This window comes from Populus alba, chromosome 5 (genome assembly GCF_005239225.2).
Source record: "Populus alba chromosome 5, ASM523922v2, whole genome shotgun sequence".
Taxonomy (NCBI): Eukaryota; Viridiplantae; Streptophyta; class Magnoliopsida; order Malpighiales; family Salicaceae; genus Populus; species Populus alba.
Window position 1 is genome coordinate 3118741 of NC_133288.1, and position 67698 is coordinate 3186438.

The following is a 67698-nucleotide window of genomic DNA, read 5'->3' on the forward strand; positions in this document are numbered from 1 at the left end:
TATTTTTTTTTAATGTTTTGGATAATTTTGATATACATATTTTAAAAATAATTTTTAAAAATTAAAAAAATTATTATATATTTTAATATAAAAAATATTTTAAAAAATAATTATGATATATACAACCGGGAAAGTGGCAATGGAAAATCGTGTTGGCCGCTAAAAGGAAACTTGTCTTGAGGCGCGTCGATAGTCAATTACAAATTAAAAAACTACGGGATCTATCTATGATGCTATGCGTGAAGAAGCTTTTATAACGAACATGTACTGTGGTAGTGTTGATAATTCAATTCAATTTCTCGATCTTTTGTCTTGTGTCTCTCTTCTCTGCTAATGAAACAGTGCTGTTTGAAGATTAAAAAATTATTGAAGATTACTTGTTTGTTTGGTAATCCGTTATTAACTATGTTTGAGAGCACTAAAGTGGGCTTGTTTTAAAAAAAAATATTAAATTTTTTTTTTAATAATTCTGATTTGCTAGTATTAAAAATAGAAAAAATAATATATTTATAAGTTAAAAAAATAACGCTTTTAAAATAATGCATATTTTGCAACATATAGAGCATAAATATAAAATAATGAACTAGTGAGTATATGATTTTAAAAAGTGGAGGCATCGGGTTTAAGCTCCACGTGCAACAACTTTTCCTTTTTTTTTTCCTCTCTTCTTTCAATCGAATCAATAATTGATGTGCACTCGACTAGATTTGATTGTCTTCTACATTTCCAATTTCTCTGGTATTTACCATTGATCAATAGATGGTCAGGTTATTAGGTTTTGTCATTTCATTCGAGTATTGTTTTAGCATCGTTATGTTAACCATAATCTATTAAGATATAAATTTTTTTAGGGTTATAAGAAAATTGTTTTTATTTCTTTTAATTTTTATGATTGTCGTGACTCTCTTTTCATTGAACTAATAATTTTAATTTTTAATTTTGGATTTTTAAAAAATAGATTGAAAAGTAAAGACAAACATTCATTACACACACTATATATACCCATAAAAGCCACTTGCAAGGCCCACTTGTAGAATTTACACTGGGCCATCTTACCTCCCCCCTAAACCTTCCCAAAGAGGCATTTCTTGTTCTCTTCTCTTCACATTCTTGACCGCAAAAGCTACCCTCGAAGCCAAGAAAAGACTAAAGATCGATTTATCATTGTTGTTTCTCTTATATTAGATGCTCCTCGGATTTGTATTCAGGCTCTCGCTAAAGAACATCCACAAACGATACTCCTTGATCTGGGTTGTTAAGCAGCCATTTTGAGGTTCTCATGGCGGGTCATTCGTACGAAATGTGCATTTAAACTAGAACAATGATGCCATGGCCACCACTCAAGTTTCTTCTTGCACTACAGCCAAATTTGTGGGGCATGTTTTACTATTGCCACTCTCTTATCTTCACGTCTAAAACAAATCGATCCTATCCCACATAAATGCAAATAATGAACACAGTCTTAGTTGTAAATAGCCTCTTTTCTCTGTGACACAAAAAAATAAAAAAAATGAGAAAAGGATGCAAAGTTGGAACTGCACGAAACTTATCTAGGCAAAACTTAGTTTACCTCATCGAGTTTTTAGTGATTTAGTTAATTCGATTAAATATGAGTAAAATCCTTGTTAATCAATATTAATAATATTTTTTTAAAAAATAAAACAATATTGTTTTTATGAAAATATTGATCTATTTACGGGTTGACCCAATAACCCGTGATGCTACCAAAAACCCAACTACACAAACTCTTTGTATAGTCATGCCTCGAGATGGTCTTCACAACAATGGTTGTAAATATGTGTGGAGAATGGTAATGGATATTGTCGGTGGGCTTTTATAGCAAGGAATGAAATAAGCCACCAAGTTTGTATACCAAGTCCATAGAGTACACAGTACAAGAAGGAATCATTCAGGTTCCGAAATAATGGGCCGCCTAGCCCGAAAATATACCAGCCGAGACCGAAACAATCCCGAAAAACAAACACAGGTCATTGTTAACTAATAAAATATATTTTTATGTATCATTTATTTAATGATGAATGTTAACTAACATAATATATTTTATTTATCATTTATATATGATTTCATGAATTTGTATTTCTTAATCCATATATAAATATGACCCTCTGTTTTTTTCTCTAGAAAAATACTCGACATGCTATTATCTTTTCGTAATTATCTGTTCATCCTGCCAAAGTCATATAATTTTTTTTTTAAGCTTGGCTACTCAATTTAATCTCTAAATTACATACATTTCCCTCAAATCATTGCCAAAATTATAGTCCCTCACTCCCATGAGTATATCTTCTTCGTTCACTGTATTTATATATAGCTATTAAATTCAATCTAATTCAACTAATTAAATTTTAAAAAATATAAATAAAATTAAGAATGAGATCAAATCTCTAATTAAATCACTACAAATAGTTTGCGTTACATTATAGCTCATGTCAGTTTTTGTTTTTTGCAAGAATCCTACCGAATTATAAAAAAATATTAAAAGAAGTTTTAACTCAAATACTAAATTTAATCGCTAAATTATCTATATTTTCACCAAATGTTGCCAAGAATTATAGAACAGGTTTGAAAACGCAAGCCAACTAGTATTTTTTTTAATTTTTCTTGTTAAAAATTAATTTTTTATATGTTTTCAACTTATAATCTAAAAAATAATTTTTTTAAAATAAAAAAAATTATTTTAATACATTATATATAAAAAACACTTTAAAAAATAAACTATAATCATACTCCCAAAACATGCTATAGTCTCACGCTCCCACAAATTCATCCTTGCTGTTACTAGGTTGTTTATATAGTCACTTAAAAATTAAACCTGAAGTAGTTTAGTTCGATGTGAAGTTTTTAATTGAATAAAATTAGATATTAAATTGATAAAATTCAATTAATTAAATTGAGTTTTTATTAATCCATAGATTTTATCAGGTACCATTTAAACCCACTTAAATCAATACTAAAAAAAGCAAGACAAAGCCCTTTTAATAAATATAATTGACACAAATTGTTTTAAGTTGAGTAAAAAACATGAGCTCATAGAAAAAATTCAAACTTTTCAAGCGCAAAACCAAAAAAAATCCATCTCCCGCCGGAAAATCAAAATACCACAGCCACGTCATCGATCCTCGTAAACCGAAATCCACCAATCAAATCACACTTCCGCTTCCTATATAACCAAAACCCCAAAGCCACACAAATCCATCTCCCTGTCTCATAAAAAACCAGCAATTCTTGAAATTCTCTTTGTTTCCTGCGTGAAAATGAGTTCAAACGAAGGAAGAGCATCTACAAAGGGAGGCAGAGGAAGAGCCAAGGCCTCCAAGGCGGTGTCAAGGTCCCAGAAGGCAGGGTTACAGTTTCCAGTGGGAAGGGTGGCAAGGTTCTTGAAAACTGGAAAGTACGCTGAACGTCTTGGTGCTGGGTCTCCTGTCTACCTCTCTGCTGTCCTCGAATACCTAGCTGCCGAGGTTCGATTTCTTCAATTTCTTTAACTGGGTGTCAAATTTTGTTGTTATTTATGGGTTTTGATAATTGGCCTTTTCTTTTCAGGTTCTTGAGCTAGCTGGGAACGCAGCAAGAGATAACAAGAAGAACCGGATCGTGCCAAGGCACATCCAGCTTGCAGTGAGGAACGACGAGGAGTTAGGGAAGCTGTTGGGGTCGGTTACAATTGCAAACGGAGGAGTTTTGCCTAACATTCACCAGACTCTGCTTCCTAAGAAGGTTGGCAAGGGGAAGGGTGATATTGGATCTGTTTCCCAGGATTTCTAGGGTTTTGATTTAGGATGGGCCATGTAAACCATGCATGTTAGACCTGGTTTAAAGAATTTATTCAAAAAAGTTCTTCGCTATTAGATTATCGGGTTAACTTGTGAGGTTGAGTTGAATTTAATGTTCATATATGTTTAGATTTTTTTCTAGATTGGGTAGAAAAAGTTGCTGAATCTTTCTAATCCAATGAAAATTGAAAATCTTGGTGCTTATTATTGTGCCTTTTCTGCTTCCAATTCGTTATCTGTACTCCTTAAATCATTTAATCTTTCTCGATTTTGATTGATGGAAGGCCTTAATCATCATCTTAGCTGAATTCCTTATTTTTCCAAGGAAGAACATAGAGAGAGGATTTAGTAAGGTTAAAAGTTAAAAGGTCAGGAAAATTGACGGAAATGGACGAAATTGACGGATCAGGATTGGAAAATTGCATTAGCTCCTACAAAATTGACGGAGGTGGGAAAACTTTTATTTAGAATGAACCTAAATAAGATATTAATTAAATTTGTTCCAATCATATTTGAGGTTTTTTTATTATTTAAAAATCAAGATTTCTTAATGAAAATAAGATATTAATTTCAGAAAAATATTATGAGAATTTTATAATGAAATAAAAGTAAAAACAAAATCAATTCAACCAAGGAACGAAGGATGGACCATAGGAGTTATGATTTTCGTCTAGTCCTTTAATTTGAGAATAAATAATGAAGAACATGAGGATTTAAATATATTATATTTCTTATTTTGTTTTACTAGATAGAAGTGAATTTTGACTCAGTTTAGATCGTAAAATATATTTGAAATAAACCAATTAAAAAAGTTCATAAAATATATTTTAATTAATTTAATTACTGAGCTTTTAACTAGCCTATTTTTTATAAACTTTGATTTAATGAATTTCTTGTTTATAAAAAGTTTTTTGGTTTGTTTTGATTTAGTTTGTGCTGCTTTGCTTTTGTTGGTTTTTAAAATATAAAAGAATTGATTTTTATTTTAAATTTTCCAACTAAAATCATTCAACTAATTCAAAAAACTGTTCAATTTATTTAACATTAATTAATTTAATTTCTAAGATTTTTCAAGATAATACAGTTAATTTACTAGCCCTCCCACCAAACAAAGCTAAAGACCTCTTCCATTCCTTAGGATCCATTGACATTTCTAGAGTCCAAAGAGCCCATGGGCTTCCCTTTCAAGCATCTCGAAAAAGCAATTCAAAACCGCGAAAAAACAAAACAAAAATTTCCATTTCGCGCCGCGAAAATAAGAAACGTAAGCCACGTCATCGATCCGAGCAAGCCCAAACCCACCAATAAGAATACACCTCTTCTCCCTATATAATCAATCCCCCACTATCCACCCTAAAATCAGACACTCCCTCATTTCTCTTCTCTAACTCCCTCTAAGGCCAAAATCAGGGTTAGGGTTTTATAGCTCTTTGTGTAAAATGAGTTCAAAAGAAGGAGGCGCTTCTACCAAGGGAGGGAGGGGGAAACCAAAGGCATCCAAGTCGGTGTCAAGATCGCATAAAGCAGGGTTGCAATTCCCAGTCGGGAGAATTGCAAGGTTCCTGAAGGCTGGTAAATATGCTGAACGTGTCGGTGCTGGAGCTCCCGTCTACCTTTCTGCTGTCCTTGAGTATCTCGCTGCTGAGGTCCGATTTCTTTACCCTTTGGCCTTCTCTGGAGTCATGTTTTCTGGGCTTTAGTCACTTTGTTGTGTTTGTTTTTTTCTTTCTGGCTATCAGATTGTATATTATAAAAGCAAATACTTTTTGATCTTTAAAGCAAAACCCTCTTGCAAAAGTTTGGTCGATCTATTTTTGCTTGAAAATGCTTTTTTGTGGGTTTATGACATGCAATTGTTTTGTGTTATTAATTACTTGATTTGCTATTTTTTTGGGTTTTCTTTCTTAATGTTAATAATTTTCGATGTTGTTCACTGGAAATAGTGTCAGCTGTTGTTAATTGTTTATTAGACGATTTTGATTTTTTGTTTAAAATAAAATTACTGACACAAGTGATTGATTTTTTCAGGTGCTTGAGCTAGCAGGGAACGCTGCAAGAGATAACAAGAAGAATCGTATAGTGCCAAGGCACATCCAGCTTGCTGTGAGAAACGATGAGGAGCTAAGCAAGCTACTGGGGTCAGTTACAATTGCAAATGGAGGTGTCTTGCCTAACATTCACCAGACACTTCTTCCTAAGAAGGTTGGCAAAGGGAAAGGCGATATTGGATCTGCTTCTCAAGAGTTCTAGTTCTAGGCTAAGAGCTTTGTCTTTTTGAAAATTCTAGGTCTTCTACAGTGTGTAATATAGTCCTTTTGATTTCTTGGTTTTTCGGAACTGGCTACATGGAGTTTCACTGTATGTTTTTGATAAAAAGCTGAGGCTTTTTGGAATCTTTATCTAATGGAAGTTTTTATCAATCTCTGTTCCCTTTGTTTTGTTCTGTTTTTCTTCTTAAACGCTTTGGTTCTCCGTCGATTGATTCGTTAAAGGTTGCTGGTATGAAGTTGCCCGTGACGGTGTTTGTTCTGGTAATAGGATACAGATGGGTGCTCTTTTGCTTGTTGAAGGAATGGAAGGATTAGCTGTTGCTGTAATAAGTGGGAAGAAATGATTCTGCTGGGATTTTGTTCGATGATGTGTTGCTTTAATGGATGGTAAGTTGTATCTTTTGTTTCAGAATTGATGATGGCAGGTGCTTGTCAATGAGAAAAAAAAATGTTTCTTTTTGACCCAGGTTTGCTATAGTGTTTTTGATCAACAGATGAACTCGAGCACCTCCCATCAGCACTGGGATGTGGAGATGCTCTGAATCAGGGATGTTGGAATTGGTTACTGCAAGTACAATGAAATTGTCGTACAATAGCCAGGGAGTTTTACTCTTTCGTCAAGCCCAACATCTCATCCAACAATCACATTGAGGGGAATGGAGATGGACTGAGACTTGTTCTGAAGCAAAGTTTGTTTCTTACTGTCAGATTTTCTTTGAATAAGGAAATCAATGGATTGCATATTGCTGCCATACAATAATCAATTCTTAGCAATCCAAAGTCTGCCTGAGAGAGCTGTTCAGTGCTAGCCTTGTTTGCACAGAATCCGGGATATTCGAAGACCTTGCTAAGTCGAAAATCGTCCATGATTTTCAAGTATGATGCCACATTTCAGTGTATCTTGCTGAATTCCTTAGCAGAATGATCACCCCAAATTACAACGATACCAGGCTAGACCGTTCCTTTTGATGCTAGGCTAAGGTTCAATTCGTCCACCCTCCTAGTTAGCGAGAACTAGAAGATTATACTTTACAATGATACATTACATTGCATGTCATTATAATCAAGCAAGATCAAAGCTAATCATGCAATGCCCTTCTCTTGGTAAGAGAATTGCATCCTAGAAGGTGGAAGAAACATTTTGGTAAAATGCAAATGCATGGTTAATAGAGTCGAGGCATCTTACCTCATTTTCCTTCTCATCTATGGCTTTCTCAGTTGCATCAATACAGAAGCCAGCTGATTGCTTCTGTGCCGTAGCCTTTACAAGTCTTGATCTAGCTTGAAGATGACGATGCAAGAAAAGAGACAAAAGTGTTTAGTGTAGCCCATCCCTCTTCAAAGCTGCTTCACAGCCCAACCATTTCAATAATACGCAAGTATTCACTTTACCTGTCGAGCCTTCGCTTTTGCTCATTGAACAGTTGGATTTGTTGCTCAAGGGGTGAGGCTTCACTCAAAAAAGCAGATTCTCAAATCGGATGGTCTGTACTGAACACCATCCTAGTTCTGCGACGCCATGAAGGAGCCAGAGCAAAACTCGCAGAGGCCATGGCAATGGGAACTTCTGTAGGATCTTGCAGCGGCATGATAGGCGATAGTATAAATGTTGCGGCTGGGGTACCGCCACTGTTGGTTCCTGGAAATTCAATCCCTTCAACAATTCTTTACACAAAGTCACAAACTTTGTCATCTCCTGTAACTTGCATGGTGCTGGATTTCATAGATAAGACTTTGACTCCATGTTGTGGTTTATATTCATCGGGTATGGATGGAATTATTATAAAAAAAAAAATAGTTGAATTTTATTAATTATATAACTTTTATTTTTCTAACGAGTACTTATTAAAATATAATCTAACTTAGCGGATTAACTCATTAATTTATATATTCAAAGCCTAACTTAAAATATGTTTTATTTCAAATTAATATGAAAAAAATTAAATTTTATTTTAAGTTAGTTTGAAGATTTACCTGTATACCACTAAGAGCGTGTTTGGAAATGTGGTTGTTGTTGCTTTTCAAAGTGTCTTTTACTCAGAAAAGTAGGTTAATAATATTATTTTATTTTTTTAAAAATTATTTTTAAGATTAGTACATCAAAATGATTTGAAAACATAAAAAATATATTAATTTAAAACAAAAAAAATTCAAATTTTTTGAAAAATATTTTTGAACCGCAATGCCAAACGTACTCTAAATCTAATTTATTCAACTAAATTTAATTGTGACTCAATTAATTTAATTTTTTTTTTATCAAAACAAATCTTTTTATTTATAAAAGGTAATTAACCCAACAAATCTTTGATGCAAGCTCTGGATCAAATCAAACCCTGAACTAATAATTCTATATTTTATAATCATGTGATATTACGGGATCCCAATAAATTTATGCCAGTTAAAAACTGCCACATCTGCAACTTAAAGATTTCAGTGTAATCCTATCATTGATTACTTCTTTAACTATTCAGGGTTAACCCTTTTGTCACCTTTCGCCCAAAACTCTGCGTTTTCACCATCTGTTCTGCTCTCTGAAATTTAGAAAAAGTCAACATTCGAGAAACTTGAAAAATCCCCCAAGAAAATCTCTCCTCTCTCTCAACAATGGCGGTGAATTGGCTGCTAATATGTCACGGATTAGTCACTTTAACAGTCGTAATCTCCTTCCTCTGTGGTCAATGGCCAATCTTCCAAGGCACCCCAATTGAACGCCTTCATCACTTCATCACTTTCGGCGCTTACGATTACTTCCTGTACACCCCACCGCTCGCACACACTCTCTCTCTCTGTTTGATCTTGATTCGTTGTGTTGTTGATTTTTGGGTTTCGATTTTGCTGCAGGAGGTTTGTTGGGTTTGTGTTTGGTGATAAAGCGAGGAGTTTGGTGCTCTCTATTGAACGCTGTTGCTGTGATCGGCCTAATCCTGTTTTGCAGGCAATTCTGTCAAAACCCACATTTTTTTTTCGTATTTCTTCTCTATATTGTGTTTTTTTTTTGTTTGTTAATTTAGTGGTTTTTATTTGTGTCTTGAATAAATTTCTTCATCAAAGTTTTCCATGCTTTGAAGTGAATAAATTCCTTGTTTTAGCACAGTAGTTTAATAGGTGTTTTGAGTTAATAACAAAAACGGAAACTAAGCATTAGAGAATGATCAGGTTGTGTGTGGATTCAAGAGTGCTAGATATGAATGATAAATGTTTGTGGATGAGAATTGAGATGAAACAAAAGCAGGTGAAAAACTGGGGAATATGGAAATGAGAGAAGACAAAACAATGCCAAATTTGACGTTTCTATTAGAAAAACTAGGAAGATTTTTATTCACGCAATAGTTTTTAAGTGTCTTAAACTAATGGTTTGGAGAAAGAGAAGTAATGCGGAACGATATAAAATGAATCTTTTCATGAATGGTTTACAGTTTATACATTGTTAATGTTTTTGAAAGATTAGTGATTTTCTGTTTATTTTTCGTTTTTTATGCTATTGAAGAAAAATGTACCTTATCGTGCTAATTGATGTATATTAAGATTACTTGTTCTGAAAGAGTTTAGATTACACTTAGATTTTTATGTTTTTATTTTATTTTATTTTATTTCAGGTTATATACTTGGTAATAATTGGAGCAACTTATTATTATATTGTGAAGTCATCCTTTCGCTATATTCCTGGATATTACTTAGGTGAAGTTCACAAGTATGTACCGAGTCATGGTTGTTACTCTTATGCTGCAGAACAATCCCTTTAGCATGATTGCATTCTAAACTTGATTGAATATTCTATGCTCTTGCAGATACACAAGCTTGCTGGCAGTTGGTATCGGAATTGTACTCTTTTTATTGACTAGCTTTTCTGATCCTGGAACTGTCAAGGCTGGGAATGTTTCAGAATATCTCTTGGCATATCCCTATGACAATATCATATATACAGAGAAAGAATGTTCTACTTGTAAAATCCCAAAGTGAGTTCTTTGATTTTTTTTGGAATTCCTGTAAGTTTTTTTCTTTTTATTTATTAAGAATCGTAAGAACAGGAATTATGCTCTTGATGCAGACCAGCTAGGTCCAAGCACTGCAGCATATGTAATCGGTGTGTTGCCCGGTTTGACCATCATTGTGGTTGGATGGTTTGTACTTTATTAGTTTATTATTCGGCTCTGTTATTGTTTTTTGACTCGTTATAACTGCTCATTCTCTGTATAGACTAAGACCATATGACTAAAGTTGTTCGTTATTGCAGAATAATTGTATAGGGGAGAGAAATACCCGATACTTCTTGGCTTTTCTTTTGTGGTGAGTTCCATAGGATTACTGGCATGCAATATTCATAATCCAAATGTGGGTGGTGATGCTTTCTTGGAAGATAAAGACCACAAACTGATTTTTACAGCTGTTATCTAATAGATGTCCATAAGAAAAAAGTTTTGATCTTTGAATTTGGCTTAGACTTTAACCTTGCAGTCTCCATCAGTGAAAAGAAGGGGGATACTCTGCAAGGTTTATTATTTGGAAAATACAAATATTCTATGCATCACTGAATTTTATGAAACTGAAATGTAGGGGTTGCTTGGTAACACCACCAAAAGTTTGTAATACAGTAACAGAAATGAGAAACTATCAATATACCATCTTAGTTGTGTTCCTGAAACTGAAAAAAATTAAGAAAAATAAAACCTTTCATTGGTGACCTGAGGTATTGGCCGACAGGTGGAGAATCTATAATATCTGTTTGTTAACTTGTGGTATCTGTTTGCGATGACTGAACTTGTTCTTAATTTTTTTTGACAACTCAAATTGTCAAACTTAATTTTAGAGGTTTCCTGCAACTGGTTAGTGGTCACTGGTTTCCTTGTTTCTTCGCTAGAATCTGTAACAGACACAGGTGCACTTCCAGGTTCTTTTGCCAGCATACCTGTAGAAATGTATGTTGCTTTAATTTTTGTGATTTTTTATTAATGAATTTCATGAAATGATGTTGAAACTTCAAACTCTTGCTTGGATTTTTTGTGGTGAAAACCTAATTTGATCACTGCTTGAGCACTGTTCTCTCTTATAATTTAGTTGCAATGTTATCTGGCATTCGTTACATGGGGCTATCTGATCTGCTTCTTGGTTTTATATTTATTCCTTGTTATTATTGGTCTTGCTTCTGTTGAATACTTTGCTGTGGTTTTGCAGGCATTGCCTTCTATGTATATATGGAGCAATTGCACTTGCATTGATTATTGCTGGACGATTGAAAGAATTAAGAGTTGTATATATTCTAACAGGTACAGTCACTTGCTGTTACTGACAATCAGAAAAAAAATATCAAGTTGCAGTTAGGTCTAATTTATGGTTCATTTCTTACGAGTGTAATTGTGGCATTTCTTTTTGTTTTTAACAGTTTATTATGGCGTTGGAAATTCATTCCGTAGTTTAGCTCCACATGTTGCACAGGTTGTGTCATGAATTCGTTATTTCATTTGCTGCTATACACTTGTCGCTTTCATTAATGGTTTTCTGGTGTTCACAGTGGCTGTTGAGCTCATACAACACTCAATTACTTCTGATGGTGTTTCTTGTCATAGTTTCTCTATTGTTGGCTGGATTTTTTGGGTACCATGCCAACCTTTGTCTCACAAACACTACAACAAATGAGGTCTAGTTCATTTACATGTACTCTTTGATATAGTTTTGTTGTTTTCATTTCATATATGATTAGGCTGGATGTCGATGCTCTTTTAAATGTGGTTTTTTCCATTTCTCTCGGATATAGGATGAGGCAGAATTTGGCCAGTAATTAACATCATAGGAGAAGCCTTTTTTGTAACTTTTTGACTCCATTGCAGCACCTTTACCTGATGGGCAAAATAGGGAAAAGTTAACCGTGTCAAGCCATGAAAACAAATACAGATATAAATTTCTTGGCTTGGTATATGGAATACCACGTAATTCAGAAAATTTCTATGGAAGTTGCACTTTCTCCTCTTCAAGCTTCCTAATGTTTTGTCCAACCATGAGTTTTCCATAAGGGTAGCAATTAACATAGAAACTTCTGAAATCAGAAGATTTATTGATTTGTTTGGCGGGTGTTATGGTTTGTTATTGTGCTTCCATATTTAAAAGAGGGATAGGGAGCATTGGGAGAAAGGGCTGGGGGGTTTAGAAGTGCTAGAATCAAGTAAGGATGCTGAAAATTGCAAGAACCTTGGCTATTACTTGAATAGATTTTGGGGGGAGTTTTTTAAACTAATTTTCCAAGTAATTTCCCCTATAATCTCTAGATTTTAATATGCTTCTGTTCAACTCTAAATATGATGACTCCAACCTTGATCATGTTGTTTAAATTCCCTTGTGGTATTTATAGACAAACCATAGCCACCCTCTATCTCTCCATGCGCGCACAATGTTTTTGGATTAACCGGTGTTCTCAGTATTGGAATCTCATCTACTAGGTTAATACTGTAATCCTGAAACTTGTGGTCACTGCTTTTTGCTGGAATTACAGACCTTCAAGTGGGAAGACTACATAAGCTGGCAAAGGAACCTAAATGAAGCAAGGGTTAGCGCTGCAGCACTTAAAGCAAGCATCAGTGGGATGAGCAGTGAAGCAAAGCATCCAGAGAGCAAATGTAAATCCTTTTTCCGGAGATCGCCCCTCGAAGATTCTCAGGTGGTAGCCAAGGAAAACAAGTATGACAAGGGGTTCTATCACAACATGTTTGAGGTCCTTTTCCCGCTATCAACGAGACCATCATTTTCAAAAACGAAATCAAAGCCTTCCTGAGACATCTCCAATCAGGCGTTAACTCAGCTGTCACTCGCACATGGTTGGCCATGGCCTCAAAGGGGATCAAGCGCTGTGGGAATGTCTGGATCACCACACCACACTGTTCATTGCTATTGACAAAAGGATTGTAGGAGTGCCCCTTTGCGCAGTTGCATCTGACTCGTAATGGACAGATTGGTGTAACTATAGATCTACATCTCATTTAGTAAGAACAACATTAGAAAATTTTACTCGAAAATGAAGAGGGCATAGTGAAATACATGCAACACATAACACTAGAGAGCCTTAGTGGCCATCAGAACACATACACTCAATGCCTGTGAGAAAACTCGCTTGATTTGTACCTTGCCTTTTGCATTACTGTAGCAGTGATCATATAAATCTTTTCAAAATCTCCGTGCATTGCATTTATTCCAGGCTATGTGATTTTTCGTGGATAGAGAAGTTCAACTCTTGTATTCGTTTTTATGCAGGTTCGCCTTCGTTTATCTGATTGAAAATAGATATGGAGGGACCTTTGCTTTTATGAAGATAAATGTGGAAATGAGTAAAAATAATCGACTTATTCGAGCACGAAGGGGAAGGCCATGCCATAACTTATAAAGGGTTAATTATATTTTAGTCAATCCAGTTAGTAAAATTAACTAATCAGTCATCTTAGTTTAAAAAACTATATATTTAATCCTTATGCTCTTAAATAAATTTATAACTTGATTCTTCTCGTCTATTTCACTTTCTTTTCCAACTTATTTTGACTTTTTATTTTATTTTTAATTTTAAGAATAAAAAAACAGATAGAATAAAAAAAAACGATGAGCATAGAAAACCATTTTTTGAATAAAAACTACTAAATTAAGCGTGGTCAACATCGATCGAAGGGCTATTTAATTTTCTCATGCTATACTATAACTAATTAATTTATTGTGATAAACTACAAAGACTAAGTTGTAATTAAATCAAATTTTATTTATATATAAAAATCTACATATTCATAACTTTTTTTTTAACACAAATCAAAAATAATTTGTGGAGGTTTTTTATTTTCTTTTTTAAAATTACCTTGATTAAACTAAACTTGTTCGATAAATGTAAAATATTTTGTTTTTTTTTTCCTACCTATATACTTTACTTAATGTAAATTGATCATGAAAAATATCACCTGAATCTTTAATAAAAATAGATAGAAAGGATTGAAAATTATAAATGCAAATGGTTTAAAATCAGGAAGCTTTGCATGCGAGAGGTACAGGGTTCGATCCCCTGCATCTCCATTTCTGTTTTTTTTTCTTGAGAAACAGTATTGTGTTCTGGAAGACACTGCTATAATTGGAGAGTTGAAGAACTGCCAAAAAATTCCATCTTCAAGTTTTTTTTAGTGTATAAAGACGTTTGGTTATAAGCGTTTTTAAGTCCATAACTACCAGAGCCAAGAAATTCTATCTCCCATATTTGAAAGTGTGTATCACTGTGAAAATTGGAGGTTATTTGATTCAGAAGATACATAGGATCACATCTCATTGGACGAAGTTTTAGACAACAATTACATATGATTCAAAAAGAAAACTACCTGTCTATGCCTGCAATTATTTTGGTCTTCCAAATACCATTTGAAGTGAGACACTTTCTACAATTATTTTTATTTAGATTTTCTAAATCTTGAAAAAGTTTCACATTCAGTATAATAAAAAAGATATATATTTTTTTTTATTATTCGAAAGAGCTTTATTATTAAAAAATAATTAGCTTGCTAGTTATTTTTATTTTTAGATTTAAATTAAGTACTATTTCAGATTTTTTTTTTTCCCTTTTGCTCGTTCTTATGAAGGAAAGATGCACTTTTTCAACTATTTAGATTAATATTTTCATTAGCCATTAGTTGGGATATTTTTTATATTTATTTAACTTTTTTATTATTTTTTATTTTTATAAAATACAGATTTTCACTCTCAAAGATTTCACTGGTCTGAAGTCAAGGACTTGCGGAGTTTGTTGATTAGTTCTGAAACCAAGAGCGGGCCCCTATGGTTTGCTTAGTAAGACTTTTCCTTTTTTTAATTTTTATCACTTGATTTCAGAGACCCCTTGATGTTAATTTGATTCCAGAAAGACCTCTTGATGTTAATTTTTATCACTTGATTCCCTTGCTTTCTCACTGCTGATAAACCTCATTGTTTATAATCTCCAGTAATATTTGCACCTCTGCTCACTGGTCTGAAGTCACTGCTCTGTTGATTAGCTGAAACCAAGAGGTATGCTTGCTTAAGGACTTTTCCTTTTTTCTATTTTTATCACTTGATTCCAGAGACCCCTTGATGTTAATTTGCTATTCATCTTGATTGCTTTCTTTCTTTCTTTGTTACTTTACACTTTTGAAAAGCCTCTGCTTTGCTGTTTGTTTATTATTTGTGTTGTTTTTGCTTTATTAATGTTAGTTGACTTGCAACAAAGAAATCCTTTTGCTGTTCATTTCTGATTTAGTTCCTGAAGATTTGAAAAGAGTCCTTTTGATTTAATTTGTTCATTGCAGTTCCTTGATTGCTTGATTCCAGACAAGAAGAAGAGTTAAGTTTCATTGGACATGGAAGTTTTGATTTCTATTGTAGCCAAAGTTGCTGAGCTGTTAGTTGTTCCCATTAAGAGACAGATTGGTTATGTACTTGATTGTAATACCAATATTCAGAACTTAAAAAATGAAGTTGAGAAGCTGACAGATGCAAAAACAAGGGTGATTCATTCTATTGAGGAGGCTAGAAGGAATGGGGAAGAGATTGAAGCTGAAGTTTTGAACTGGATGAGAAGTGTTGATGGGGTCATTGAAGGGGGAGGTGGTGTTGTTGGAGATGAATCAAGTAAGAAGTGCTTCATGGGTTTGTGTCCTGATCTAAAGATACGTTATCGGTTGGGTAAAGCAGCGAAGAAGGAGTTGACAGTTATTGCTGATCTCCAGAAAAAGGGGAAATTTGATGGAGTTTCTTACCGTGCTGCTCCATCGGGTATAGGGCCTGTCAAGGATTATGAGGCCTTTGAATCAAGAGATTCTGTATTAAATGATATTGTGGATGCATTGAAGGATGGTGACGTGAACATGGTTGGGGTATATGGGATGGGTGGTGTGGGAAGACCACACTTGTGTTGAAGGTTGCTGAAGCAAGTCAAGGAGGGTAGGCTGTTCGATAAGGTGGTTCTGGCACTTGTGTCTCACAGGCTCCAGACATCAGAAGAATTCAAGGTGAAATAGCAGATGGGCTAGGACTCAAGATTGGATGCAGAGACTGATAAGAGGAAGGGCAAGTCAACTATGCGAGAGATTGAAGAAAGTGACTAGAGTACTTGTAATTCTTGATGATATTTGGAAAGAACTTAAATTGGAGGATGTTGGAATCCCTTCAGGGAGCGATCATGAAGGATGCAAGATACTGATGTCTTCAAGAAATGAATATGTACTGTCTCGCGAGATGGGCGCAAACAGAAATTTCCCGATTCAAATTTTGCCTGAAAGAGAAGCATGGAATTTTTTCGAAAAGATGGTGGGGGTTACTGTTAAAAATCCTAGTGTACAGCCTGTTGCTTCTAAAGTAGCCAAAAGATGTGCAGGTTTGCCGATTTTACTTGCTACAGTTGCTAGGGCACTGAAAAACAAAGATTTATATGCTTGGAAGGACGCCTTGAAACAGCTAACAAGGTTTGATAAAGATGAAATTGACAAACGCGTTTACTCGTGTCTAGAACTGAGTTACAATGCTTTGAGAGGTGATGAAATCAAGCCATTGTTCTTGCTTTGTGGGCTATTCCCAACTTGTGGTACTTCAATCTCAGTCTTGTTAAGCTATGGTATAGGCTTGGATTTGTTCAAGGGACGTTCCACATTGGAAGAAGCAAGAAACAGACTGCATACATTGGTGGATGAACTTAAAGCCTCTTGTTTTTTGCTAGAAGGTGACAATGATGGAAGCGTGAAAATGCATGATGTTGTTCAAAGTTTTGCCATCGATGTTGCATCAAGGGACCACCATGTGCTTACCGTGGCAGATGAATTCAAACAATGGCCAGCCAATGATGTGCTTCGACAGTACACTGCAATCTCTTTGCCTTGCCGGAAAATTCCTGATCTTCCTGCGATATTAGAATGTCCAAATCTCAATTCGTTTATACTGCTGAACGAGGATCCCTCACTGCAAATACCAGACACCTTTTTCAGAGAAATGAAGGAGCTTAAACTCTTGGATCTGACACAGGTTAATCTTTCACCACTGCCTTCGTCACTTCAATTTCTTGTGAACCTTCAAACTCTGTGTTTGGATCTTTGTGTTTTGGAAGATATATCTATAGTTGGAGAGCTAAAGAAGTTGAAAGTTCTCAGCTTAAACAGTTCTGATATTGTTTGTTTGCCAAGAGAAATAGGAAAATTGACTCGTCTGCTACTTCTAGATTTGAGCAATTGTGAAAGGCTTGAAGTAATATCACCAGATGCCCTTTCTTCCTTGACCCGGCTAGAAGAATTATATATGGGAAACAGCTTTCTGAAATGGGAGGCTGAAGGACCAAGCAGTGAAAGAAACAATGCTTGCCTGTCAGAATTGAAGCTTCTGCCAAACTTAATTACCTTAGACATGCAAATTACAGATGCAGATCATATACCCAAGGACTTGTTTTTGTGCTTTCAAAAGTTGGAAAGGTTCAGAATATTTATTGGAGATGGGTGGGACTGGTCTGTTAAGGATGCAACCCCAAGAACTTTGAAACTCAAGCTCGATACTGTTATTCAGTTGGAGGAGGGGGTGAACACGCTGCTGAAGATCACTGAAGAACTTCATTTGCAAGACCTGAATGGTGTTAAGAGTATCCTCAATGACTTGGACGGGGAAGGTTTCCCTCAGCTGAAGCATCTTCACGTCCAAAATTGTCCTGGAGTTCAATATATCATCAACTCGATGAGGATGGGTCCTCGAACGGCTTTTCTGAACTTGGACTCACTGTTTCTTGAAAATTTGGATAACTTGGAGAAGATCTGCCATGGCCAACTTATGGCAGACTCGCTTGGAAACTTGAGAATTTTGAAGGTAGAACGTTGTCATAGGTTGAAGAATTTATTTTCAGTCTCCATGGCAAGAAGACTTGTGCGACTTGAAGAAATCACAATAATTAAATGCAAGATCATGGAAGAGGTTGTTGCTGAGGAAAGTGAGAATGATACTGCTGACGGTGAACCGATAGAGTTCACTCAATTACGTAGACTGACACTGCAACATCTGCCTCAGTTCACAAGCTTTCACTCCAATGTCGAATGCAAGATCATGGAAGAGGTTGTTTCTGAGGAAAGTGAGAATGATACTGCTGACGGTGAACCGATAGAGTTCACTCAATTACGTAGACTGACACTGCAACATCTGCCTCAGTTCACAAGCTTTCACTCCAATGTCGAGGAATCTTCTGACTCGCAGAGAAGGCAGAAGCTATTAGCAAGTGATGCGAGGTCAAAAGAAATTGTTGCGGGGAATGAGCTTGGGACTTCCATGTCACTTTTCAATACAAAGGTCTGGTTTGCTTTCTTTTAACAAGCTATTATTTGTGCTTTTAAACTCATAAAACAAAAACCCATTCTCATGAGTAGACAAATTAAGGGCTTTGATTTTTTTTTATCTCGCTGAAAATATAAAGAACTTAATAAAACAAAATATGTGTATGCAGATTTTATTCCCCAATTTGGAGGACCTGAAGCTCACCTCCATCAAAGTGGAAAAGATATGGCACGACCAACCTGCTGTGCAGCCTCCCTGTGTTAAAAACTTAGCAAGCATTGTTGTGGAGAGTTGTAGTAATTTAAACTATTTATTGACATCTTCTATGGTCGAAAGTCTTGCTCAACTCGAAAGGCTTGAAATACGTAATTGCCAGTCCATGGAGGAAATAGTTGTTCCAGAAGGAATCGGAGAAGGCAAAATGCTGCTATTCCCTAAACTACTCCGCCTAGTGCTCAATGGTCTGCCGAAACTCACAAGATTCTGCACCACTAACTTGCTTGAATGCCACTCCCTGAAAGAGCTGACGTTAGGGAATTGCCCTGAGCTGAAGGAATTTATTTCCATCCCACCAAGTGCGGATGGCCCTGCCATGAGCAAACCTGACAACACAAAATCAGCTCTCTTCGATGACAAGGTGATTTTATTTCAAAAGCATGCTTAATTTGTGAGCTTGCCTCACACGTGTATTTTGTTTCCATGTTTTACCCCAAAGGTGATGTTTTGTTATGGGCGTTGGCAATCTATTAACAGAATGGAATTGTTACTGCAGGTTGCATTCCCTGACTTGGAGGTATTTCGAATTTTCAACATGGATAATTTGAAGGTGATATGGCACAATGAACTCCTTCCTGATTCGTTTTGCAAACTCAAGACACTGAAGGTTCGGCGTGTAAAGAATTTACTGAATATTTTCCCTTCCAGTATGCTGAGAAGATTCCATAATCTAGAGTATCTGTTTATAGATGGTTGTGATTCAGTAGAGGTGATTTTTGATCTCCAAGCGCTCATAAATGTGGAACAAAGACTTGCTGTTACAGCCACTCAATTGAGAGTTGTGCATGTCCATAGATGTCTTGGTCTAAGAAGTCTCTTCCCTGCCTCTATAGCCCAAAACCTTCCACAACTTGAAAAGCTTCTGATAGGAAATTGTGGAGTGGAGGAAATTGTTGCAAAGGATGAAGGACTAGAAGAAGGTCCTGAGTTTTTGTTTCCTAAAGTTACCTATCTGCATCTTGAGAAATTACCAGAACTAAAGAGATTCTATCCGGGAATACATACATCAGAATGGCCGAGGTTGAAAACGCTTTGGGTGTCTTGCTGTGAGAAAATTGAAGTATTTCCTTCAGAAATAAAGTGCTCTCACGAAGCATGCAGGGAGGACCACATGGACATCGAAGGTCAGCAACCACTTCTCTCATTTAGGAAGGTATGATCCTCACCCCTATTCCAAGCCCGTACACTTTCCACATCTTTCTAATTTTCACATAAACTTTAATTAGACTGTTATTATAACAACTCGAATCTTACGTTCATTACTAGCAATGCAAAAACAGTGTTGTATATTAAAGATTATCTAAAAAATGAATACTAGGTAAAAGACTAAAAAATTCTATTGAGAATCATTAGAAATACCTATAATAAATATACAAAATATACTTAAAAAAAAAAAACCCAAATAAAATATTCCAATGCATAATAGACACTAGGTTTAGTCTCCTAATTTTAAGGACTAAAACGATAATTTTTCCAAAAACAGGGACCCCAATGTAATTTTACCAAAATTAGATGACCACACTATAATTATCAGAAATACATAACCATATTGGAGTTTCACCCATAATCCATATTAAATTCTGTCCAGAATCTCAATTTACATTTGAGGAACCAAACTATAATTTTTTTCAAAGTGTAGGGACTAAATTGCAAATCTCCAAAATAGAGGGACTAAACTAAAAATTACACAATTCAATTATCGAACAGAAATTCATCATTCTTAATCTCATAAGAATACCGTCCAAAATTCCAAAATACATTTCAGAGGTCAAATTATTATTTTCTAAAATTGAGGGACTAAACTCTAGTTTTCATTAATTAAGGACCAAAATAAAATTTCATTATCTTCAACCTCGAGACCATTCTGACCAGATTTTTTAGCAAATTTTAAACAAATTTAATTTATAACAAATCAATTAAATAAATTAATTAACAAATTCTTATTTCTAACAATATACTGAAAATCAACCACTTCACTTTAAATCCGTAATAATCATGAATCAATTTTACTGTTATGATCACTGTTATGATTAATTATGTTTCCATTAAAGCAAGGTGAATTTGGTTGACATCCCAATATTTGGTGAATTAATGAAGCCTGATGACTTCTTTTGAGGGATACATATGTTGTATGATGTGTTCAATCTAAAATCCACTGCCCCTCTGCAGAAAGAGAATTCTTATTGAAAGATTGACAAAGCTTTTGCATTCATTACATTACTAAACTGAGGCTAGAGCTCACGTGGCACAATTCATTTAGTCAAGTTCAGTTGATCTTTCTATGCACAGCCTATAAACTTGTTAAGAAAACGTCAAGTCAAGCATGCTTTCTTTTGATTGGTTTTCAGATGTTCCCCAACTTTGAGGAGTTAGGTTTGGAAAGCAAGGATGCATCGGCATTATTGAAATGTCCTCAAGACTTCTTTCACAAACTCAAATATCTGGAACTCTTTTGCTTTGGTGATGCACATGCAACTTTTCTATTTGATCTCCTTACAAGGTTCCCTAATATGGAAACACTTAATGTGGAACGTGGTACGTTAAAAGAGTTGCTCCCGTCTAGACTTGTTGGTATGGAGGAGCATGCAACAGTTCTTCCACCGATACGACACTTAGAGCATTTATGGAAGAGCAATTCCCAACTGGACCAAGCTCTGCAGACTCTTGAAACTCTAAGGGTATGGGATTGCGGCAGTTTGATTTATTTAGCTCCATCGCGTGCTTCTTTCCAAAATCTAACAAATTTGGATGTGTGGTATTGCGAAAGATTAGTAAAATTGGTGACATCCACAACAGCAAAAAGTCTGGCGCAACTCAAAAGAATGAGTATAGCGGACTGCAGTATGGTTACCGAAATAGTAGCAAACGAGGGAGAGGGAATAAAAGAAGAGATTGTCTTCAGCAAATTAAAAACATTAGAGCTTCGTCGTTTACCAAGCCTAACTAGCTTTTGCTCAGAAAAACACAGCTTTGATTTCCCATCTCTGGTAAAAGTAACTGTCGAACAATGTCCTGAGATGAAGTTTTTCTCCAACGGAGCACTGAGCACTCCCAAGCTGCGGAGAGTTAAATTCAATGATGTAGAGAAGAAAGGATTCCGGGGTCGAAATCTTAACACCACAATACAACAGTTGTCTGCACAAACGGTAAGTACCGACCAATCATTCCAATTTCTGCAAACCATGAAATAAGTTCTAACTAGGTATCTAATTTTGCTTGTATTTAACTATTTCAGAAAGCTCAAATTGCTGAAAGTTCATCATCGTAAAAGCTTGAGATACATGCTTGCTCCACCGATGGGTTCGATCCCTGTGCAGCTACTAGAGTTGGAAGTAAAAGGAGAGAAAGGAAGAAAGGAGGGAGAAGAAGAAGAGAGGAGCAGGAGAAATCAATTAATGATCTTCATAATTCATCGTCAAAACTGTGTAATGTAAAATACAATACTATAAATAGCAAAACTCTACCCAAACATTGATTTACAATTACTATAAATAAATGGTGTTTTCATGTAAAAATATTATAATTGTAAATTTTTGTTAATTTTTTTTGTGGTAAAATTGTAATTTTTGGGGTTTTTTTTTAGAAAACAAGTTTTTTCAATATTTTTTTTATACTTGTTATTTTTATCATTTTTATTTGATTTACTTATCACCATTTTTTATCTTTATTTTTTTAATATTTCTTTATTTTTTTCCTTACACTTTTTTTTAATATTATTTTTTTACACTTTAAATATTTATCACAATACTTGGTTTATCATTGTACTATTTTTTTGTTTTTATCTTTATTTTTTATAATTTTTCTTTACATTTTTTTTAAAACTATTATATGTAGAACACTTTTTTTATTTATTTTTATTTTATTAACATATATGATATTTACTATAATTTATTATATATAAGTATCTATTTCTTGATTCATGGTTATATTTCTTACCTTATGTCGAAAAACACGTCAATAAAACTTATACATTAATTATTTTGCGTTAAAAAAAAATAGTTGACCTACAACGAGACAAGTCGAATTGACGCATGAATATTTTATTTTTTACATTTATTGACACAAATGGTTCTCAAAGTATTTAATTAAATACATGCATAAATCTTTTGATTTATAATTAGAATTTAAATAAATAAAAAACACATTTGAAAAGCTTGTATATTTATTTTTGTTAAAAAACATTATACGACCTGTGATAAAATGCAAGTCAAATTACTAGTAGCTTACTAAATAAAATGTATTGACATGAAGATAAATCAACCCCAATAATAAAACCAAATGAAATGTAATAAAATAGTCTTAACTCTAATCTCTAAAGCAAAGAATGATTGGTTGAGCTATATTTTCAATCATCTTCAATCATGCATGTTTGAGATGGGTCTCGTGTCTTGTTTCAAAGTTTTTTGGTGCATGTCTAGGTTTTACTTTTTCGCCAAGTCGTTGATTCGATATATCTGGCTCTTTGCTCCGTTTTTATCCATGTCTGAACTAACCCTTGATGTGAAAGTCAAGAACACAAATTACAATACATCTGTGGCTTCAGCCAATGCATCAAACACGCACCCGGGTCAGGACCACCCGTTTTCTGGGGTATGTTGTTCGTTATCCTTGCTTGTCTGTGCATAATATATGATCAAATTTATCATTTCACTCCGTTTCGAATAAAAAAAAAAATCACTTATGAAACAAAGCATTTTGTTTCAGGATGTGTTCCCTAAGCTAAGGGATCTGAAGCTGTCGTTGATTAACCTGGAGAAGTTATGGCAGGGCCCTGTTCTCGATATGCCTTCTTCCTTTCAAAATTCAAGCTTAATTGTCGATGCTTGTGGTAGACTAAAACATGTATTATCACCATCTATGGTTGCAAGACTTGAGAAACTCAAAAACCTTGAGATATGCAATTGCAAGGCAGTGGAAGAAATAGCAGTCACAGATGGATGTTCACGATTGCTCACAGGTTATCCTCTTAAACCCCGTTCTCTCTTGATACTATAGCTTAATGATGGTCACTCTTGTTCACAATCACTTCTGAAGCAATCTCACTTTCCTAATTATTTAGCAGTAAATGGCCAAGTCATGCATGAATCTGCAATCTAGCATACAGTTGAAGTCCATACTATAGAGCACCTGGTTATAATTTGATAATGCATCAGCAGCGTATGTTGGAGTATAATTTATCCACTTTATCAGTTTCCCTACGATGCAAGGGATCAGCCTCAAAGAGGTAAGTCTCTCATCGACCATCAACATAATAGGAACATGAAGAAACCTCATTTCTGATGGGAAACAACGAATTGAAGAAGGAATGAAAAATGAATAAGGAAGTCAGAGGAGAGGGCAGAGACGTCTCTTGCAAAGATGCAATTTTTTTAATAGATAAATACAGTTAGATAGTTAAGACAAACCCTAATGAAAACATTACCAATAATTGGACTAACAATTAAGTCTAAAGTACATGATTAACAAATCCAAATAAAGGTACAATAAAATAAACTCAGATGTGCTCAATCTCCCATCCCAACCAAAATATGACGGGTTGAGCTATCCTCCGTTATTTTCGACCATACACACTCAATCTCTGTTATTTTCGACCTCCATGGCAGAGATCTGCAAACAAGGTTAGCGATAGTAGACAGATGGCCCAGCAAAGGAGTACCGAGATGAAACTGATGGAGGTGCAGTTTCAGGCTTGGCTCCGTGGTACTGGAGTAACTTGTTATAATTTGACAATGCATCAGAAGCATGCGTTGAGTATAATCTACCCTCTTGATCAGCTTCCCTCCTACGCAAGGGATCTGCCTCATATAGGTAAGTCTCTCTACGACCATCAACATAATAGGAACCTGAAGAAAGTTCATCTCTCCTTGGAGGTGGCACATATGCATCTGCAGATGAAGCACCATGATGGTAAGTATAATATGGATCCCTTGTGTATGGGTCCAAAGCAGCAAGAGCAGAGCCAGAAGAAGTTAGAGGTATCGAAGTAACGGCTGGTGGCAATTCACGTCTACCACTAGAATTATATGGCTGGTTCAAGTAGAGAGGAACAGCCAGAACAGCTTCTCTTTGCAAAGGTACAGTGTCTCTGTATATAGGGTCTGGCTGTCTAAGAAGGTGCTCTCTTTCCTGGTCTCTCTGGTACGGGTCTAGAGTGGATGGAATATGATGAGAGGGAGTCAACTTTCTTCTCTCTCCTGAAAGGCCATACGTTCTATATTCCTTTTCACTCATGAATAAATCACAAGGAAACTCATCTCTGTGCATAGAGCCCGCCTGCTGGTATTCAACATGTCCATCCCTTTCATCAGAGAGCATAGAGTATCTCCTAGCATCATGATTGCCTCTAGCAAATGCTTCCCTTTCCAAATGGACCTGCAAGTCTCTTGCTCCCGCATAAACTTCTCTGTCCTGAACAGTCACCATTGGTGGCGAGCGTACAGGCCCTATAACTGGGCGGAAAAGTGCACTGAGTTTCAGGACCTAAGAGAAAGTAGATGATTTATATATATATATATATATATATATATAGGGTAATCAGATAAACAGTTCTAATACATGTACAGAAAAGAATTCATACCAAGCTAGCAGATGAGCTGGCCAAATTTTACCTGTCGAACAGTAAGTTCTGTTTTGAACTTGTTCTTCTCATTATAATTGTCCTTTATAGCCTTCTTGAAAGCACTCTCAGTGATTGGAAAACAGTCCTTGTGAACAACAAACCGCACCTGGAACTCACCAACATCAGAATGCAGATCCTGTAAAGTTGATGAGAAAACAGTAATGCTACAAAAGAGAAGTCTGCCTCATAAATTAAAATAAAACCTGAAATGGGAAGGAACCACCAAAAGCCTTGGGCTCCAATTTTACTCCACCAGCAGAGGATGCTTCATAGATACCATACATAAGTTTCAGATCAAAATCATACAGGAAAAGCTTAAGTCCAGGTTTCACACCCAATATGAGTTCCTTTTTATTCATTGTGACACCCATGACACGATAGAGGAAACAATCTGGCTTGGTTTTTGCACTGCACATAAAGATCATACCACCAAGCTTTTCTTTCTTCTTCTCATCCCATCCATTCTTTTCTCTCTCATCAAGTTTTCCTTTGTTTTTTTGATTTCTCAAGCTTCTGTCAACTAAGACACCATGCTTTTCTCCACTCTTTTGGTTCTTTTGACCCTTATTTGACCCAACAAATCTTTCTTGGTTCTTTCGAATCTCTTGGCCATTCTCAATGCGCTCTTTCTTAGAAACATTCTTTTCACTCGAATTCAGGTTATTAGCATCACCATGCTCATTTCTGTTTCTTTCTCCCTTGCCTTGTATGATATCTTTGTTCTTCTTTCTGTTTCTTCCTTGAGATTTTGGACTGCTTTTAGCTTCCTTGGACTTCAAAAAATTGTTAGCTGAAGGTTTCTCTATGGTTTTAGATTTGGCCCTCAATGATTTGGGGGTTCTTTTTCTGGATGATTGACCTTTAGTTAATGCATCCACAAGATTTCCATCTCCATTGTTGTTTATTTCAGATTGTAACTTAGTCGATGCTTCAATAGGATTCTCAGTTTCCATATTGTTATTCTCAGTTGACTGCGATTTTGTGGAGGCTTCAACCAGGTCAGCTTCTATATCATTAATCTCTTGTTCCATCCCCTGCCAAGCAATCACATGCCCCAATCCCAATATTGACCCTGCAGGCAAAGTAAAAAAGCAAAAAAAAAAAAAAGATCTTTAAATTGATTCAATATGATTTTCAATTCTTTACAATGTTAACCTATGCTATTTACAAATACATCTTGGAAGAGAATCTTGATTTTAGGAATTATGGCTTATTTTATGAACTAGAATGTTAATTAGAAATCTACATAAGCTGTTTAACAGTAAATGCCTCATCACATTCTCATTCTGTGTACTGTAAACAAGCCATTTCACTGGTACCGTAGAAACCCAAAGAAACCTAGCTAACCAATAATAATATTGAGTTTCTTATCACTAACACTCCTTCAGTTCTCATTCTGTGTCCTTCACAGAATACATCTTGGTCTAAGAAGTCTAAAACTGTGGATGTCCGGGAATGTCCTGGTCTAAGAAGTCTCTTCCCTGCCTCTGTAGCCCTAAAACTTCCACAACTTGAAGAGCTTCAGATAGTAAATTGTGGAGTGGAGGAAATTGTTGCAAAGGATGAAGGACTAGAAGAAGGTCCTGAGTTTTTGTTTCCTAAAGTTACCCTTCTGCATCTTGTGGAATTACCAGAACTAAAGAGATTCTATCCGGGAATACATACATCAGAATGGCCGAGGTTGAAAACGCTTTGGGTGCGTGACTGTGAGAAAATTGAAATATTTCCTTCAGAAATGAAGTGCTCTCACGAAGCATGCAGGGAGGACCACATGGACATCGAAGGTCAGCAACCACTTCTCCCATTTAGGAAGGTATGATCCTCACCCCTATTCCAGGCACGTACACGCTCCACATCTTTCTAATTTTCACATAAACTTTCATTAGATACTCCACTTAATATCAAAAAGAACAAGTTATTGAAAAACACATAATATTTTTATAATTTTATAAAATATTATATTATTTAAAATTAATAAAACGAAATGATAGTTTAAAAATTCTCATCAATAATTAAAGCAAAAATAATAATACATAATACACACTATATTATTAAAATTAAAATAAGATAATAGTGAAGCATCTAAAACATTAAGTAAAAACTAAAAGGAAAATCTCACGAATTAAATAAGAAATAATGACCAAACTTTCAATGTGAGATAAAAAATACCTTTTGAAAGAATTTTCAAACTTGATTATTTATAATACATATAGCTTATATTTATATGAATTATTTTTTTAATTTTTTCATATGAAATATTAAAATTTAAAATATATATTTTTTTAATTTTTCTTAGTTGATTTAGGTTGACCCAGGATCAGCCGTGTAATCCGGGACCCAGCTTTTTGTTCGGGTCTGATAGCCATGACTGCTCTCTGTTAGCATGAAGTTACTGACAAGTCCTATATCAAGACATAATAAATATTCATATAATTATCTCACTCACTTATAAAATACAAAATTACAATGAATACTAGATGAAAGACTCAAAAATTCTATTGAGGATCATTGGAAATACCTATAACAAATATACAAAATATACTAGATCTTAAAACAAAATATATCAAAAAGAACATATTTTTTTTTAAATGTGTATTTTCTTCTAGCCAGAGACTCCTCTTGTTTTGTATTTTTTTTTAGTTGATTATTAACCCTTTTTAAAGTTTATTATATAAATATTAGAATAATATTTTATTTTTTCAATGTGGGATTTGAAGCCCTTTAATACACACACACATATACACATTATGTTTATAAGAAAAACATTATGTTTTTTTAAATGTGGGATAAAAAACCTTTTTGGTTTAAATACTTTCAACTTAAAAGGATAATATACTAATATAATATCTTTTTCAATGTGAGATAAAAAAAATATTTTGAAAGAATTTCAAACTTCATTATTTATAATATATATAGCTTATATTTACATGAATTATTTCTTAATTTTTTCATATGAAATATTAGAACTTAAATTATATATTTTTTTAATTTTTTCGAGTTGATTTAGGTTGACCCGGGATCACCCGTGTAACCCGGGACCCAACTTCTTTGGTTGGGTTTGATAGCCATGACTACTCTCTGTTAGCAAAGAAGTTACTGACAAGTCCTATATTAAGACATAATAAATATTTATATAATTATCAAAGCAATATATATTATATCAAATAAAATTTAATTCAACAGAATGTGAGTACAAATTCAAAAATAGACGAGTACTCGAAAAATAAAGCAGTATATATAAATATTCAAGTAATTAACTAGTCATAATCATCATATAATAAACATACATATTTATTTATATTACATGTATATTAAAGATTATCTCACTAAACCTAAAAAATACAGAACTACAATGAATACTAGATGAAAGACTCAAAAATCGTATTGAGGATTATTAGAAGTACCTATAACAAATATACGAAAATATACTAAAAAAAAAAAACCAAATAAAAGATTCCAATGCATAATAGAATCTAGGTTTAGTCTCCTAATTTTAGGGACTAAAACAATATTTTTTTCCAAATAGGGACCAAAATGTAATTTTACCAAAATTGGATGACCAAATTGTAATTATCAGAAATACATAACCATATTAAAATTTCACCCATAATCCATATTAAATTCTGTCCAGAGTCTCAATTTACATTTTAGGAAACCAAACTATAATTTTTTTTTCAAAGTGTAGGGACTAAATTGTAAAATCTCTAAAATAGAGGGACTAAAACTAAAAATTATTACAATTCAATTATCGAAGAGGTTCATGATCCTTAATCTCATAAGAATACTGTCCAAAATTCCAAAATACATTTCAGAGGTCAAATTATTATTTTCTAAAGTTGAGGGACTAAACTCTAATTTTTATTAATCAATGACTAAAATAAAATTTTATCATCTTCAACCTCGAGACCAATCTGACCAGATTTTCTAGTAAAGTTTAAATAAATTTCTTAACCCATAACAAATCAATTAAATAAATCAATTAACAAATTCAACACACTGAAAATCAATCATTTAAGTTTAAATCCGTAATAACTATGAATTAATCTTACTGTTATGATGACTGTTATGATTAATTAATGTTTTCCATTCAAGCAAGGTGAATTTGGTTGACATCTCCAATATTTTGGTGAATTAATGAAGCCTGATGACTTCTTTTGAGGGATACATATGTTGTATGATGTGTTCAATCTAAAAGCCATTGCCCCTCTGCGAAAACAGAATTCTTATTGAAAGATTGACAAAGCTTTTGCATTCATAACATTACAAAACTGAAGCCAGAGCTCACGTGACACGTGGCACAATTCATTTAGTCAAGTGTTCAGTTGATCTTTCTATGCACAACCTATAAACTTGTTAAGAAAACGTCAAGTCAAGCATGCTTTCTTTTGATTGGTTCTCAGATCTTCCCCAACTTGGAGGATTTAGGTTTGGAAAGCAAGGATGCATCGGCATTATTGAAATGTCCTGAATACTTCTTTCACAAACTCGAAGTTCTCGAACTATTATGCTTTGGTGATTCAACTTTTCTATTTGATCTCCTTCCAAGGTTCCCTAATATGGAAACACTTAATGTGCGACGTGGTACGTTCAAAGAGTTGCTCCCGTCTAGACTTGTTGGTATGGAGGAGCATGCAACAGTTCTTCCACCGATACGACGCTTATTTTTGGATTCTCTTCCTTACCTAGAGCATTTATGGAAGAGCAATTCCCAACTGGACCAAGCTCTGCAGACTCTTGAAACTCTAGTGGTACATGATTGCCGCAGTTTGATTTATTTAGCTCCATCGCGTGCTTCTTTCCAAAATCTAACAAATTTGGATGTGTGGGATTGCGAAAGATTAGTAAAATTGGTGACATCCACAACAGCAAAAAGTCTGGCGCAACTCACAAGAATGAGTATAAAGGACTGCGGTATGGTTACCGAAATAGTAGCAAACGAGGGAGAGGGAATAAAAGATGAAGATTTGTCCTTCAGCAAATTAGAAACATTAGAGCTTCATGGTTTACCAAGCCCTAACTAGCTTTTGCTCAGAAAAACACAGCTTTTGATTTTCCCATTCTGGTGAAAGTAACTGTCAGTCAATGTCCTGAGATGAAGTTTTTCTCCAACGGAGCGCTGAGCACTCCCAAGCTGCGGAGAGTTAAATTGACTATAGTGGACAAGAAAGGATCCTGGGTTGGAAATCTTAACACCACAATACAACAGTTGTCTGCACAAACGGTAAGTACCGACCAATCATTCCAATTTCTGCAAACCATGAAATAAGTAACGAGGTATCTAATTTTGCTTGTATTTAACTATTTCAGAAAGCTCAAATTGCTGAAAGTTCATCATCGTAAAAGCTTGAGATACATGCTTGCTCCCACCGATGGGTTTCGATCCCTGTGCAGCTCCTAGAGTTTGGAAGTAAAAGGAGAGAAAGGAAGAAAGGAGGGAGAAGAAGAGAGGAGCAGGAGAAATCAATTAATGATCTTCATAATTCTCGTCAAAACTGTGTAATGTAAAATACAATAACTATAAATAGGCAAAACTCCACCCAAACATTGATTTACAATTACTATAAATAAATGGTGTTTTCATGTAAAAATATTATAATTGTTAATTTTTTTTGTGGTAAAATTGTAATTTTTGGGTTTTTTTTTTAGAAAACAAGTTTTTTCAATATTTTTTTTATACTTGTTATTTTTAATCATTTTATATTTTGATTTATTTATCACCATTTTTATCTTTATTTTTTTTATTTTTTTTTTATTTTTTCCTTACATTTTTTTTTTAAATATTATTTTTTACACTTTAAATATTTATCACAATACTTGGTTTATCTCTGTACTTTTTTTTTTGTTTTTATCTTTATTTTTTTATAATTTTTTTCTTTACATTTATTTTTTAACTATTATATGTAGAACACTTTTTTTATTTCTTTTATATTTTATTAACACATGATATTTACTACAATTTATTATTTATAAGAATCAATTTTTTGATTCACGGTTATATTTTCTTACTTGATGTTGAAAAACACATCAATAACACCTATACATTAATTATTTTTGTGTTAAAAAATATAGTTGACTTACAACAAGACGAGTCAAATTGATGCATGGACACTTTATTTTTTACATTTATTGACACAAATGGTTCTCAAAGTATTTAATTAAATGCATGCGTAAATCTTTTTGATTTATAATTAGAATTTAAATAAAAAAAACACATTTAAAAAGTTTGTATATTTTTTTTGGTTAAAAAACATTATCCAACCTGTGATAAAATGCAAGTCAAGTTACTAGTAACTTACTAAATAAAATATATTCACATGAAGATAAATCAAACCAATAATAAAACCAAATGAAATGTAATAAAATAGTCTTAACTCTAATCTCTAAAGCAAAGAATGATTGGTTGAGCTATATTTTCTATCATCTTCAATTATGCATGTTTGAGATGGGTCTTGTGTCTTGTTTCAAAGTTTTTTGGTGCATGTCTAGGTTTTACTTTTTCGCCAAGTCATTGATTCGATATATCTGGCTCTTTTATCCATGTCTGAACTAACCCTTGATGTGAAAGTCAAGAACACAAATTACAATACATCTGTGGCTTCAGCCAATGCATCAAGCACGCACCCGGGTCAAGGACCACCCCGTTTTCCGGAGTATGTTGTTTGTTATCCTTGCTTCCCTGTAGATGATTTTTTTTATATATATAGGGTAACCAGATAAACAGTTCTAATACATGTACAGAAAAGAATTCATACCAAGCTAGCAGATGAGCTGGCCAAATTTTACCTGTCGAACAGTAAGTTCTGTTTTGAACTTGTTCTTCTCATTATAATTGTCCTTTATAGCCTTCTTGAAAACACTCTCAGTGATTGGAAAACAGTCCTTGTGAACAGCAAACCGCACCTGGAGCTCACTAACATCAGAATGCAGATCCTGTAAAGTTGATGAGAAAACAGTAATGCTACAAAAGAGAAGTCTGCCTCATAAATTAAAATAAAACCTGAAATGGGAAGGAACCACCAAAAGCCTTGGGCTCCAATTTTACTCCACCAGCAGAGGATGCTTCATAGATACCATACATAAGTTTCAGATCAAAATCATACAGGAAAAGCTTAAGTCCAGGTTTCACACCCAATATGAGTTCCTTTTTATTCATTGTGACACCCATGACACGATAGAGGAAACAATCTGGCTTGGTTTTTGCACTGCACATAAAGATCATACCACCAAGCTTTTCTTGCTTCTTCTCATCCTGTCCATTCTTTTCTTTCTCATCAAGTTTTCCTTCGTTTTTTTTATTCATCGAGCTTTTGTCAACCAAGACACCATGCTTTTCTCCACTCTTTTGGTTCTTTTGACCCTTATTTGACCCAACAAATCTTTCTTGGTTCTTTCGAATCTCTTGGCCTTTCTCAATGCGCTCTTTCTTAGAAACATTCTTTTCACTCGAATTCAGGTTATTAGCTTCACCATGCTCATTTCTGTTTCTTTCTCCCTTGCCTTGTATGATATCTTTATTCTTCTTTCTGTTTCTTCCTTGAGATTTTGGACTGCTTTTAGCTTTCTTGGACTTCAAAGAATTGTTAGCTGAAGGTTTCTCTATGGTTTTAGATTTGGCCCTCAATGATTTGGGGGTTCTTTTTCTGGATGATTGACCTTTAGTTAATGCATCCACAAGATTTCCATCTCCATTGTTGTTTATTTCAGATTGTAACTTAGTCGATGCTTCAATAGGATTCTCAGTTTCCATATTGTTATTCTCAGTTGACTGCAATTTTGTGGAGGCTTCAGCCAGCTCAGCTTCTGTATCATTAATCTCTTGTTCCATCCCCTGCCAAGCAATCACGTGTCCCAATCCCAATATTGACCCTGCAGATGAAATAAAAAAGCAAAAAACAAAAACATCTTTAAATTGATTCGATATGATTTTCAATTCTTTACAATGTTAACCTATGCTATTTACAAATACATCTTGGAAGAGAATCTTGATTTTAGGAATTATGGCTTATTTTATGAACTAGAATGTTAATTAGAAATCTACATAAGCTGTTTAACAGTAAATGCCTCATCACATTCTCATTCTGTGTACTGTAAACAAGCCATTTCACTGGTAACGTAGAAACCCAAAGAAACCTAGCTAACCAATAATAAGATTGAGTTTCTTATCCTCCTAGTCCTTCACACTCCTTCAGTTCTTTACCATGCATTTGTGTAAAGGTTGCAATACCTGAATATGACACACCATTCAATTCCCTCTAAAATAAAAATAAGAGCAAACCCTGTATATGATTAACTATTTCCAGTTAAAGAGAACCCATTACACTGTTTTTCCCTGATAAGATTAGTTTAATAACTGTTTTTACTATCTCCATAAATGCTTGGTGAAAGAAACCAATTCTAGTGATGTGTACCATCCTACTCTGCACGCATATAGCTATACCTTCAAATGCTCAAAGACCAAATAATTTGCACACAATATTTTCCTCTCCTCCGGGACACAACATTTCAGGATTGCCTCATTCACAAAAAGAAAAAAACATAAATCTCAATCCTCACTACTGTAAAAACTACGTTACTTCTCAAAGCTCAAAGTAACAAATTCATACCAAACAAAATACTCAAAACAACTGACTCTCAACTCTAAACACTCCTAACACAACACGAAAACCACAATGCATTTAAACAATCCTAAACCCAATAACCACTAATTCCAGATACTTTACAAACACCATGCCAAGCTTCTACTACATGGCTCCTCGCCGACTCAGCAGCTTAAAAAATCAACCCTGATAAAAAAGAGATAAAAATTCCTAACATTCCGATTAATAAAAAACCTAACACAGTTCAACCAATTCTATTCAAACAAAAAACTAACTCTAAAAAGAAAAAAACTTCCCCAGTCTACCAATTCAAAAGGGCAACAAACGCAAAAAGATCAATGGAAACCAATAAGAAATCCCGCCCAAAAATCGAATTAAACACATAAAACTGACAAAACCCAGAATTCTTCTATCTTAAGCCGAAAAACCTAGTTCGATTTTTCAATCAACACAAGCTGAAACCAGAAACCAGAAACAATTTATAATTCAAATAACAAAAACGTTAAAAACTTTACCTTTGATTTCTTCCAGTTTTCTCTGCGTTTTATCAACAAAACAGAAAGTGGGTTATGGTAAAATCAAAGTGGATTCCAGACAGGGATTTTTTTATTGCAAGGTGAAATAAGTTCCAGTTATTGTAGAAAGAAGAAATAGAAAGAGGAGCCAGAGATACGAAATGAGTGTAAGATATATAGGTCATATATAGTGGCATTTCTTACGAGTGTAATTGTGGCATTTCTTTTTGTTTTAACAGTTTATTATGGCGTTGGAAATTCATTCCGTAGTTTTAGCTCCACATGTTGCACAGGTTGTGTCATGAATTCCTTATTTCATTTGCTGCTATACTCTTGTCTCTGTCATTAATGGTTTTCTGGTGTTCACAGTGGCTGCTGAGCTCATACAACACTCAATTACTTCTGCTGGTGTTTCTTGTCATAGTTTCTCTATTGTTGGCTGGATTTTTTGGGTACCATGCCAACCTTTGTCTCACAAACACTACAACAAATGAGGTCTAGTTCATTTACATGTACTCTTTCATATAGTTTTGTTGTTTTCATTTCATATATGATTAGGCTGGATGTCGATGCTCTTTTAAATGTGGTTTTTTCCATTTCTCTCAGATATAGGATGAGGCGGAATTTGGCCAGTAATTAACATCATAGGAGAAGGCTTTTTTGTAACTTTTTGACTCCATTGCAGCAGCTTTACCTGATGGGCAAAATACGGAAAAGTTAACCGTGTCAAGCCATGAAAACGAATACAGATATAAATTTCCCGGCTTGGTACATGTAATACCTGCACTTTCTCCTCTTCAAGCTTCCTAATGTTTTGTCCAACCATGAGTTTTCCATAAGGGTAGCAATTAACATAGAAACTTCTGAAATCAGAAGATTTATTGATTTGTTTGGCGGGTGTTATGGTTTGTTATTGTGCTTCCATATTTAAAAGAGGGATAGGGAGCATTGGGAGAAAGGGCTGGGGGGTTTAGAAGTGCTAGAATTAAGTAAGGATGTTGAAAATTGCAAGAACCTTGGCTATAATCTCTAGATTTTAATATGCTTTTGTTCAACTCTAAATATGATGACTCCAACCAGTTGATCATGTTGTTTAAATTCCCTTGTGGTATTTATAGACAACCATAGCCACCCTCTATCTCTCCATGCGCGCACAATTTTTTTGGATTAACCGGTGCTCTCAGTATTGGAATCTCATCTACTAGGTTAATACTGTAATCCTGAAACTTGTGGTCACTGCTTTTTGCTGGAATTACAGACCTTCAAGTGGGAAGACTACATAAGCTGGCAAAGGAAGCTAAATGAAGCAAGGGTTAGCGCTGCAGCACTTAAAGCAAGCATCAGTGGGATGAGCAGTGAAACAAAGCGTCCAGAGAGCAAATGTAAATCCTTTTTCCGGAGATCGCCCCTCGAAGATTCTCAGGTGGTAGCCAAGGAAAACAAGTATGACAAGGGGTTCTTTCACAACATGTTTGAGGTCCTTTTCCCGCTATCAATGAGACCATCATTTTCGAAAACGAAATCAAAGCCTTCCTGAGACATCTCCAATCAGGCGTTAACTCAGCTGTCACGCGCACATGGTTGGCCATGGCCTCAAAGGGGATCAAGCGCTGTGGGAATGTCTGGATCACCACATCACACTGTTCATTGCTATTGACCAAAGGATTGTAGGAGTGCCCCATTGCGCAGTTGCATCTGGTAATGGACAGATTGGTGTAACTATAGATCTACATCTCATTTAGTAAGAACAGCACTAGAAAATTTTACTCGAAAATGAAGAGGACATAGTGAAATACATGCAACACATAACACTAGAGAGCCTTAATGGCCATCAGAACACATACACTCAATGCCTGTGAGAAAACTCGCTTGATTTGTACCTTGCCTTTTGCATTACTGTAGCAGTGATCATATAAATCTTTTCAAAATCTCCGTGCAGATATGGAGGGACCTTTGCTTTTATGAAGATAAATGTAATGTTTTGAAATTAATAAGATAGAAGATCACAACAAAGCCCTTGGAGGTTTAAAAGTGGGTATACATAAATAAGGGTATAGTAGTAATTGGATAAATAGTTGATATATATAAATAGAAAAAAAAAAAAAGGAGAGAGAGCTGAAATTGAAAGCAAACCGTGAGAGAGAAGAGGGAGGAAGAAGAAGAAGAGAAAGGAAGGGAAAATAAGGGAAAAAGGAAGAGATTTGGAGGAAATAAGTGAAAAAGGTAAGATTTAGGTTGTTTAATGTGTATAATATGTTAATTAAGTTTTAATTTCAGTTTTGATGAATGTTAGAGTTTTGAGAATTTGTGTTTTTGGTTTAATTGATGAATTAAATTGAAGATTAGGGGTTGATTGTTGTGGGTAATTGATTATTAAGTTGATTATGGAAGATTATGATGATTTTGAGTTATGGTTTTGTTTGAATGATGAATTTGTGTTAGAAATCAGGGGATAACAGTAGGTGATCTGTTGAAATTCTGGGTTTGAGGTTGAAGATGACGAAAATTCAATTTGGTCCCTCAATTTCCGAAAATTACAGTTTAGTCCCCGAACTTTGGAAAATTACAAATTGGTCCCTGGAGCATATTCCGAGATTCTGAACAGAATACCATATGAATTATGGACATAATTACTGTATAGATAAGAGAATTTAACACTTTCAATTTAGTCCTCCAATTTGACAAAAAGTACGATTTGACCCTAAAAATTTAGTAAAATTCCAGAATGATCCCTGAAGCATAATGATACATCCTGGATAGAATTGAGGATTAATTAAGGTCAGAATTTCAGTATATTCATGGATTTATGACAAATTTCAGTTTGGTCCTCCATTTGACAAAAGTTACAATTTGGCCCTAAAAATATGGAAAAATTCCAGATTAGTCCCTAGCTGTAATATTAGCTTTTGCAGATTAGTTTGATGAATAATTAAGGGTTATTTAGTGAATTATTACCAATTTTATTAGTTGATTTTATTATGGATTAGATTTCGGGAAAACCGTTAGATTTTGGGTTTTTAAGAAAAATTGACTAATTAGTTTAAAAACATATAGGGTTACATAATACACCCTTAGTTAAGTGTATTAAATATGTTAAATATTCTTTCGAGTCGTTTTTGAATATGTCTCCTTTGTATTCAGATAATCCTGATATTCTGCCGGCAGGACGTCAATAGGATTTCCTTCGGTTTCAGCTTGTGAGTGTTGTTTGCTTTTGAGTCAGGTGAGTGGATAATTTTCCATATGCATGAGAAATATTATAAATATTTGATTTGTTAATATGAATTGGATCATGCTTCTTGATAATATATATGCTGATTATTATCCTTGATATGATAAAGCATGATCAATTATTGAATCTGATTTCTTGATATGAACCAATATGATTTGACTTCTGAATTGATGGCTCCTCATTTGATTGATGTCATGAGTTGAGCTTTGAGATATGGATATGTTTGTTTGATTATGATTATGAACCTATGGTATGTCAGTCAGAATACCCATGCTAACAGGGTAGTGTTAGTCTTTGTGCACATCGTATCTGAACCCTAGTTGGTCGGGGGAGTCACCAACCTGTGTGGACCGATCATCCCACAGTACGGAGCCTCATGCTCATTGCATTTTGATTTTCTGACGAGTTTTACCATATGATATTCTTGTTATGGCCTATTTGATAAACCTTCGTATAAGAACTAAAGCCATACTTGTATATATATTTTTCATTGTTATATTACCTCGTGTATGTATATTGAGCGTTATCTACTCACTGAGTTGTTGAACTCACCCTCTCATTATTTATCCTTTTCAGGCTTATAGCTTGATAGCAGGTTACTTTTGTTAAACCTTCCGAACCTGCCTTTTGGTTGTAATTTGTACTTTTCATTTGTGTCAAGTTAGTGCTCCAAAACTATGAAATGATATTAACTCTTGTACTAAGACAATTACATTATCTTATGAAGTTGTTTGTTGTTAATTCTGGGTTAAACTCTGATTGAGTTGTTTAAAGGATTGTATATAAGTTTTGGGTTCGCATAGGTTTGGAACCTTGGAGGGGAACCTTGCCTATGTGCCGGTCATGGATCCGGGATTCGGGTCGTGACAATAAATGTGAAAATGAGTAAAAATAATCGACTTATTCGAGCACGAAGGGGAAGGCCATGCCATAACTTATAAAGGGTTAATTATATTTTAGTCAATCCAGTTTAGTAAAACTAACTAATCAGTCATCTTAGTTAAAAAAAATATATATTTAATCCTTATGCTCTTAAATAAATTTACAACTTGATTCTTCTCGTCTATTTCACTTTCTTTTCCAACTTATTTTGACTTTTTTTTTTTTTAATTTTAAGAATTAAAAAAAAGCAGATAGAAAAAAAAAACGATGAGCATAGGAAACCATTTTTTTGAAAAAAATAGTACTAAATTAGGCGTGGTCAACATCGATCGAAGGGCTATTTAATAATTTCTCATGCTATACTATAAGGTCAAATTAATTTATTGTGATATACTACAAAGACTATGGTGTCATTAACTCGATTTATATTCATATATAAGAAATTTACATATTTATAACTTTTTCTAACACAAATAAAAAATAATTTGTGGAGTCTTGTTTTTTTCTTTCTTAAGATTACCTTGATTAAACTAAACTTGTTCGATAAATGTAAAATATTTTGTTTTTTTTTTCCATAGCCTATATACTTTACTCCATTTAAATTGATCATGAAAAATATCACCTGAACCTTTAATAAAATAGATACAAACTACAAAGGATTGAAAATTATAAATGCAAATTGGTATAAAAATCAGGAAGCTTCCATTTAAGCTGGGGTGGATGGACCCTCCACTGATCCAGGAATTCGTGAAAATCAATATGAAATATTAACTGTAATCTAAAGGGGATGTAGCTCAAATGGTAGAGCGCTCGCTTTGCATGCGAGGGGTTCGATCCCCTGCATCTCCATTTCTGTTTTTTATTGGCTTGAATGGAGTATTCAAGCTAAAACAATATTGTGTTCTGGAAGACACTGCTATAACTGGAGGGTTGAAGAAATTCCAACTGCCAAGTGAATTGGGGAAGCTGACTTGAAGGGAACATGAACTCTGTAGTCTGTACAGAGAAGTGAGGACATGAAGGGATTTAGGATTTATTTGTTTTCACCTTTAAAAGCATTTTTAAAAAAGTTTAAAGTTTTTTTATTAATTTTAAATTGATATGTTTTTAGTGTTTTTAAATCATTTTGATATATTAATATTAAAAAATAATTTTTTAAAAATAAAAAACATCATTAACATTTATTTTAACTTAAAAAATTATTTAAAAAGTAACCTACTTAAATTGCCAAACAAGCTTTTAAAGTTTAGATAAGTCAGTGTTCATACCTTCATACCAGAGCTCAAGAAATTCTATTCAGGAAGACACCGGCACATTTGAAAGAAATTATGTGTGAAAAATTGGAGGTATTTGATTCAGAACATACATAGGAACACACCCTTTCCTCTTTTTTGTTTTCTCTGCTATAATCCATTTCCATCGCAAGATCTCATTGGACGAAATTTTAGACAACAATTACATATGATTCAAAAAGAGACCCACCTGTTTATGCTGCAATTATTTTGTCTTCCAAATACCTTTTGAAGTGAGACACTTTCTACAATTATTTTTATTTAGATTTTCTAAATCTTGAAAAATTTCACATTCAGTATAATAAAAAAGATATAATTTTTTTTTTATCTGGGTTGAAAGAGCTTTATTATTAAAAAATAATTAGCTTGCTAGCTGTTTTCATTTTTAGATTTAAATTAAGTACTATTTCAGATTTTTTTCCCACTCGTTTTATGAAGGAAAGACGCACCCTTTCAAGTTTTCAACTATACAGAGAATAATCATTAAGCCATCCACTGTTGCTCTCATCCATTCCCTTGCCTTCTCACTGCTGATAAACCTCAGTTGTTTATAATCTGCAGTAATATTTTCACCTCTGCTCACTGGTCTGAAGTCACTGCTTTGTTGATTAGCTGAAACCAAGAGATAAGCTTGCTTAAAGACTTTTCCTTTTTTCTTCTTTTATCACTTGATTCCAGAGACCCCTTGATGTTAATTTGCTGTTCATCTTGATTGCTTTTTATCTTGATTGCTTTCTTTCTTTCTTTGTTACTTTATGCTTTTGAAAAGCTGTTTATTATTTATGCTTTTTATCTTGATTGCTTTCTTTCTTTCTTTGTTACTTTATGCTTTTGAAAAGCCTCTTCTTTGCTGCTTGTTTATTATTTGTGTTGTTTTTGCTTTATTAATGTTAGCTAATCAACCTATGAAGTTCTACAGCAGTATTATTTAGATCTTTGTCTGCTAATCAATCCATGCCTCTCCCTACTTAATATAATCCACCAATGCTACTTTTTCCCAGTTCTGATCAGTCAAGAAAAATTTCACATTCAGTATAATAAAAAAGATATATATATATTTTATCTGATTACTAGATTGAAAGAGCTTTATTAATAAAAACTAATTAGCTTGCTAGCTTTTTTCATTTTTAGATTTAAATTAAGTACTATTTCAGTTTTTTTTTTCAATTTTTCTTGTTGCTTTCTTATTTTTTTAAGATTAATATTTTCAATTTAATTAGTTGGGATATTTTTTTATATTTAATTAATATTTTTTAAAAATTATAAAAATACAGATTTTTCAAAAAATATCAAAGATTTCATTTTTCTCCATAATCAAGGACTTGGCAGAGTTCAATTGGTTAGTTCTCCAAAGTGTGCCCCTAGTTCCTGTAGCAATGCAGCAAGCCAAGTTGTTCCTCACTGTTTATAGATGTTGTGCACTTGCTTATTCGGCAGAGTTCAATCGGTTAGTTCTCCAAAGTGGGCCCCTAGATTCTGTAGTAAGTCAAGTTGTTATTTTTCTTTTTTTCCCACTCTTTTTATGAAGGAAAGATGCGCTCTTTCAACTAGACAGAGAATAATCATTAAGCCATCCACTGTTTCTCTCATCCATTCCCTTGCTTTCTCATTGCTGATAAACCTTTACAATCTGCAGTAATATTTGCACCTTTGCTCACTGGTCTGAAGTCACTGCTCCGTTGATTAGCTGAAATCAAGAGGTACGCTTGCTTAAAGACTTTTCCTTTTTTCTATTTTTATCACTTGATTCCAGAGACCCCTTGATGTTAATTTTCTGTTCATCTTGATTGCTTTCTTTCTTTGTTTGTTACTTTATGCTTTTGAAAAACCTCTGCTTTGCTGCTTGTTTATTTTTTGTGTTGTTTTTGCTTTATTAAACCTCAGCTGTTTATAATCTGGAGTAATATTTGCACCTCTGCTCACTGGTCTGAAGTCACTGCTCTGTTGATTAGCTGAAACCAAGAGGTATGCTTGCAGACTTTTCCTTTTTTCTTCTTTTATCACTTGATTCCAGAGACCCCTTGATGTTAATTTGCTGTTCATCTTGATTGCTTTCTTTCTTTCTTTGTTACTTTATGCTTTTGAAAAGCCTCTGCTTTGCTGCTTGTTTATTATTTGTGTTGTTTTTGCTTTATTAAACCTCAGCTGTTTATAATCTGCAGTAATATTTGCACCTCTGCTCACTGGTCTGAAGTCACTGCTCTGTTGATTAGCTGAAACCAAGAGGTATACTTGCTTAAAGACTTTTTCTTTTTTCTATTTTTATCACTTGATTCCAGAGACCCTTTGATGTTAATTTGCTATTCATCTTGATTGCTTTCTTTCTTTCTTTGTTACTTTATTCTTTTGAAAAGCCTCTGCTTTGCTGCTTGTTTATTATTTGTGTTGTTTTTGCTTTATTAATGTTAGTTGACTTGCAATAAAGAAATCCTTTTGCTGTTCATTTCTGATTTAGTTCCAGAAGATTTGAAAAGTTTCCTTTTGATTTAATTTGTTCATTGCAGTTCCTTGATTGCTTGATTCCAGAAAAGAAGAAGAGATAAGTTTCATTGGACATGGAAATTGTGATTTCTATTGTAGCCAAAGTTGCTGAGCTGTTAGTTGTTCCCATTAAGAGACAGATTGGTTATGTAATTGATTGCAATACCAATATTCAGAACTTAAAAAATGAAGTTGAGAAGCTGACAGATGCAAAAACAAGGGTGATTCATTCTATAGAGGAGGCTAAAAGTAAAGGGGAAGAGATTGAAGTTGACGTTGAGAACTGGCTGGGAAGAGTTGACGGGGTCATTGAAGGGGGAGGTGGTGTTGTTGGAGATGAATCAAGTACGAAGTGCTTCATGGGTTTGTGTCCTGATCTAAAGATACGTTATCGGTTGGGTAAAGCAGCGAAGAAGGAGTTGACGGTTATTGTTGATCTCCAGGAAAAAGGGAAATTTGATGGAGTTTCTTACCGTGCTGCTCCATCGGGTATAGGGCCTGTCAAGGACTATGAGGCCTTTGAATCAAGAGATTCTGTAGTAAATGCTGTTGTGGATGCATTGAAGGATGGTGCCGTGAACATGGTTGGGGTATATGGGATGGGTGGTTTGGGGAAGACCACACTTGTGTTGAAGGTTGCTGAACAAGTCAAGGAGGGTAGGCTGTTCGATAAGGTGGTTCTGGCACTTGTGTCACAGACTCCAGACATCAGAAGAATTCAAGGTGAAATAGCAGATGGGCTAGGACTCAAATTGGATGCAGAGACTGATAAAGGAAGGGCAAGTCAACTATGCGAGGGATTGAAGAAAATGACTAGAGTACTTGTAATTCTTGATGATATTTGGAAAGAACTTAAATTGGAGGATGTTGGAATTCCTCACGAAGGATGCAAGATACTCATGTCTTCAAGAAATGAATATGTACTGTCTCGCGAGATGGGTGCAATAAAAAATTTCCCGATTCAATTTTTGCCTCCAAAGGAAGCATGGAATTTTTTCGAAAAGATGGTGGGGGTTACTGTTAAAAATCCTAGTCTACAACTTGTTGCTGCTGAAGTAGCCAATAGATGCGCAGGTTTGCCGATTTTACTTGCTACAGTTGCGAGGGCACTGAAAAACAAAGATTTATATGCTTGGAAGGACGCCTTGAAACAGCTAACAAGGTTTGATAAAGATGAAATTGACAAACGAGTTTACTCGTGTCTAGAACTGAGTTACCAAAATTTGAGAGGTGATGAAATCAAGTCATTGTTCTTGCTTTGTGGGCAATTACGATCTAATAATATTTTAATCTCAAACTTGTTAAGGTATGGTATAGGCTTGAATTTGTTTAAGGGACGTTCCACATTGGAAGAAACAAGAAACAGACTGCATACATTGGTGGATGAGCTTAAAGCCTCTTGTTTGTTGCTAGAAGGTGACAATGATGGAAGCGTGAAAATGCATGATGTTGTTCAAAGTTTTGCCATCGATGTTGCATCAAGGGACCACCATGTGCTTGTTGTGGCAGATGAACTCAAAGAATGGCCAACCAATGATGTGCTTCAACAGTGCAGTGGAATCTCTTCGCCTTACCGGAAAATTCCTGATCTTCCTGCAATATTAGAATGTCCAAATCTCAGGTCGTTTATACTGCTGAACAAGGATCCCTCACTGCAAATACCAGACAACTTTTTCAGAGAAATGAAGGAGCTTAAAGTCTTGGGTCTTACAGAAGTTAATCTTTCACCACTGCCTTCGTCACTTCAATTTCTTGAGAACCTTGAAACGCTGTGTTTGGATCATTGTGTTTTGGAAGATATATCTATAGTTGGAGAGCTAAAGAAGTTGAAAGTTCTCAGCTTAGTTAGTTCTAATATTGTTCGTTTGCCAAGAGAAATAGGAAAATTAACTCGTCTGCTACTTCTAGATTTGAGCAATTGTGAAAGGCTTGAAGTAATATCACCAAATGTCCTTTCTTCCTTGACCCGGTTAGAAGATTTATATATGGGAAACAGCTTTCTGAAATGGGAGGCTGAAGGACCAAGCAGTGAAAGAAACAATGCTTGCCTGTCAGAATTGAAGCTTCTGTCAAACTTAATTACCTTAGACATGCAAATTACAGATGCAGATCATATGCCCAAGGACTTGTTTTTGTGCTTTCAAAACTTGGAAAGGTTCAGAATATTCATTGGAGATGGGTGGGACTGGTCTGTTAAGTATGCAACCCCAAGAACTTTGAAACTGAAGCTCAATACAGTTATTCAGTTGGAGGAGGGGGTGAACACGCTGCTGAAGATCACTGAAGAACTTCATTTGCAAGAACTGAATGGTGTTAAGAGTATCCTCAATGACTTAGACGGGGAAGGTTTCTGTCAGCTGAAGCATCTTCACGTCCAAAATTGTCCTGGAGTTCAATTTATCATCAACTCGATGAGGATGGGTCCTCGAACTGCTTTTCTGAACTTGGACTCACTGTTTCTTGAAAAGTTGGATAACTTGGAGAAGATCTGCAATGGCCACCTTATTGCAGAGTCGCTTGGAAACTTGAGAATTTTGAAGGTAGAAAGTTGTCATAGGTTGAAGAATTTATTTTCAGTCTCCATGGCAAGAAGACTTGTGCGACTTGAAGAAATCACAATAATTGATTGCAAGATCATGGAAGAGGTTGTTGCTGAAGAAAGTGAGAATGATACTGCTGACGGTGAACCGATAGAGTTCACTCAATTACGTAGACTGACACTGCAACGTCTGCCTCAGTTCACAAGCTTTCACTCTAATAGAAGGCAGAAGCTATTAGCAAGTGATGGGAATGAGCTTGGGACTTCCATGTCACTGTTCAATACAATGGTCTGGTTTGCTCTTTTAACAAGCTATTATTTGTCGTTTTAACCTCAAAAAATAAAAACCCATTCTCATGAGTAGACAAATTAAGGGCTTTGATTTTTTTTTTTTTTATCTCGCTGAAAAATAAAAAGAACTTGATAAAACAAAATATGTGCATGCAGGTTTTATTCCCCAATTTGGAGGACCTGAAGCTCTCCTCCATCAAAGTGGAAAAGATATGGCACGACCAACCTGCTGTGCAGCCTCCCTGTGTTAAAAACTTAGCAAGCATTGTTGTGGAGAGTTGTAGTAAATTAAACTATTTATTGACATCTTCTATGGTCGAAAGTCTTGCTCAACTCGAAAGGCTTGAAATACGGAATTGCGAGTCCATGGAAGAAATAGTTGTTCCAGAAGGAATCGGAGAAGGCAAAATGATGCTATTCCCTAAACTACTCCGCCTAGCGCTCATTGGTCTGCCGAAACTCACAAGATTCTGCACCCTATGGAATGCCATGAGCAAACCTGACAACACAAAATCAGCTCTCTTCGATGACAAGGTGGTTTTATTTCAAAAGCATGCTTAATTTGTGAGCTTGCCTCACACGTGTATTTTGTTTCCATGTTTTACCCCAATCTATTAACAGAATGGAATTGTTACTGCAGGTTGCATTCCCTGACTTGGAGGTATTTCTAATTGGCGAAATGGATAATTTGAAGGTGATATGGCACAATGAACTCCATCCTGATTCCTTTTGCAAAATAAAGAGACTGGAGGTTAGGGGTGGAAAGAATTTACTGAATATTTTCCCTTCCAGTATGCTGAGAAGATTCCATAATCTAGAGTATCTGATTATATATGGTTGTGATTCAGTAGAAGAGATTTTTGATCTCCAAGCGCTCATAAATGTGGAACAAAGACTTGCTGTTACAGCCTCTCAATTGAGACTTGTGCTTCTATGGAATCTTCCACAGCTGAAGCATGTTTGGAATAGGGATCCACAAGGAATTCTTTCCTTCCATAACCTATGTACTGTGGATGTCCAGGAATGTCCTGGTCTAAGAAGTCTCTTCCCTGCCTCTATAGCCCAAAACCTTCCACAACTTGAACAGCTTCAGATAGATACTTGTGGAGTGGAGGAAATTGTTGCAAAGGATGAAGGACTAGAAGAAGGTCCTGAGTTTTTGTTTCCTAAAGTTACCGATCTGCATCTTGTGAAATTACCAGAACTAAAGAGATTCTATCCGGGAATACATACATCAGAATGGCCGAGGTTGAAAACGCTTCGGGTGATTGACTGTGAGAAAATTGAAATATTTCCTTCAGAAATAAAGTGCTCTCACGAACCAAGCAGGGAGGACCACATGGACATCGAAGGTCAGCAACCACTTCTCTCATTTAGGAAGGTATGATCCTCACCCCTATTCCAGGCACGTACACGCTCCACATCTTTCTAATTTTCACATAAACTTTCATTAGACCGTTAATATCACAACTCGAATCTTAGGTAATTAAAGCAGCATATATCTTTCTAAAATTCAACTTTCTATGTAGATTCAAGAATACATGAGTACTCGAAAAATAAAACAGTATATATAAATATTTTAGTAATTAACTAGTCATAATCATCATAATAAACAAACATATTATTTTTATTATATGTATATTAAATATTATCTCACTCGCCTATAAAATAAAGAACTAAAATGAATATTAGATGAAAAACTTTAAAAATCCTATTAAGGATTATTAGAAATACCTATAATAAATACATGAAATATGCAAAAAAAAAAAAACCAAATAAAAGATTCCAATGCATAATAGAAACCAGGTTTGGTCTCCTAGTTTTTAGGTACTAAAAGATAATTTTTCCAAAACAAGGACCAAAATGTAATTTTACCAAAATTGGATAACCAAATTGTAATTATCAGAAATACATAACCATACTGAAATTTCACCCATAATCCATATTAAACTCTGTCCAGAATCTCAATTTACATTTTAGGAACCAAACTATAATATTTTTCAAAGTTTAGGGACTAAATTGTAAATCTTCAAAATAGAGGGACTAAACTAAAAATTACACAATTCAATTATCGAACAGGGGTTCATCATCCTTAATCTCATAAGAATACTGTCCAAAATTCCGAAATACATTTCAGAGGTCAAATTATTATTTTCTAAGGTTGAGGGACTAAACTCTAATTTTTATTAATGAAGGACCAAAATAAAATTTCATCATCTTCAACCTCGAGACCATTCTGACCAGATTTTCTAGTAAAGTTTAATAATAATGATGAATTAATCTCACTGTTATGATTAATTATGTTTCCATTCAATCAATGAAGCATGGTGACTTCTTTTGAGGGATACATATGTTGTATGATGTGTTCAATCTAAAAGCCACTGCAGAAAGAGAATTCTTATTGAAAGACTGACAAAGCTTTTGCATTCATAACATTACAAAACTGAAGCCAGAGCTCACGTGGCACAATTCATTTAGTCAAGTGTTCAGTTGATCTTTCTATGCACAACCTATAAACTTGTTAAGAAAACGTCAAGTCAAGCATGCTTTCTTTTGATTGGTTTTCAGATCTTCCCCAACTTGGAGGATTTAGGTTTGGAAAGCAAGCATGCATCGGCATTATTGAAAGGTCCTCAATACTTCTTTCACAAACTCAAAGTTCTCAATCTGTATTGCTTTGGTGATGCACATGCAACTTTTCCAATTGATCTGCTTCCAAGGTTCCCTAATATGGAAAGACTTAATGTGGAAGGTGGTACGTTCAAAGAGTTGCTCCCGTCTAGACTTGTTGGTATGGAGGAGCATGCAACAGTTCTTTCACCGATACGACACTTAGAGTTGGATTCTCTTCCTTGCCTAGAGCATTTATGGAAGAGCAATTCCCAACTGGACCAAGCTCTGCAGACTCTTGAAACTCTAGTGGTACAGAATTGCGGCAGTTTGATTTATTTAGCTCCATCGCGTGCTTCTTTCCAAAATCTAACAAATTTGTATGTGTGGGGATGCGAAAGATTAGTAAAATTAGTGACATCCACAACAGCAAAAAGTCTGGCGCAACTCACAACAATGAGTATAAAGGACTGCGGTATGGTTACCGAAATAGTAGCAAACGAGGAAGAGGGAATAAAAGATGAGATTGTCTTCAGCAAATTAGAAACATTAGTGCTTCAGAGTTTACCAAGCCTAACTAGCTTTTGCTCAGAAAAACACAGCTTTGATTTCCCATCTCTGGTGGAAGTAACTGTCATACAATGTCCTGAGATGAAGTTTTTCTCCAACGGAGCACTGAGCACTCCCAAGCTGCGGAGAGTTAATTTCAAAGATGTAGAGAAGAAAAATCTCAACACCACAATACAACAGTTGTCTACACAAACGGTAAGTACCGACCAATCATTCCAATTTCTGCAAACCATGAAATTAATAAGTTCTAACTAGGTATCTAATTTTGCTTGTATTTAACTATTTCAGAAAGCTCAAATTGCTGAAAGTTCATCATCGTAAAAGCTTGAGATACATGCTTGCTCCACCGATGGGTTCGATCCCTGTGCAGCTCCTAGAGTTGGAAGTAAAAGGAGAGAAAGGAAGAGAGGAGGGAGAAGAAGAAGAGAGGAGCAGGAGAAATCAATTAATGATCTTCATAATTCATCGTCAAAACTGTGTAATGTAAAATACAATACTATAAATAGCAAAACTCTACCCAAACATTGATTTACAATTACTATAAATAAATGGTGTTTTCATGTAAAAATATTATAATTGTAAATTTTGTTAATTTTTTTGTGGTAAAATTGTAATTTTTGGGGTTTTTTTTTAGAAAAACAAGTTTTTTCAATATTTTTTTTTATACTTGTTATTTTTATCATTTTATATTTGATTTACTTATCACCATTTTTTATCTTTATTTTTTTAATATTTCTTTATTTTTTTCCTTACACTTTTTTTTTAACATTATTTTTTACACTTTAAATATTTATCACAATACTTGGTTTATCACTGTACTATTTTTTTGTTTTTATCTTTATTTTTTTATAATTTTTTCTTTACATTTTTTTTAAAACTATTATATGTAGAATACTTTTTTTTATTTTTTTTATTTTATTAACATATATGATATTTACTATAATTTATTATATATAAGTATCTATTTCTTGATTCACGGTTATATTTCTTACCTGATGTCGAAAAACACGTCAATAAAACTTATACATTAATTATTTTGCGTTAAAAAAAATAGTTGACCTACAACGAGACAAGTTGAATTGACGCATGAATATTTTATTTTTTACATTTATTGACACAATGGTTCTCAAAGTATTTAATTAAATACATGCGTAAATCTTTTGATTTATAAGTAGAATTTAAATAAATAAAAACACATTTGAAAAGCTTGTATATTTATTTTTGTTAAAAAACATTATACAACCTGTGATAAAATGCAAGTTAAATTACTAGTAGCTTACTAAATAAAATGTATTGACACGAAAGATAAATCAGCCCCAATAATAAAACCAAATGAAATGTAATAAAATAGTCTTAACTCTAATCTCTAAAGCAAAGAATGATTGGTTGAGCTATACTTTCTATCATCTTCAATCATGCATGTTTGAGATGGGTCTTGTGTCTTGTTTCAAAGTTTTTTGGTGCATGTCTAGGTTTTACTTTTTCGCCAAGTCGTTGATTCGATATATCTGGCTCTTTGCTCCGTTTTTATCCATGTCTGAACTAACCCTTGATGTGAAAGTCAAGAACACAAATTACAATACATCTGTGGCTTCAGCCAATGCATCAAACACGCACCCGGGTCAGGACCACCCGTTTTCTGGAGTATGTTGTTCGTTATCCTTGCTTGTCTGTGCATAATATATGATCAAATTTATCATTTCACTCCGTTTCGAATAAAAAAAAAAATCACTTATGAAACAAAGCATTTTGTTTCAGGATGTGTTCCCTAAGCTAAGGGATCTGAAGCTGTCGTTGATTAACCTGGAGAAGTTATGGCAGGGCCCTGTTCTCGATATGCCTTCTTCCTTTCAAAATTCAAGCTTAATTGTCGATGCTTGTGGTAGACTAAAACATGTATTATCACCATCTATGGTTGCAAGACTTGAGAAACTCAAAAACCTTGAGATATGCAATTGCAAGGCAGTGGAAGAAATAGCAGTCACAGATGGATGTTCACGATTGCTCACAGGTTATCCTCTTAAACCCCGTTCTCTCTTGATACTATAGCTTAATGATGGTCACTCTTGTTCACAATCACTTCTGAAGCAATCTCACTTTCCTAATTATTTAGCAGTAAATGGCCAAGTCATGCATGAATCTGCAATCTAGCATACAGTTGAAGTCCATACTATAGAGCACCTGGTTATAATTTGATAATGCATCAGCAGCGTATGTTGGAGTATAATTTATCCACTTTATCAGTTTCCCTACGATGCAAGGGATCAGCCTCAAAGAGGTAAGTCTCTCATCGACCATCAACATAATAGGAACATGAAGAAACCTCATTTCTGATGGGAAACAACGAATTGAAGAAGGAATGAAAAATGAATAAGGAAGTCAGAGGAGAGGGCAGAGACGTCTCTTGCAAAGATGCAATTTTTTTAATAGATAAATACAGTTAGTTAAGACAAACCCTAATGAAAACATTACCAATAATTGGACTAACAATTAAGTCTAAAGTACATGATTAACAAATCCAAATAAAGGTACAATAAAATAAACTCAGATGTGCTCAATCTCCCATCCCAACCAAAATATGACGGGTTGAGCTATCCTCCGTTATTTTCGACCATACACACTCAATCTCTGTTATTTTCGACCTCCATGGCAGAGATCTGCAAACAAGGTTAGCGATAGTAGACAGATGGCCCAGCAAAGGAGTACCGAGATGAAACTGATGGAGGTGCAGTTTCAGGCTTGGCTCCGTGGTACTGGAGTAACTTGTTATAATTTGACAATGCATCAGAAGCATGCGTTGAGTATAATCTACCCTCTTGATCAGCTTCCCTCCTACGCAAGGGATCTGCCTCATATAGGTAAGTCTCTCTACGACCATCAACATAATAGGAACCTGAAGAAAGTTCATCTCTCCTTGGAGGTGGCACATATGCATCTGCAGATGAAGCACCATGATGGTAAGTATAATATGGATCCCTTGTGTATGGGTCCAAAGCAGCAAGAGCAGAGCCAGAAGAAGTTGCAGGTATCGAAGTAATGGCTGGTGGCAATTCACGTCTACCACTAGAATTATATGGCTGGTTCAAGTAGAGAGGAACAGCCAGAACAGCTTCTCTTTGCAAAGGTACAGTGTCTCTGTATATAGGGTCTGGCTGTCTAAGAAGGTGCTCTCTTTCCTGGTCTCTCTGGTACGGGTCTAGAGTGGATGGAATATGATGAGAGGGAGTCAACTTTCTTCTCTCTCCTGAAAGGCCATACGTTCTATATTCCTTTTCACTCATGAATAAATCACAAGGAAACTCATCTCTGTGCATAGAGCCCGCCTTCTGGTATTCAACATGTCCATCCCTTTCATCAGAGAGCATAGAGTATCTCCTAGCATCATGATTGCCTCTAGCAAATGCTTCCCTTTCCAAATGGACCTGCAAGTCTCTTGCTCCCGCATAAACTTCTCTGTCCTGAACAGTCACCATTGATGGCGAGCGTACAGGCCCTATAACTGGGCGGAAAAGTGCACTGAGTTTCAGGACCTAAGAGAAAGTAGATGATTTTTTTATATATATATAGGGTAATCAGATAAACAGTTCTAATACATGTACAGAAAAGAATTCATACCAAGCTAGCTGATGAGCTGGCCAAATTTTACCTGTCGAACAGTAAGTTCTGTTTTGAACTTGTTCTTCTCATTATAATTGTCCTTTATAGCCTTCTTGAAAACACTCTCAGTGATTGGAAAACAGTCCTTGTGAACAGCAAACCGCACCTGGAGCTCACTAACATCAGAATGCAGATCCTGTAAAGTTGATGAGAAAACAGTAATGCTACAAAAGAGAAGTCTGCCTCCTAAATTAAAATAAAACCTGAAATGGGAAGGAACCACCAAAAGCCTTGGGCTCCAATTTTACTCCACCAGCAGAGGATGCTTCATAGATACCATACATAAGTTTCAGATCAAAATCATACAGGAAAAGCTTAAGTCCAGGTTTCACACCCAATATGAGTTCCTTTTTATTCATTGTGACACCCATGACACGATAGAGGAAACAATCTGACTTGGTTTTTGCACTGCACATAAAGATCATACCACCAAGCTTTTCTTTCTTCTTCTCATCCCATCCATTCTCTTCTCTCTCATCATGTTTTCCTTTGTTTTTTTGATTCCTCGAGCTTTTGTCAACCAAGACACCATGCTTTTCTCCACTCTTTTGGTTCTTTTGACCCTTATTTGACCCAACAAACCTTTCTTGGTTCTTTCGAATCTCCTGGCCTTTCTCAATGCGCTCTTTCTTAGAAACATTATTTGCACTCGAATTCAGGTTATTAGCTTCACCATGCTCATTTCTGTTTCTTTCTCCCTTGCCTTGTATGATTTCTTTATTCTTCTTTCTGTTTCTTCCTTGAGATTTTGGACTGCTTTTAGCTTTCTTGGACTTCAAAGAATTGTTAGCTGAAGGGTTTCTCTATGGTTTTTAGATTTGGCTCAATGATTTGGGGTTCTTCTTCTGGATGATTGACCTTTAGTTAATGCATCCACGTGATTTCCATCTCCATTGTTGTTCATTTCAGATTGTAACTTAGTCGATGCTTCAATAGGATTCTCAGTTTCCATATTGTTATTCTCAGTTGACTGAGATTTTGTAGAGGCTTCAGCCAGCTTAGTTTCTGTATCATTAATCTCTTGTTCCTCCGGGACACAACATTTCAGGATTGCCTCATTCACAAAAAGAAAAAAACATAAATCTCAATCATCACTACTGTAAAAACTACGTTACTTCTCAAAGCTCAAAGTAACAAATTCATACCAAACAAAATACTCAAAACAACTGACTCTCAACTCTAAACACTCCTAAACACAACACGAAAACCACAATGCATTTTAAACAATCCTAAAACCCAATAACCACTAATTCCAGATACTTTACAAAACACATGCCAAGCTTCTGCTACATGGCTCCTCGCCGACTCAGCAGCTTAAAAAAATCAACCCTGATAAAAAAAGAGATAAAAAATTCCTAACATTCCGATTAATAAAAAACTAACACAGTTCAACCAATTCTAGTCAAACAAAAAAAACTAACTCTAAAAAAGAAAAAAAACTTCCCCAGTCTACCAATTCAAAAGGGCACCAAACGCAAAAAAGATCAATGGAAACCAATAAGAAATCCGCCCAAAAAATCGAATTAAACACATAAACCGACAAAACCCAGAATTCTTCTATCTTAAGCCGAAAAACCCAGTTCGATTTTTCAATCAACACAAGCTGAAACCAGAAACCAGAAACAATATTAATTCAAATAACAAAAACGTTAAAACTTTACCTTGATTTCTTCCAGTTTCTCTGCGTTTTATCAACAAACAGAAAGTGGGTATGGTAAAATCAAAGTGGATTCCAGACAGGGATTTTTTATTGCAAGGTGAAATAAGTTCCAGTTATTGTAGAAAGAGGAGCCAGAGATACGAAATGAGTGTAAGATATATAGGTCATATATAGTGGCATTTCTTACGAGTGTAATTGTGGCATTTCTTTTTGTTTTAACAGTTTATTATGGCGTTGGAAATTCATTCCGTAGTTTAGCTCCACATGTTGCACAGGTTGTGTCATGAATTCCTTATTTCATTAATGATTTTCTGGTGTTCACAGTGGCTGCTGAGCTCATACAACACTCAATTACTTCTGATGGTGTTTCTTGTCATAGTTTCTCTATTGTTGGCTGGATTTTTTGGGTACCATGCCAACCTTTGTCTCGCAAACACTACAACAAATGAGGTCTAGTTCATTTACATGTACTCTTTCATATAGTTTTGTTGTTTTCATTTCATATATGATTAGGCTGGATGTCGATGCTCTTTTAAATGTGGTTTTTTTCCATTTCTCTCAGATATAGGATGAGGCGGAATTTGGCCAGTAATTAACATCATCGGAGAAGGCTTTTTTGTAACTTTTTGACTCCATTGCAGCAGCTTTACCTGATGGGCAAAATACGGAAAAGTTAACCGTGTCAAGCCATGAAAACGAATACAGATATAAATTTCCCGGCTTGGTACATGTAATACCTGCACTTTCTCCTCTTCAAGCTTCCTAATGTTTTGTCCAACCATGAGTTTTCCGTAAGGGTAGCAATTAACATAGAAACTTCTGAAATCAGAAGATTTATTGATTTTTTTGGCGGGTGTTATGGTTTGTTATTGTGCTTCCATGACAAGGGGTTCTTTCACAACATGTTTGAGGTCCTTTTCCCGCTATCAATGAGACCATCATTTTCGCAAACGAAATCAAAGCCTTCCTGAGATATCTCCAATCAGGCGTTAACTCAGCTGTGACGCGCACATGGTTGGCCATGGCCTCAAAGGGGATCAAGCGCTGTGGGAATGTCTGGATCACCACATCACACTGTTCATTGCTATTGACCAAAGGATTGTAGGAGTACCTTGCCTTTTGCATCTGGTAATGGACAGATTGGTGTAACTATAGATCTACATCTCATTTAGTAAGAACACCATTAGAAAATTTTACTTGAAAATGAAGAGGGCATAGTGAAATACATGCAACACAGAACACTAGAGAGCCTTAATGGCCATCAGAACACATACACTCAATGCCTGTGAGAAAACTCGCTTGATTTGTGCCTTGCCTTTTGCATTACTGTAGCAATGATCATATAAAATCTTTCAAAATCTCCGTGCATTGCATTTATTCCAGGCTATGTGATTTTTTCGTGATAGAGAAGTTCAACTCTTGCATTCGTTTTTATGCAGGTTCGCCGTCGTTTATCTGAATGAAAATAGAATATGGAAGGGACCTTTGCTTTTATGAAGATAAATGTGGAAATGAGTAAAAATAATCGACTTATTCGAGCACGAAGAGGAAGGCCATGCCATAACTTATAAAGGGTTATTTATATTTCAGTCAATCCAGTTTAGTAAAAAAAAAGCAGATAGAATAAAAAAAAAAACGATGAGCATAGGAAACCATTTTTTGAATAAAAATACTACTAAATTAGGCGTGGTCAACATCGATCGAAGGGCTATTTAATAATCTATCATGCTATACTATAAGGTCTAAATGTAATTTATTTGTGATAAACAATAAAGACTAAGCGGTTAATTAACTCGATTATTATTTATATATAAGAATCTACATATTTATAACTTTTTTTAACATAAAATCAAAATAATTTGCGGAGTTTTTATTTTTATTTTTAAGAATAAACTTGTTCGATAAATGTGAAATATTTTTGTTTTTTTTTATTTCATAGTTCTATATACTTTACTTAATGTAAATTGATCATGAAAGTATCACCTGAACCTTTAATAAAAATAGATATATAAAGGATTGAAAATTATAAATGCAAGATTGGTATAAAAACCAGGAAGCTTCCATTATATGCTGGGGTGGATGGACCCTCCACGATCCAGGAATTTGTGGAAACCAATATGTAAATATTAATATGTTATCGAAATCAGAAGGGGATGTAGCTCAAATGGTAGAGCGCTAGCTTTGCACCGAGGTTACAGGGTTCGATCCCCTGGATCTTTATTTCTGTTTATATTTTTGGCTTTGAATGATGAGTATTCAGCTAAAACACATATTGTGTTCTGGAAGACACTGCTATAATTGGAGGGTTGAAGAAATTCCAACTGCCAAGTGAATTGGGGAAGCATGGACTCTGTACAGAGGAAGTGAGGACCTTCATTATAGAACTTATTTGTTTTTGTATTTTAAAAGAGTATTTTTTAAAAATTTTAATTTTTTTAATTTGTAATTAACTTCAAATTAATTATATTTTTAGTATTTTTAATCATTTTAATGCTGATGTCAAAATATTAATTTTTTTAAAAATAAAAAAATATTATTAATATATATTTTAGCATGAACAAATTATTTAATATATCACATCTTTACTGCCAAAACAAGCTTTTAAAATTTAGATAAGTCTCAGTGTTCATACTCTCTACTTTGGGCAGTTACCACGAGCTCAGAAATTCTATTCAAGAAGACACCGACACATTTGAAAGAATTATGTGTGTATAATCACTGTGACAAATTGGAGGTATTTGATTCAGAACATACATAGGAACACAACCCTTTTCCTCTTTTTATGTTTTCTCTGCTAATAATCCATTTCCATCACAAGATCTCATTGGACGAAACTTTTAAGATAACAATTACAATATGATTTCAAAAAAAACCCACTGTCTATGCTTGACAATTATTTTGGTCTTTCAAATACCATTTTGAAGTGTGAGACACTTTCTACAATTATTTTATTTAGATTTTTTAAATAAATCTTGAAAAGTTTCAACATTCTCAGTATAATAAAAAAAGATATAATTTTTTAGTGAGGAAGTCCACCTTTCGTACAACTGAAATCTAGTTTTTCAACACAGAAGAAAAGCATATTAATGCCTTTTTCTAGCGTCAATGACACGTGTGATACTGAGCTGTAATTTTGGAAGCACCAATTTCCTTTATATGTAAGTTGTACTATCAAGGCAGTCATTGCAGCTACCCAATTATATACTATTGTGCCACCATGAATCTTGATTGGTCCAGCTTAGCCAAGAAACTCCATTTCTTTTCTTTAGAGCGACCCTCAACGAAGAATATTATTGGTTTTTTCTCCACGAATTGAGATTTTTTTTTTATATTATATAAGCAATTTTAAAAAATATTTTTCATATATTGGCTCCAGCATATTTTTTTTAAATAAATCTTAAAATTTTAAATTGAGGAATAAAAACATGTACCTTTCTAATCTTTAGACAAATGTGACTTGGACTTTAATATATTATTAAATTTAGGAGGTCTTTCTTCCTCTCTCGTACCAAATTTAAAAATTATTTTTAATATATATTTTTAAATAAAAATATTGTAAAAAACAAAAAAAAAAATTAAATATTTTTAAATATATTCCCTCCCATTAATCTAATGTTAACAGGGTACTTGCTCAGAAACAATGTCCATGCACCTCTGTTCACTGGTCTAAAGTCACTGCTTCTGTTAATTAGCTGAAACCAAGAGGTATGCCTTGCTTAAGGACTTTTCTCTTTTTTCTATTTTTATCACTTGATTCCAGAGACCCTTTGATGTTAATTTGCTGTTCATTCTTGATTGCTTTCTTTCTTTCTTTGTTATTTATGCTTTTGAAAAGCTCTGCTTTGCTGCTTGTTTATTATTTGGTGTTGTTTTTGCTTTATTAATGTTAGTTGACTTGCTACAAAGAAATCTTTTTGCTGTTCATTTCTGATCTAGTTCCAGAAGATTTGAAAAGTCTCCTTTTGATTTATTTTGTTCATTGATTGCTTGATTTGCTTTATTAATGTTAGTTCCTTCATTGTTTGATTCCAGACAAGAAGAAAGTTAAGTTTCATTGGACATGGAAATTATTGATTTCTATTTGTAGCCAAAGTTTGCTGAGCTGTTAGTTGTTTCCCATTAAGAGACAGATTGGTTTATGTACTTGATTGTAATACCAGTATTCAGAACTTAAAAAATGAAAGTCGAGAAGCTGACAGATGAAAACTGTAGAAATATAAAGAACAATATAAAGAACAGCCTGCATTTTACTGATGAAAGAAAAGAACAATGCACTAAGTTCACGATTGAGAAGAACAAAACTTTAAAGAGAACACAGAGCTTTGATAAAAGAATATAAGAACAAAGAGCAGAATTAGTGGTTATTTTGGTTACTGCCATCCTCAAGTCATATAAATTTTATTTATAGGAAAAGAGAAAGCACAGAATTTGAATGAAAAACAATAACAAGAAACGTGCCTGCCTTCTTCTCCTTTATTAAGGAGATGTTTACAAGCTAATTCAATCCTAGATAATCTTACAAAGAAATCAAAAGCATATCCTACACTAGATGAATAATCTCTAGCTAAAACAAAAAATAATACAGCAGTGAATTACTTGCTAAGTAAAATTCTGAGCTAGCCTTAGGTACAAGCTTATCAACACTCCTCCTTGGGTTCCAAAGCTAGTCATTTTCTGCATTCTTGCCCTCAGATCTTCAAACCTGGTTTTTGCCAATGGTTTGGTGAAAAAAATCTGCTAGTTGATCTTCAGAAGTGCAGTAGCATAGTTCATCTTTCATTCCTCCTTCTTGCTGAACTACGCTGATTGCATGAAATTTGATCTTCATGTACTTGGTTCTATCATGGAACACAGAGTTTTTGGAAATGGCTATAGCTGATGTGTTTGTCACAAAACAAATGTATCTTGGGATTTTGTTGATTGCAAATCTAAATCACAATTAGCATCTTCCTCAACCATATAATTTGTTTTGCTGCCTACATAAGCCAGCTATATTATTCAGCTTTCTGCAGTAGAAATGTGCCACCACCGATTGTTTCTTAAGAATTCCAGCAAAAAATATCTCTTTTCCCACAGCAAAACAGTAGCTTGAAAGTGCTCATCATTCCTTCATCACTTTCCGTCCAGTCGCGCCAAGCGGGCGTGTGCTACTGTCTGAAAATCCAATAAGATTGATTGAGCAATGGATTTCAAAAACAATTGCTGTATGGAAAGCCTGCAGTCCCTCTCAAATATCTTAATACTCTCTTAGCTGCCACAAAATGGTTTTTGACTTGGCTCTTGCATGAACCTGGAAAGATAATTCACAGCAACTGAATGTCATGGCAGTGGCTGTTAAATTTACAACAAACTCTTCCAATTAGACTCCTGTAACTTTCCCATCAGCTTTTGGTGACCATCCTCTTTCATTGCAAGCGCTTCTGCGCCCTGTAATATCATAGAGAGTGCTTACTGGCTTGCAATTGTTCATTGCAAAACTAATCCAGTATTTCTCAAGGAAACGTTTTTGACAAAGAAAGTAACCTTGATCAATTTGGGTTGACTTCCATTCTAAAAAATAAGTCAAACAAACCCAAGTTCATGAAATCATCTCTAAACATGTCAATCATATTTGGTTTTGAATTGCCTCTACAAGCTGCTCCTTTATCCCCTGTGATTAGCAAATTCATCAACATAAACTAGATACAATTAGTTTATGTCCCAACAACATGCTTCACATATAAAGTTACCTCATTCATGCTCCTGTTAAATCCCAAGCTTAGAGAGATGATTATCCAACCTGCTATACCAAGCTCTAGGAGCTTGTTTCAATCCATACAATGCCTTCTTCAGTAAATAAACCTTGTTTGTTGAATTAGATTTTTTCAAAGCCAGCAGGCTGCTCAACATAAATCTCTTCAATCTAGCACACCATTCAAAAATGCAGATTTAACATCCAATTGAAATATATACCAATCGTTTTTGTGCTGCTAGAGCAAAGCAGGAGTTTCATTGTTTCATGTCTGGAAACTGGAGCAAAAGTTCTGTGAAGTCGATCCCTGCCTCTTGTGAATATCCTTTCACTACAAGTCTGGCCTTATGCTTGTTGATCTTACCATCTGCATTTACTTTTGTTTTGAAAATCCATTTCACTCCAATCACCTTCTTATGAGCTGGTCTGTCAACTAGCATCCATGTTTGATTCTTGTCTATCATTGCAAGCTCCTCCTTCATTGTTGCTATCCAAACTTGAGAGTTCATGGCTTCTTCAACACCTTCTTATGAACTGGTTCTGTCTCGGCTACATTGCACCTGCTATAGATATCTGATAGAGATCTTGTCCCTCTTACTGGTTGATCATCACTGTTTTCTGCAGCATCCAAGTCAGTTTGTTGCTCAATATTTCCAGCAACATCTGTTTGTTGATCAATCATGTTTGCAGCATCCAACTCATCTTGTTGCATTGGTTTTGATTCTTCATTTGATGAATTTTTCCAGTTCCAAGCTGCATTTTCTACAACTTTCTAGCAACCACCACTTTGTTAACATTCAAATCATAGATTTTATAAGCCTTAGAATTTGTACTATAGCCTATAAGAATCCCTATATCAGCCTTTTGATCAAGTTTCCTTCTTCTGACTTCAGGTTTCAGAACATAACAAATACTTCCAAACACCTTTAAATGATCAATACTGGGTTTAAAACCATACCAGAGTTCATAAGGAGTTTTATTTGCCAAAACTCTTGAAGCCATTCGGTTTATAAGGTATGCTGCTGTGTTTACTGCTTCTGCCTAGAATTTCAATGGCAACTTCTTCTCATAGAGCAAGCATCTAGCCATCTCCATCAATGTTCGGTTTCTTCTTTCACTTATACCATTCTGCTGTGGTGTGTAGGGAACAGTCAGCTGGTGTTTAATCCCTTCTTTTGCAAGGTATGCTTCAAATTGTCTAAAGGTATACTCTCCTCCATTGTCAGATCTCAAGGTCTTCAATTTGTTTCCTGTTTCTAGTTCAACTGCTGCCTTGAACTTAACAAACTCAGCAAACACATCAGCTTTGGATTTTAGAAAACAAACCCAGCAATACCTGCTAAAATCATCAATAAATAGAAGAAAATACTTTGAACCATTTAATGATTCATTGTGCATAGGTCCACACACATCTGTGTGTACAAGCTGGAGTTTAGATGCTGCCCTGTAGGCATTGTCAGGAAAAACAGTTTCTGGTTTGTTTTCCAGCCTGACAAGCCTCACATATAGTTTGCTGCTCCTGAAATATTTGGCAACCCATGAGCCATCTGCTGGTCAGCCATTCTTCTTAAAGTAGCATAATTGAAGTGTCCCAGCCGTTTGTGCCAAAGAACAGATTCCTTGCACTCATAAGTATTAGCACTTAAACACACTTCATTCCAATTAACATTAAAGCTTCGGTTCATTCATTTTGCAGAAAGTAAAAGCATTCCATTTCTATCTTTATGTCACACACTCCATCATTAAAAATTATTGAATATCCAGATTCAATCAATTGACCCACACTAACTAGATTCTGGTTGATCTTAGGCACATAAAGAACATTTTTAAGAATTTTTGTACCTGACAATGTTTCTACTGCAATTGCTCCTTTTCCTTCAACTTTCACAAAGTCTCCATTGCCAATTCTGACTTTAGACAGGTAGCTTCTATCCAAGTCTCTGAATAAGCTTAAGTCTGCTGTCATATGATTAGTGCAGCCGCTATCAATGAGCCATGATGAGTCTTTTGTCTCTGCTGAATTACACATGTCCTGAATTGTGACCATGAATAGAAGTTCTTCTTTGACTTCTGAACAGTCGGCTATTTGTGCTTGTTGTTCAGTTTCTGTTTTATTTTTACAGAATCTTTGGATGTGACCAAATTGCTTGCATTTTCGACATTGAGCATTCTTGAGCCAACACCAGGCTTCAAGGTGATTAGTTTTCTGACAATATTTGCAAGCAGGAAACTGTTCTTTCTTCTCTTTCCCCCTCATGAAACTGTTATTGTTGTTCTGTTGCCAGTTAGCAGATTTCCAGTCTCTCCCTTTTTCTCTTTTTCCTTCTCGATTATTTCTGAAAGAATTCTTTGCCCGACTTTTATCCTTGTAAACTGCAACAAGAGCTCCTTCACTTGATCCTTCTTGTCTATATGCTTGCCTTTGCTCCACAGCTTGCAATGCATTCACCAATTCTTGCAGGCTTATCTCAGAAAAATCTTTAGAATCTTCTAAAGAACAGATTTTGTGTTCAAACTTTTCTGGCAAACTCACCAAGACTTTCTCTACAATTCTAGAGTCTGGAAAATCTTCTCCCAAGAGTCTTACTTGATTCACAAGTTTCGAAATTTGAGAAGAGAAATCTTTGATGCTCTCATTTTCTTTCATCTTCAGACCTTCAAATTGTCGTCTCAGATTCAGAATCTGCATCCTTCTTGATTTCTCATCATCATGGAATTCTGCTTTTAATTTATCCCATGTTTCCTTGGCAGATTTACATGTCATGATCCTCGTGAAGATGTCTTCACTTACAGCATTATGAAGACAAGAAAGAGCTTTGAATCTCTTTGCCTTTTCTTCATTAAAGAACTTCATCTGTGCAATTGTGGGATTGTTGCCTAGAGGAGTAGGTTGCTTATCACTTTCCACTATCTCCCATAAATCAAGAGCTTTGAGATAGGTTTCCATTTTTACAGCCCACACACCAAAGTTCTGCCCCGTAAACAGTGGTGTTTTTGCTGGAAAATTTGCAGAATCCATTGCTTAAAAAACTCACTTAATCTCTCGTGTATCACTCACCAACCCTCAAAGGAAAAACTTTGATTTATCCTCACAGTACTCTCGTGTTTCTCACTCACAAAGAATCCCTTCAAAGATCAGAAAAGAATGCTCTGATACCAATTGTAGAAATATAAAGAACTATAAAGAACAGCCCTGCATTTACTAATGAAAGAAAAGAACAATGCACTAAGTTCACGATTGAGAAGAACAAAAACTTTAAGAGAACACAGAGTTTTGATAAAAGAATATAAAGAACAAAGAGCAGAATTGTGTTATTTGGTTACTGCCATCCCAAGTCTTTTATTTATAGGAAAAGAGAAACAAAATTTGAATGAAAAACAATAACAAGAAACGTGCCTGCCTTCTTCTCCTTTATTTAAGGAGATGTTTACAAGCTAATTCAATCCTAGATAATCTTAACAAAGAAATCAAAAGCATATCCTACACTAGATAATAATCTCAGCTAAAACAAAAAAATAATACAGCAGTGAATTACTGCTAAGTAAATTCTGAGCTAGCTTAGGTACCAAGCTTCAACAAAAACAAGGGTGATTCATTCTATAGAGGAGGCTAGAAGGAATGGGGAAGAGATTGAAGCTGAAGTTTTGAACTGGCTGGGAAGTGTTGATGGGGTCATTGAAGGGGGAGGTGGTGTTGTTGGAGATGAATCAAGTAAGAAGTGCTTCATGGGTTTGTGTCCTGATCTAAAGATACGCTATCGGTTGGGTAAAGCAGCGAAGAAGGAGTTGACGGTTATTGTTGATCTCCAGGAAAAAGGGAAATTTGATGGAGTTTCATACCGTCCTGCTCCATCGGGTATAGGGCCTGTCAAGGATTATGAGGCCTTTGAATCAAGAGATTCTGTATTAAATGCTATTGTGGATGCATTGAAGGATGGTGCCGTGAACATGGTTGGGGTATATGGGATGGGTGGTGTGGGGAAGACCACACTTGTGAAGAAGGTTGCTGAGCAAGTCAAGGAGGGTAGGCTGTTCGATGAGGTGGTTCTCGCAGGTGTCTCACAGACTCCAGACATCAGAAGAATTCAAGGTGAAATAGCAGATGGGCTAGGACTCAGATTGGATGCAGAGACTGATAGAGGAAGGGCAAGTCAACTATACGAGAGATTGAAGAAACTGACTAGAGTACTTGTAATTCTTGATGATATTTGGAAAGAACTTAAATTGGAGGATGTTGGAATCCCTTCAGGGAGCGATCATGAAGGATGCAAGATACTCATGTCTTCAAGAAATGAATATGTACTGTCTCGCGAGATGGGGGCAAACAGAAATTTCCCGATTCAAGTTTTGCCTGAAAGAGAAGCATGGAATTTTTTCGAAAAGATGGCGGGGGTTAGTGTTAAAAATCCTAGTGTACAGCCTGTTGCTGCTGAAGTAGCCAAAGGATGCGCAGGTTTGCCGATTTTACTTGCTACAGTTGCTAGGGCACTGAAAAACAAAGATTCATATGCTTGGAAGGACGCCTTGAAACAGCTTACAAGGTTTGATAAAGATGAAATTGACAAACGAGTTTACTCGTGTCTAGAACTGAGTTACAATGCTTTGAGAGGTGATGAAATCAAGCCATTGTTCTTGCTTTGTGGGCTATTCCCAACTTATGGTACTTCAATCTCAGACTTGTTAAGGTATGTTATAGGCTTGGATTTGTTCAAGGGACGTTCCACATTGGAAGAAGCAATAAACAGACTGCATACATTGGTGGATGAACTTAAAGCCTCTTGTTTTTTGCTAGAAGGTGACAATGATGGAAACGTGAAAATGCATGATTTTGTTCAAAGTTTTGCCATCTCTGTTGCATCAAGGGACCACCATGTGCTTATCGTGGCAGATGAACTCAAAGAATGGCCAACCAATGATGTGCTTCAACAGTACACTAGAATCTCTTTGCCTTTCCGGAAAATTCCTGATCTTCCTGCAATATTAGAATGTCCACATCTCAATTCATTTCTACTGCTGAATAAGGATCCCTCACTGCAAATACCAGACAGCTTTTTCAGAGAAATGAAGGAGCTTAAAGTCTTGGATCTGACAGCAGTTAATCTTTCACCACTGCCTTCGTCACTTCAATATCTTGAGAACCTTCAAACGCTGTGTTTGGATCATTGTGTTTTGGAAGATATATCTATAGTTGGAGAGCTAAAGAAGTTGCAAGTTCTCAGCTTACACAGTTCTAATCTTGTTTGTTTGCCAAGAGAAATAGGAAAATTGACTCGTCTGCTACTTCTAGATTTGAACAATTGTGAAAGGCTTGAAGTAATATCACCAAATGTCCTTTCTTCCTTGACCCGGCTAGAAGAATTATATATGGGAAACAGCTTTCTGAAATGGGAGGCTGAAGGACCAAGCAGTGAAAGAAACAATGCTTGCCTGTCAGAATTGAAGCTTCTGGCAAACTTAATTACCTTAGACATGCAAATTACAGATGCAGATCATATGCCCAAGGACTTGTTTTTGTGCTTTCAAAAGTTGGAAAGGTTCAGAATATTTATTGGAGATGGGTGGGACTGGTCTGTTAAGTATGCAACCTCAAGAACTTTGAAACTCAAGCTCAATACAGTTACTCAGTTGGAGGAGGGGGTGAACACGCTGCTGAAGATCACTGAAGAACTTCATTTGCAAGAACTGAATGGTGTTAAGAGAATCCTCAATGACTTGGACGGGGAAGGTTTCTGTCAGCTGAAGGATCTTCACGTCCAAAATTGTCCTGGAGTTCAATATATCATCAACTCGATGAGGATGGGTCCTCAAACTGCTTTTCTGAACTTGGACTCACTGTTTCTTGAAAATTTGGATAACTTGGAGAGGATCTGCCATGGCCAACTTATGGCAGACTCGCTTGGAAACTTGAGAATTTTGAAGGTAGAAAGTTGTCATAGGTTGAAGAATTTATTTTCAGTCTCCATGGCAAGAAGACTTGTGCGACTTGAAGAAATCACAATAATTGATTGCAAGATCATGGAAGAGGTTGTTGCTGAGGAAAGTGAGAATGATGCTGCTGACTGTGAACCAATAAAGTTCACTCAATTACGTAGACTGACACTGCAACGTCTGCCTCAGTTCACAAGCTTTCACTCCAATTTCGAGGAATCTTCTGACTCGCAGAGAAGGCAGAAGCTATTAGCAAGTGAAGCGAGGTCAAAAGAAATTGTTGCGGGGAATGAGCTTGGGACTTCCAAGTCACTTTTCAATACAAAGGTCCGGTTTGTGTTCTTTTAACAAGCTATTATTTGTGCTTTTAACCTCAAAAAACAAAAACCCATTCTCACGAGTAGACAAATTGAGGGCTAGGATTTATTTATTTTTATCTCGCTGAAAAATAAAAAGAACTTAATAAAACAAAATACGTGCATGCAGGTTTTATTCCCCAATTTGGAGGACCTGAAGCTCTCCTCCATCAAAGTGGAAAAGATATGGTATGACCAACCTGCCGTGCAGCCTCCCTGTGTTAAAAACTTGGCAAGCATTGTTGTGGAGAGTTGTAGCAATTTAAACTATTTATTGACATCTTCTATGGTCGAAAGTCTTGCTCAACTCGAAAGGCTTGAAATATGGAATTGCGAGTCCATGGAGGAAATAGTTGTTCCAGAAGGAATCGGAGAAGGCAAAATGATGCTATTCCCTAAACTACTCCGCCTAGAGCTCAATGGTCTGCCGAAACTCACAAGATTCTGCACCACTAACGTGCTTGAATGCCACTCCCTGAAAGATCTGAGGTTAACGAAATGCCCTGAACTGAAGGAATTTATTTCCAACCCATCAAGTGCGGATGTCCCTGCCATGAGCAAACCTGACAACACAAAATCAGCTCTCATCGATGACAAGGTGATTTTATTTCAAAAGCATGCTTAATTTGTGAGCTTGCCTCACACGTGTATTTTGTTTCTATGTTTTACCCCAAAGGTGATATTTTGTTATGGGCGTTGGCAATCTATTAACAGAATCGAATTGTTACTGCAGGTTGCATTCCCTGACTTGGAGTTATTTGTAATTTCCGGAATGGATAATTTGAAGGTGATATGGCACAATGAACTCCATCCTGATTCCTTTTGCAAACTAAGGACACTGAATGTTGATGGTGGAAAGAATTTACTGAATATTTTCCCTTCCAGTTTGCTGAGAAGATTCCATAATCTAGAGTATCTGATTATATATGGTTGTGATTCAGTAGAAGAGATTTTTGATCTCCAAGCGCTCATAAATGTGGAACAAAGACTTGCTGTTACAGCCTCTCAATTGAGAGTTGTGTTTCTATGGAATCTTCCACAGCTGAAGCATGTTTGGAATAGGGATCCACAAGGAATTCTTTCCTTCCATAACCCATGTACTGTGGATGTCGGGGATTGTCCTGGTCTAAGAAGTCTCTTCCCTGCCTCTATAGCCCAAAACCTTCCACAACTTGAAGAGCTTCAGATAGATACTTGTGGAGTGGAGGAAATTGTTGCAAAGGATGAAGGACTAGAAGAAGGTCCTGAGTTTTTGTTTCCTAAAGTTACCGATCTGCATCTTGAGAAATTACCAGAACTAAAGAGATTCTATCCGGGAATACATACATCAGAATGGCCGAGGTTGAAAAAGCTTCGGGTGTCTGACTGTGAGAAAATTGAAATATTTCCCTCAGAAATAAAGTGCTCTCACGAACCAAGCAGGGAGGACCACATGGACATCGAAGGTCAGCAACCACTTCTCTCATTTAGGAAGGTATGATCCTCACCCCTATTCCAGGCACGTACACGCTCCACATCTTTCAAATTTTCACATAAACTTTCATTAGACCGTTATAATCACAACATTACTAGCGATGCAAAAACGGTGTTGTAAAGATACTCCACTTACACTAGATCTTTAAAAAAAATATATCAAAAGAACAAATTATTAAAAAACACACAATATTTTATAATTTTATAAAATATTATATTATTCAAAATTAATAAAATGAAATGATAGTTCAAAAATTCTCATTAATAATTAAAGCAAAAATAATAATACATAATACTCACTATATTATTAAAATCCAAACTTAATTAAAATAAGGTAATAGTAGAGCATTTAAAACATCAAGTAAAAACTAAAAGGAAAGTCTCACGAATTAAATAAGAAATACTGACCAAACTTTCAATGTGAGATAAAAAAAACCTTTTGAAAGAATCTCAAACTTCATTATTTATAATACATATAGCTTATATTCACATGAATTTTTTTTTTAATTTTTTCATATGAAATATTAAAACTTAAAATATATATTTTTTAATTTTTCTTAGTTGAATTCTTATTGAAAGATTGACAAAGCTTTTGCATTCATAACATTACAAAACTGAAGCCAGAGCTCACGTGGCACAA

General features: G+C 35.1%; 10 protein-coding genes across 28 annotated transcripts in view; 8 read left to right on the top strand and 2 right to left on the bottom strand.

The window, feature by feature from the left end:
• The first annotated feature begins 3228 nt into the window (after positions 1–3228).
• LOC118051431 (histone H2AX) lies at positions 3229–3998 on the top strand. The gene is made up of 2 exons (XM_035062075.2): positions 3229–3482; positions 3565–3998. Exons 1-2 carry the CDS (start codon positions 3276–3278, stop codon positions 3784–3786), a joined length of 429 nt encoding a protein of 142 aa, XP_034917966.1. The 5' UTR covers positions 3229–3275; the 3' UTR covers positions 3787–3998.
• A 1164-nt stretch (positions 3999–5162) lies between these two features.
• Positions 5163–6214, top strand: LOC118051429 (histone H2AX). The gene is made up of 2 exons (XM_035062074.2): positions 5163–5440; positions 5823–6214. The coding sequence occupies exons 1-2, from the start codon at positions 5234–5236 to the stop codon at positions 6042–6044; spliced, it is 429 nt and encodes a 142-aa protein (XP_034917965.1). The 5' UTR covers positions 5163–5233; the 3' UTR covers positions 6045–6214.
• Positions 6215–8537: 2323 nt separating this feature from the next.
• On the top strand, positions 8538–13251 carry LOC118051428 (probable protein S-acyltransferase 17). The gene is made up of 10 exons (XM_035062073.2): positions 8538–8817; positions 8906–8999; positions 9661–9755; positions 9853–10020; positions 10113–10185; positions 10299–10351; positions 11237–11328; positions 11445–11497; positions 11574–11699; positions 12549–13251. Exons 1-10 carry the CDS (start codon positions 8669–8671, stop codon positions 12825–12827), a joined length of 1182 nt encoding a protein of 393 aa, XP_034917964.1. The 5' UTR covers positions 8538–8668; the 3' UTR covers positions 12828–13251.
• A 1721-nt stretch (positions 13252–14972) lies between these two features.
• LOC118051423 (probable disease resistance protein At4g27220) lies at positions 14973–48821 on the top strand. 17 transcript variants are annotated; one of them, XM_073409039.1, is made up of 9 exons: positions 41154–41243; positions 41399–41462; positions 41647–41727; positions 41925–41988; positions 42267–45071; positions 45230–45607; positions 45714–46454; positions 47642–48448; positions 48542–48821. In XM_073409039.1, the coding sequence occupies exons 5-9, from the start codon at positions 42318–42320 to the stop codon at positions 48572–48574; spliced, it is 4713 nt and encodes a 1570-aa protein (XP_073265140.1). In that variant the 5' UTR covers positions 41154–41243; positions 41399–41462; positions 41647–41727; positions 41925–41988; positions 42267–42317; the 3' UTR covers positions 48575–48821. The 17 variants fall into 17 exon arrangements, with proteins under 17 accessions (XP_073265149.1, XP_073265144.1, XP_073265153.1 ...); XM_073409048.1 differs by lacking the exons at positions 41154–41243; positions 41399–41462 and adding an exon at positions 14973–15079 and having other exon boundaries at positions 41664–41727; positions 41908–41988; XM_073409043.1 differs by lacking the exons at positions 41154–41243; positions 41399–41462 and adding an exon at positions 14973–15079 and having other exon boundaries at positions 41664–41727.
• On the top strand, positions 15409–16106 carry LOC118051478 (uncharacterized). Its single transcript, XM_073409235.1, has 2 exons — positions 15409–15924; positions 16035–16106. Exons 1-2 carry the CDS (start codon positions 15409–15411, stop codon positions 16104–16106), a joined length of 588 nt encoding a protein of 195 aa, XP_073265336.1.
• LOC118051424 (uncharacterized) lies at positions 16095–22140 on the top strand. Its single transcript, XM_035062069.2, has 5 exons — positions 16095–18364; positions 18519–18986; positions 19122–19778; positions 20974–21771; positions 21861–22140. Exons 1-5 carry the CDS (start codon positions 16250–16252, stop codon positions 21891–21893), a joined length of 4071 nt encoding a protein of 1356 aa, XP_034917960.1. The 5' UTR covers positions 16095–16249; the 3' UTR covers positions 21894–22140.
• LOC118051427 (uncharacterized) lies at positions 24090–53696 on the bottom strand. 3 transcript variants are annotated; one of them, XM_073409056.1, is made up of 4 exons: positions 53572–53696; positions 25448–26316; positions 25234–25350; positions 24090–25105 (listed from the first exon to the last, which is right to left on the bottom strand). In XM_073409056.1, exons 2-4 carry the CDS (start codon positions 26273–26275, stop codon positions 24245–24247), a joined length of 1806 nt encoding a protein of 601 aa, XP_073265157.1. In that variant the 5' UTR covers positions 26276–26316; positions 53572–53696; the 3' UTR covers positions 24090–24244. The 3 variants fall into 3 exon arrangements, with proteins under 3 accessions (XP_073265157.1, XP_073265158.1, XP_034917963.1); XM_073409057.1 differs by lacking the exon at positions 53572–53696 and adding an exon at positions 33682–34193; XM_035062072.2 differs by lacking the exons at positions 25234–25350; positions 25448–26316 and adding exons at positions 32028–32144; positions 32242–33110 and having other exon boundaries at positions 24092–25105.
• LOC118051477 (probable protein S-acyltransferase 17) lies at positions 34587–36274 on the top strand. Its single transcript, XM_035062130.2, has 3 exons — positions 34587–34649; positions 34726–34851; positions 35615–36274. Exons 1-3 carry the CDS (start codon positions 34602–34604, stop codon positions 35891–35893), a joined length of 453 nt encoding a protein of 150 aa, XP_034918021.2. The 5' UTR covers positions 34587–34601; the 3' UTR covers positions 35894–36274.
• LOC118051476 (uncharacterized) lies at positions 50802–52862 on the bottom strand. The gene is made up of 4 exons (XM_035062129.2): positions 52788–52862; positions 52114–52713; positions 51900–52016; positions 50802–51783 (listed from the first exon to the last, which is right to left on the bottom strand). The coding sequence occupies exons 1-4, from the start codon at positions 52860–52862 to the stop codon at positions 50923–50925; spliced, it is 1653 nt and encodes a 550-aa protein (XP_034918020.2). The 3' UTR covers positions 50802–50922.
• Positions 53697–62884: 9188 nt separating the features above from the next.
• The window catches only part of LOC118051475 (disease resistance protein At4g27190-like), a 6084-nt gene continuing 1270 nt past the window's right edge, over positions 62885–67698 (top strand). The window contains exons 1-3 of the mRNA XM_073409054.1: positions 62885–65556; positions 65716–66183; positions 66319–67059. Of these exons, the coding sequence (XP_073265155.1) occupies positions 63028–65556; positions 65716–66183; positions 66319–67059 (3738 nt within the window). The 5' untranslated portion in view covers positions 62885–63027. The remainder of the gene's footprint in view (positions 65557–65715; positions 66184–66318; positions 67060–67698) is intronic.

What these genes read in the sequence shown, in the direction of transcription:
- LOC118051427 (XM_073409056.1), bottom strand. Translation starts at nt 26,275, where the DNA reads ATGGAACAAGAGATTAATGATATAGAAGCTGACCTGGTTGAAGCCTCC. An exon ending in GTGGTTCCTTCCCATTTCAG is followed by an intron (nt 25,351 to 25,447) that starts GTTTTATTTTAA and finishes GGTGAGTTCCAG; the next exon opens with GTGCGGTTTGTTGTTCACAA. An exon ending in CAGAACTTACTGTTCGACAG is followed by an intron (nt 25,106 to 25,233) that starts GTAAAATTTGGC and finishes ACTTTCTCTTAG; the next exon opens with GTCCTGAAACTCAGTGCACT.
- LOC118051423 (XM_073409048.1), top strand. Translation starts at nt 42,318, where the DNA reads ATGGAAATTGTGATTTCTATTGTAGCCAAAGTTGCTGAGCTGTTAGTT. An exon ending in CAGCTCTCTTCGATGACAAG is followed by an intron (nt 45,608 to 45,713) that starts GTGGTTTTATTT and finishes TTGTTACTGCAG; the next exon opens with GTTGCATTCCCTGACTTGGA. An exon ending in CACTTCTCTCATTTAGGAAG is followed by an intron (nt 46,455 to 47,641) that starts GTATGATCCTCA and finishes ATTGGTTTTCAG; the next exon opens with ATCTTCCCCAACTTGGAGGA.
- LOC118051478 (XM_073409235.1), top strand. Translation starts at nt 15,409, where the DNA reads ATGGAAGTTTTGATTTCTATTGTAGCCAAAGTTGCTGAGCTGTTAGTT. An exon ending in GTGACGTGAACATGGTTGGG is followed by an intron (nt 15,925 to 16,034) that starts GTATATGGGATG and finishes TGTGTCTCACAG; the next exon opens with GCTCCAGACATCAGAAGAAT.
- LOC118051476 (XM_035062129.2), bottom strand. Translation starts at nt 52,862, where the DNA reads ATGGAAACTGAGAATCCTATTGAAGCATCGACTAAGTTACAATCTGAA. An exon ending in ACAATGGAGATGGAAATCAC is followed by an intron (nt 52,714 to 52,787) that starts GTGGATGCATTA and finishes TAAAAACCATAG; the next exon opens with AGAAACCCTTCAGCTAACAA. An exon ending in GTGGTTCCTTCCCATTTCAG is followed by an intron (nt 52,017 to 52,113) that starts GTTTTATTTTAA and finishes AGTGAGCTCCAG; the next exon opens with GTGCGGTTTGCTGTTCACAA.
- LOC118051477 (XM_035062130.2), top strand. Translation starts at nt 34,602, where the DNA reads ATGGCGTTGGAAATTCATTCCGTAGTTTTAGCTCCACATGTTGCACAG. An exon ending in TAGCTCCACATGTTGCACAG is followed by an intron (nt 34,650 to 34,725) that starts GTTGTGTCATGA and finishes TGGTGTTCACAG; the next exon opens with TGGCTGCTGAGCTCATACAA. An exon ending in CAAACACTACAACAAATGAG is followed by an intron (nt 34,852 to 35,614) that starts GTCTAGTTCATT and finishes CTGGAATTACAG; the next exon opens with ACCTTCAAGTGGGAAGACTA.
- LOC118051429 (XM_035062074.2), top strand. Translation starts at nt 5,234, where the DNA reads ATGAGTTCAAAAGAAGGAGGCGCTTCTACCAAGGGAGGGAGGGGGAAA. An exon ending in TTGAGTATCTCGCTGCTGAG is followed by an intron (nt 5,441 to 5,822) that starts GTCCGATTTCTT and finishes TGATTTTTTCAG; the next exon opens with GTGCTTGAGCTAGCAGGGAA.
- LOC118051428 (XM_035062073.2), top strand. Translation starts at nt 8,669, where the DNA reads ATGGCGGTGAATTGGCTGCTAATATGTCACGGATTAGTCACTTTAACA. An exon ending in TACTTAGGTGAAGTTCACAA is followed by an intron (nt 9,756 to 9,852) that starts GTATGTACCGAG and finishes ATGCTCTTGCAG; the next exon opens with ATACACAAGCTTGCTGGCAG. An exon ending in TAGCTCCACATGTTGCACAG is followed by an intron (nt 11,498 to 11,573) that starts GTTGTGTCATGA and finishes TGGTGTTCACAG; the next exon opens with TGGCTGTTGAGCTCATACAA.
- LOC118051431 (XM_035062075.2), top strand. Translation starts at nt 3,276, where the DNA reads ATGAGTTCAAACGAAGGAAGAGCATCTACAAAGGGAGGCAGAGGAAGA. An exon ending in TCGAATACCTAGCTGCCGAG is followed by an intron (nt 3,483 to 3,564) that starts GTTCGATTTCTT and finishes TTTTCTTTTCAG; the next exon opens with GTTCTTGAGCTAGCTGGGAA.
- LOC118051424 (XM_035062069.2), top strand. Translation starts at nt 16,250, where the DNA reads ATGTCTTCAAGAAATGAATATGTACTGTCTCGCGAGATGGGCGCAAAC. An exon ending in CAGCTCTCTTCGATGACAAG is followed by an intron (nt 18,987 to 19,121) that starts GTGATTTTATTT and finishes TTGTTACTGCAG; the next exon opens with GTTGCATTCCCTGACTTGGA. An exon ending in CACTTCTCTCATTTAGGAAG is followed by an intron (nt 19,779 to 20,973) that starts GTATGATCCTCA and finishes ATTGGTTTTCAG; the next exon opens with ATGTTCCCCAACTTTGAGGA.